General features: G+C 40.0%; 3 protein-coding genes across 4 annotated transcripts in view; all 3 read right to left on the bottom strand.

Annotated features, from left to right (window-relative positions):
- Nucleotides 1-1,621: 1,621 nt before the first annotated feature.
- On the bottom strand, nucleotides 1,622-23,582 carry TCAIM (T cell activation inhibitor, mitochondrial). 2 transcript variants are annotated; one of them, XM_081106587.1, is made up of 11 exons: nucleotides 23,493-23,582; nucleotides 17,755-17,872; nucleotides 15,100-15,235; nucleotides 14,364-14,517; nucleotides 12,763-13,015; nucleotides 11,182-11,304; nucleotides 9,469-9,566; nucleotides 9,106-9,197; nucleotides 6,311-6,543; nucleotides 5,603-5,734; nucleotides 1,622-3,199 (listed from the first exon to the last, which is right to left on the bottom strand). In XM_081106587.1, exons 2-11 carry the CDS (start codon nucleotides 17,826-17,828, stop codon nucleotides 2,959-2,961), a joined length of 1,536 nt encoding a protein of 511 aa, XP_080962713.1. In that variant the 5' UTR covers nucleotides 17,829-17,872; nucleotides 23,493-23,582; the 3' UTR covers nucleotides 1,622-2,958. The 2 variants fall into 2 exon arrangements, with proteins under 2 accessions (XP_080962713.1, XP_080962712.1); XM_081106586.1 differs by lacking the exon at nucleotides 23,493-23,582 and adding an exon at nucleotides 23,273-23,339.
- A 2,318-nt stretch (nucleotides 23,583-25,900) lies between these two features.
- Nucleotides 25,901-42,625, bottom strand: LOC308529645 (protein TOPAZ1-like). The gene is made up of 7 exons (XM_081105873.1): nucleotides 41,987-42,625; nucleotides 41,054-41,154; nucleotides 37,928-38,093; nucleotides 31,797-31,961; nucleotides 29,946-30,149; nucleotides 29,292-29,475; nucleotides 25,901-26,195 (listed from the first exon to the last, which is right to left on the bottom strand). Exons 1-7 carry the CDS (start codon nucleotides 42,102-42,104, stop codon nucleotides 25,976-25,978), a joined length of 1,158 nt encoding a protein of 385 aa, XP_080961999.1. The 5' UTR covers nucleotides 42,105-42,625; the 3' UTR covers nucleotides 25,901-25,975.
- A 25,053-nt stretch (nucleotides 42,626-67,678) lies between these two features.
- LOC308529474 (protein TOPAZ1-like) overlaps nucleotides 67,679-72,089 on the bottom strand; it is a gene marked incomplete at its 3' end in the record, with an annotated part of 7,229 nt that continues 2,818 nt past the window's right edge. The window contains exon 2 of the mRNA XM_081105576.1: nucleotides 67,679-67,748. Coding sequence (XP_080961702.1) covers nucleotides 67,679-67,748 — 70 coding nt within the window. The remainder of the gene's footprint in view (nucleotides 67,749-72,089) is intronic.

Genomic DNA, 72,089 nt, shown 5'->3' on the forward strand with positions numbered 1-72,089 from the left:
CCCCCTGGGGCCAGCCCCTCCTCCACCAGCCCCTCCCTTTCCCTCCTGCCCTTCTGTCCTCTGGGCCTACACCTGCAAGCTGAAGAATGTCCTCACTGGGAATAACCGATTTTCCTTTTGAACTTGACAGTGTTTGCCTGGCCACGCCCCTTAAGAGCCATCCGTGGCCAGAGCAGCCTGCCACCCACCTACACCCCTGCACGTCCTGGGAGGACCCCTGGCCTCCCCTAGAGGCAGGCACACAGGACTCTGCCAAATTCTTATGCGAATGTGCCAAATGCTTTCAAACTCCATATAAATTGAGCTGCGATTTTGACACACAACGTTTTCTAGACTTCCTTTACCTCCCAAGCCAATCTGGTGTTTTACTCTCAACTCTTTGGATTCAATAATTCGATTCTGATGTTGGCGTCACAGCAATGTTTAGTTCCCAGCTGGAGCCAGAAGGAGGCCGCCTTGGCTGAGATCGGAACAGGCCCAAGCCCAGGCTGTTGTTCCCTGTGCTTCTGACACCCCAGCAACAGGTCAGAGGTCCCCAGGCCGCCTCCTCAGGTTCGATTCATTTGCTAGAACAGCTCAGAGAACTCAGACACCTTTTACTTAGATCTCTGGTTTGTATAAAAGGATGTGACTCCGGCAGGAGCAGCCAGGTGGAGCAAGTGCACAGGGGCAGGTAAGGGGAAGGGCTCGGGCGTCCGTGTGAGCACTCCACTAACACTACCCCATTCACCAACCGGAAGCTGTTTTGGGTTCTTATGGGGGTTCATGAGATAATTGACCATTGGCGATGGTTTCAACCGCCAGCCCTTCTCTTGTCCCCCGGGGCCTGGGATGGGACTGGGTGTTCCAACTCTCTAATCACATGGTTGGGTCCTCTGTCAACCAGCCCCCATTCTTAGGTGGGGGTGGGGGTCCCAAAAGTCACCTCATTAACATGACAGAAGGTACCCTCTAGGCTCCCATTACCTAGGAAATTTCAAGGATTTTAGGAGGGCTAGGTACTCTGGGGCGGGGGGAAGCCCCCAAGGAAGAAAAGGCTTGGAAGGGGGTCCCCTCTCCAGTCCTCATTGGAAAAGGCGTGGCTGTGGCCCTGGATGGCAGTGAAGTTGGCTGGGTTGCCCAGGGCCTGGCTCTCTAGTCACGGGGTAAGCAGGAAGCAACACTCTGGGGCACCAGCCGGGTACAGGCAAGCCAGCCGATGGACAAGCGGAGGTGAGGGTGTCAGTGAACAGAAGGCCCAAGCGCGCAGTGTGTGTCGAGGGCATGCGCTCTGAGCCCACAGCTGGGGCAGGTTTCCACCGAGGCTATCACCCCATGCCTCTGACCAACGGAGCAGCTTGCCTCTAGCGCCCTCTACTGAGAAAGCGTACCATCTCGCTCACTCTAGGAATCGGTTCATGGGTCAGAGCCCTCTGAGGGTGGGGGCGGAGCTCAGGTCTCCCTGGAGCCTCTTTCTGACCTGAGGCTTTGTAGTGAGAGGGTCGGATCCTGTGCAGGTCCTCTTCCTTACACTGGGAGGAAATCAAACAGGCATGCACAGGCCGTCAATTTCTTCTACTTTCCTATTATGTTGAAATAGTTGTAAAACTATTAGTAACTGAATAAAAAGAGAAAACAATGGTCTGATTAATATACATTTATTATGTAACAATTAGTTTCAAGACAAAGTCCAATTCAAAACACATTACTGATTTTACAAAAGGTATTTAATCCAAACCCATTTTTACAATAAATTTTCTTATGTAACCTCCCACCGTCTGGCTCTGGAAACAACATTTGCTACATTAGAAAAAAATGTAAGTACAGCTCTTAGGCACAGGTTAAAGGGATGACACACACACCCTGGAATAATTACAAATCAGTATTTCTTTTGAATACACATTTGAATTTTAAGTTTAAATAACCAATGTTTTAGATTAATTTAAAACATACTTCAAGAATGGTTTTAAATACCTTTCCCTTGTAATGCACTGTGGGAAAAAATTTTTCTCATTTCTTCTGCAGTAAGAGCTACAAAAATGGTGTCCCAAATAGGATTCACTTTGTCCTCTTGAGAAACAATGAAGAGGTTTTGGAACTGGTTAAAAATATCCTAAGAGAAGTATCTGCAGAGAGAGAAGCCCTGTGTCTAGAGTGGCCACACCATGCCCCTTGGGGTGGGGCTGGTTGTCCCCACAGCTGTGGACCAGGGGTGGCTCGGAGGCCTGAACCAGGACTCCAAACACTGGTGGGAACAGGAACACCCAGGCTGCAAGGGGTGACAGAATCCTGCCTGACTGGGACCACGTTACACTTGACCCTACCTGCTGGGAATCTTTGGGAAACAAGAATTTTTCGGGGTAGTGTTTTCCATGGCCATAAATGAGTCACCTCATTAAATGAATCAGAAAAATTCACTGTCTGTTGGCTTCATGCTACAACTACACTATTTCAATGGGAAGGAAAACTTACAGGTTTAAAACTAAATTCTCTGTCACTGAAGATGTTCAATACCATATATTCATTCAATGGCTTTCCCTTTCCATTCTTTCTGTTTGGCAAAATTTCATTATCTAGCTTTTGCTACCCATCAATCTTGTGTTTTGGACATCAACAGTCCACACTGGTTGCAAAATACATGTGTGCACTGATACATGGGATGTGACTGTGAAGATGCATGTTGAATTGGGTTACGTATTTACCCACATTCACTCATACACAAATATGTTCTTTCACGCCAACAGCTTTTTACCTAGTCTTGCCAATCAGATAAGAAACACCATAAGATGGAGAGTGAAAACTTTTTTACAAACAAGTTTCCCAGCAGAAATTAATTTTAAAAAATAAGTATACTTTCAAAGCAGCAATCAGAAACTTTGTTCTTGTAGTAGGTAAATAATACTGTTATAGCAAATTGTGGACTTAAGTTTAAGTTAACAGCTTCGTTCTTAGTTCTTTAAAAAATAATACAGGTTTGTGTCACTTGATGGCTTCTCCATTTTTCCAATTCCAAGGAATACAGAGATCTCCGTCTTGCATAACGGAGTAAAAATGTGAAACGCAGAGATGCATCCCTTGTAGGTAAGGCAGCGACTGCCCCAGAAGTCTCTTACAGCAATCCACCATCTGCTTACTAGAAACGCTGGGCTCCTTATAGAACTTTTCCAGGGAAAATTTCTTTGTTGAAGCCTGTATCAATTCATCTTCAATAACCTTTAACCTGTTATATCAAAAATAAAAATCATTGCCACAGCAAATAAAAGAACATAAACTATAAATACATTTTTAGATACGGGGCTATACCTTTCTGCTCACGACACTGAAAATGGTGTCCACCGAAGCCAAGTTACATGCTTAGAACATACACCAGTGGCTGTCGTGCAGTGCCTGTTATTCCCACACACACCTCTAAAAGTACTTGTGAGACCTTTGCTGCAGGAATGGGGTAAAAGTAATACATACTTTAGGAAGCTCTTATCCTGCCTCACCCAGAACTAGTTGCAACTGAAGGAAGCAGGAAGCTGAGCGTGTAGACACCTGGGTTTGATCCTTGGGCGGTAAGCAATGACTTCTAAAGATTCCCAAATAAAAAGCAGACTCAGGGCAGTGAGGGCCTGGGGCGGGGGCTGGCTGGAGGGGGTTAAAGGGGGAAAACAGGGGATGTATGTAATCGTTTCAACAATAAAGAATTAAAAAAAAAAAAAAAAGGCAAGCTCACAACAATGGCAGGCACCCGAGGCCATGCCCTCTTCACTCTCACTCTTCTAGGCCAGCACTCCCTCCCCTTTGCCTGAGGCCACAATGTGTCTTCCATCAAGGGCTTGAGTTAAGATCTAGAAAGTAAACAACTCAAGGCAGAAAGATGTCTTCAATCCTTCCTCCCACCGGTGGCAAGGGCTAGGGAAGGAATGTAGTAAGAGATTCAATCCCCAAATTGCCCCGGCTTCCCGAGTGAACATCACTTGGGAAGCCCATAGAGGAGATGAGGAAAGCCACAGTGCTGTGGCCAGGTCCTGAGCTAGTCTAAGTCAAGCTAGTTCCAAACACTAACTATCCTCTTCTCCCCAAGCTTCAACTGTGCAAGAGAAGGGCGAGGACCGTAAAGCACCCGTAAACTAGGGGAGTCTTGGAAACAAAAGTGGCTGCGGTAGTTGGTCTGCAGTTTGTGGTCTGTCCTGACTGAATCCCTTTTTGCAACAACATCCAGGTCCCTTCCACGCGTTTTCTCTGTGAGGTTCCTCCTCCTGACCAGGCTGCTTAGAGGCAAGAAGTGGGCAGGGTTAGGGTTGAGAATTCCTACTTGGCGCAGGATTGGAAGGAGGAACTCTCAGGTACCATCGATAGCAGGGGATGACAAACTTCTTCTGTAAAGGGCTTTTCTCACTTGCTCTAAAAAAGACACTCGAACAGTCTGGCTTGGAAGAGAAAAGCCGTGCAGTATGGCCAAGTCGCTGTGAGTTTCAACAACTCACCCCTGCACCCACCTAGGTAGGCCCTGCATCCCCACTGCTTCCACGAGAAGCCTCTGGTCCCATCCCAGAGCTGCCCTGATCCTGGGGCCACGCCTCTGTGACCAGGAGGGCCCGCCAGTCTCGAGGGTACAGTCTTGGAGGGGCATTGAGCCCGAGAAGGCAGCCCTTGGTGAGGTTTCTCTAGGGCTGTGCTGGTGGCTCTACTGCCTATAGCAGATTAACTTAAAAAATATTTTAAAAAATTGTTTTTTGCCTCTCCTTTTAATTTCTTTGCTTGATTATACTCAGACCTAAAGAAAAAAGGAGGAAAAATGGAGGCACAGTACAAACAGGGAAGTACCGGGACATGGTAGGTGTGGCTGGTGGGATGTTCTCTTTCTTTTCTTCTAACACTAAGAAATGGGCCCTTGCCGAACCCGTTTGGCTCCGTGGATAGAGCGGACTGAGGGGTCCCGGGTTCGATTCCGGTCAAGGGCATGTACCTTGGTTGTGGGCACATCCCCAGTAGGGGGCATGCAGGAGGCAGCTGATCAATCTCTCTCATCAATGTTTCTAACTTTCTATCCCTCTCCCTTCTTCTCTGTAAAAAATCAATAAAATATATTAGAAAAAAAATCAATGGAAAAATGACAAGAAAAAAAGAAAAAAGAAATGGGTCCAATATTTCCCAGGGGAATGACCCTTCTCTCTGACAAAAATTATGTCTATTTTTTTTTTTAACACAAAGTTTAACCTTTCTGCCTCTGACATCTGAATGTGAGTGCCACAGGTGTGTCTGTCCATTTTCACCTTACCCTGCTAGGGACTTTCACAGTGCCAGCTGGGCACCAAGGTCCTCGACAAACATTAGTTCAATAAATGAACACTCTTTTAAATGGTGGTTTCTACTATATGCAAGTATAAAAATTATTTAACCATTCTTTTATTGTTGTACATTTCTATTATGATGGTAATGTAATCTAGGTTATTAGAAAACAGCCACAGCCAATCCCTGGCAGAACAAGATAGGAAGAAATAAATATGGAACGTCCTCCAATCAGTCAATTCCTAAGTTAAGCACAGTGTGAATGTCCCACTCTTCTGAGTTCAGAATACCTGAATTTTTAAGTTAGACTGAGCAATAAGACCTTACAGGGGCTGACAACACTCACTCGTCTTTCCTCTTCATGTTCTCTCTCGCTTGCTGGGCTCTGGTGAGAATGAACCACTTCAGGTTGGCTAGGTCGCAGAGCGTGGGGATATTAAAGTGCCCGAGTTCATGCAAACTTGGAGCGTATCTGTCACTGTAATGACACACATGAAAACAAAACCATTGATCCCTTCCATCCCCCATTGCACCCTAAAGAAAACATTCTAGGAGTCTCATTAACAGAAAAGGAATTCATCAAGGAAATCTACCCTGAAAGTACATATATCCCAAGTGACTTCAAGTTCTGCTGTGCCCAAAGAGGCTCACTACCAGGATGACCACACACTTCCTGACCCTGGGACCTTCCCCATCTGTAAAATGGGCAGAGTAACCATTTCATGGTGAAGAGCTAATGCATTTAAACTCCAAGCACAGAGCATGGAAAACAGTGTATGAAGTATATGCACAAGAAACGTTGGCTACTGACTTAACATCAGTTCAATCCTGCAGGTTTTCCGCAGGGCGGACCGCACCGTCCGTGGCGCTGTAGTTACAGAGCGTGCAGAGGTTCAGCCCTTCAGCTCTCTCACGCTAGCTTTCTTTTCTTTTTTTCTTTTTTTTTATGCTAGCTTTCTCCTGTGCAGAGTGTTGCTATTCGATGCAGAAACACACTGAGATACAAAACAATCTGTGTGAGTAAAGAAGGGTCGTTCTTGTTTGAGGTATTTACCTGTTGAGAATCATCTGCAAGCCACGCAGACTTTGTGGGTGGAAAGGAACTCTGTTTTTCAACAGCCTCTTATAGAACACGTCGAGAAGAGAGTAATACTCATCCAGCGTCAGCACTGGCTGGAGCTCTTCGATATAAACCACCTGGATGTCCCCCAGAAGGCGGCTTATTTGGTTTTCTAGGAGCAGTAGCCTCCTCTGAAGGTCAAAGTAACTGGGCAACCTTTCAAAAAGCTGCAGGGTTTTTAAAAAGGAAAGAAATAGCCCTAAGTACGAACAGTTAGATGTTTAGGTAAGAATCTCGACTTAGTTTAGAATGGTTGAATGGTCAAGAAGGGTTTTAGAAATAAAGTATGTGTATGCATTTCAAGTCTAACAGAATTTACTTAATTCACCTACACTAAATTAAATGCAATAAACACTACCCTCCCATGTACTTAAGCACTACACTGGCCCCTGGAGTGAACGGATTACAAGAATTTGTCCCTTTTGGCCAGGGCCCACAGGCAGGGTGCAGAAGCAGAGGCTGAAGAGATAGGTGGGGCCAGGTCAGGTGAGTTAGGTCATTGTGATTCATACATCATTCACCCAGTTTCCCCAATGGCAACATCTTGGAGAGCTATCCTGGTTGTGTACTGTCACAACCAGGATACTGAGATTTCACCCAATCCACCAACCTGATGAGATTTCATTAGTTTTACTCACACTCACTGTGGGTGTGTATTTAACTGTGTGCAATTTTATCACATGTGTAGATTCATATGACACAACCATGGTCAAGAGTCCTGCACAAGGACCCGCTTGCGCTACACTTTCACAATCAAACCCTCTGTTCCCCTCCTCCGCCCTGGTGATCACTGACCTGTTCTTTCTGTAACTTTATTACTTTAGGAATGTTGCAGAAGTGGGATCATACAGTCTGCAACCTTCTGAGGTGGACTTTTCTCACCAGCACAACGCCCTTGAGACCCACCACGCTGCTGCAGACGTGGGCAGCTCACTCCTCCTTTTTGCTGAGTGGTGCTCCGTTGCACGGACGTGCCACCCTTTGTTTAACCACTCAGACACTGAAGGGCATTAGGGTTTGTTTTTCTAGTTTTGGGCTATTATGAACATTTGTGTATAGGTTTTGTGGGAACATACTTTTTCATTTCTCTAGCATAAATGCCCAAGAGTACCACTGCTGGACCACATGCTGAATGCTTAAGGAACTTCCCTACTCTTTTCCAGAAGGCCTGCACCATTTTACAGCAAAGAATGAGTGATCAGTTTTCTGCATCTTCGCCAGCACTTGATGGTGTCATTATCTTTTACATCGAGAAGAGAGTAATACTCGTTCAGCGTCAGCACTGGTGTGAATTCTTTGACATAAACAACCTGGATATCTATTATGATAGGTGTGTAGTGATATCTCATTGTAGTTTTAATTTGAGTTTTGCTAGGGCAAATCACGTGGAACATCTTTGTATGTGATTATGTGTCATCTGTATATGCCAATGATGGCGAACCTTTTGAGCTCGGTGTGTCAGCATTTTGAAAAACCCTAACTTAACTCTGGTGCCGTGTAACATATAGAAATTTTTTGATATTTGCAACCATAGTAAAACAAAGACTTATATTTTTGATATTTATTTTATATATTTAAATGCCATTTAACAAAGAAAAATCAACCAAAAAAATGAGTTCGCGTGTCACCTCTGACACGCGTGTCATAAGTTTGCCATCACTGGTATATGTGCTTCTATGACATGTCTGTTCATGTCTTTTGCCCATTATCTAGTTGGATTATTTGTATTTTTTACTGTTAGGTTTGAGAGTTCTTTATATATTTAGATATAAAGACTGTTAGATATGTGGTTTGCAAATACTTTCTACCAAATATTGACTTGAACCAATATGTCACCAACGAAGATATGTGGATGGCAAATAAACACATAAAAAAGATGCCAAATGCAAATTAAATCCACAACGAGCTAGTACTGCACACTTATTAGAAAACCACAGCAAGTCTTAAAAAGTTTAAGTGCCTTAACATATTCAGCTATCCACTTTTAGGGATTTACTCAAGAGAAAAGGAAATATATGTCCATAAAAACATTTGTAGATAATGTTCATAGAAGTTCCATTTCTAATAGCCAAAAACTGATCTAATGCAATGTCCCTCGATAGTTGAGTGGATTAAAAGCTGTGGTGAAATATTACATAGCAATAAAAAGGAATAATTTCCTTGATACATACAACAGCATGGAGGAATCTCAAAAATAGTTAAGTGAAAGAAATCAGATACCCCCCACGCCAAAAAGTATGTGCTCTGTGATTCCAATTTATAAAACTCTAGAAATATAAACTAATCTATTCCAGTGATTGGCTGGGAGGGGGTGCTGGGATGGAGGAGAGTGTTGACAAAGGGACATACTTTTGTGGGTGACAGCTATGTTCACTATCTTGAATGTGGTAATGGTTTCACAGGTATTCACATATATCAAGTCTCAGATTACACACACTAAACATACAGTTTATGTCAATTATGCCAGAAATGTGTTAAAGTTAAAGCAAAACAACAGAATACAGGCCTTTAGGCAATACTTCAGAAAAGAATAAAATTTCTAAATAAAAGCTGAATTATAAATCAGTCTTCTAAATATTTTAAACTACATGATATTAAACGTCTGATCTGAAAAGAGCTGTAACTATAATTTAAGTTTTTTAAAGTTTATTGACGTAACAGCATAGTTTGAAACAAAATTATGTTGATGACAAATCAGAGATTTTTTTTGCATTTCAGCTTTTTCTTACCTTTGTCCAGTGATGATGGACATCCATCGTTCCCAGCATCACATGGCCCACTGCACTGATCCCAGAACGGTCTGTAAATATTACTGTACATCCTGATGATAAAACAAACCCTCTGGTCACTGTACAGAGATGCTTCATCCTTTCAGCACTGTGCAAATAATTACTTAAATTTAGTGTATAAATTCAGGGTTAAATGCAGAAGTGTAAAGGCTAATTTTATGTCTCTGATTTATTCAAAAGAACAGATTTGAAAATTCAGCTATGATAAGTCACATCTGCAAAGACTTTCAACACTTTTCTTCTACACTTTAGAGATGTGTATAGCAATAAGTAATATTTTAAAACAACATGGACATTGTTTACCTTTTGCATTTTTAAGTGTTTCCAAGTTCTGCTGTGCTAAGCGGCCTAAACTATGCAGCTGGCTACAGCGATGGGCGAGGCCCCAGCTCCGCTGCCACCTGGTCCAACAGAGAGCACAGGCACATTAACAACGGCACCCCTGGAGGAGGAGGCATGCATTCACCCCAGAGCTCAAGTGTGCACCCAACATGTTTCTAAACTAGCTCATTTTTCAAGAAACAACCAAGTAGAAAATGAATTGTTGACCAGAGGGTAAAAACATTACTACTAATGTTCAGGTATCCAAAGATTTAAAACGAGCAAAGACACTATGTTATTTCTATTTTAAAATTAGAGGATGAAATAACCCGCCTCTGAATGCTAATTCTGGGATTTACTACCTCTGGGACCTTGAACAAGCTGCTTCTGGCCTTTCTAAGGTTTCTCTTTCACACACGCACAGTGCGGGCCTTTCCTACTGCCTGGCAGTCTAAATCAAAGGAGATATGAAAAGCTACGGGAAACCAAAGGTTCTTCCTTCATCTATCTGAACACTGATTCTCATGAATGCCATTTCTGATACAATGAAATTGGCTTAAAAATTGTTCCCTTTAAACCACAATTGAAAAACAGATATAATTTTAAAGAATTAGTTATGATCAAGCAACTAAATGCTGTTTTTTATTAATAAATAAACAGTCTTTTACAGGCTGTTTAGAATCAGTCACAATGTCACCAGTCACCATGTTTCCATTGTTGAAGCAGTCACGGCCATGCCCCCTGAACCCGGTTGTTCTCTCAAACACCGAGAGCCCCAGAGACCCTTTGTTTACATGGGTTACACCTACTGACATTTACTATAGTAAGAATGAAAGCTGAGGGATTTCTCCACAATACTGTAAAATCAAGCTTATTTCCTTTCTTACTAATGCGTCTGCTTTGACAGATCCTTTAAAGCTTATACTAGAAAAAGTTATTTTCATGTACACAGGACCAAGACAGCATCCATTTTCTCTCTCTTTTTCTTTTTAAACTCGATGAAGGAATGATTATTCTTTATATATTATGTGTATATGAAAGGATATTTTTCTTATAAACTATGTAAAAAAGTTCAACTAGCTACAAATATGTCATTATCTAAACCTTATTTCATTATGTATGATTGATTTAGAGAGAGGAACATCAATCGTTTGCCTCCTGCAACCTCAGTATGTGCTCTGACCTGGAATCGAACCTGCCACCATTTGGTGTTTAGAATGATGCTCCAAACAACTGAGCTACTCAGTTAGGGCCTTATTTCACTATTTTAAACAAGAAATTATCGTTTTCTTAAGCAAATGAACATTTGATTACTTTCATAAAAAGATAATTGAAGAATATTTAGTTATCCAAATAATTAAAGTAAAAGATGCAAATACAGTGGGGGCCTTGACTTACGAGTGTCCCGACTAACGAGTTTTTTTTTTGAGATACGAGCCGTTTCTCAGCCGATTTTTTGCTTTGAGTTGCAAGCTCAAAAAAAATTCGGGTTACGAGCCAGCTTCAGATACCCCACTGCTAGTTGGCACAGCGAACGTCACAGTGATTTGACATACGAGTAATTTGAGTTATGAGCTCCGTCACGGAACGAATTAAACTCATAAGTCAAGGCCCCACTGTATTTAACTGCTGAAAAACTTTACCAACTGGTAATCCATGTTTATTCTAATCTCCAGATTAGATTCTCTTCATTACCTGATATCTGAGAGCTCCAACTGATGAGACAGTTCATCTTTTAAACGATCTAGTTCTTTTCTAAGTGGCAAGCTATTCTCCAGTTTTTTAATAGCACGTTTCCCATTGCTGCCTAGCCAGGATCTAGAAAGAAAAAGACATACACATTCTAACTACAACACAAACACGCCTACTATTAGAACACATATGCATTGCTTTATAGTAATGCCAATGTTAAAAACTCCAATTAAAACTTGACCAAATTATAAAAAATAAAGGAGGGGAGGTGAGTGTAGACTGAAGTAGTGGAGATGAGACTTCAACAGGGCACTGGGTTGGCGGGAAGCAATGGGGCTGGGAAGGAGCACCAGGGCATTCAACATTACACAGCATATCCAAAAACGTAGATCGGAATCTAATTACCAGATGTAATAGGAAGATAGATTAAGTGGAGCTTTTATGACCCAGTAACTCTTCTATTTTGTGTTTGATAAAACCCAACTGATTTATTTTCAAAATTTTTGTGTTTTATTTCACAATAGTAAGAAACTATTTCAGCCTGTATTTGTCAACAAAAACAAAATTATTTTCAAAATTAAAAGTCTACACTAAATAATACTGTTATTATATTTTCTCGTGTTATGCCCTGAAATATTAGAAATATCTTAACATGCTTTCGAGAAAAAATTCTGATCAGGTGAATGAAATTTATTTTATTTAAAAAAATATTTTTTTATTTCTTTTTTTTTTAATCCTCACCCAAGGATATTTTTTCCATTGATTTTTAGAGATTGGAAGAGAGAGGGAAAGACAGAGAGAAATATCGTGGTGAGAGAAACACATTGATTGATTGCCTCCTGCACGAACCCTGATCAGGACCCAGGCCAGGGAGGAGCCTGCAACCAAGGTATGTGTCCTTGACCAGAATCGAACCCAGGACCCTTCGATTTGTGGGCTGACACTCTATCCACTGAGCCAAACCAGTCAGGGCTTAAAAAATATTTTTATTGATTTCAGAGAGCAAAGAAGAGGGGAGAGAGAAATATCAATGATGAGAGAGATTCATTGTGTGGCTGCCTCCTGCATGCCCCCTACTGGGGCATTGAGCCTATAATCCAGGCATTGCCCTGACCGAGAATCAAACTGTGACCTCCTGGTTCACAGGTTGATGTTCAACCACTGAGCCACACTAGCCAGTCCTCATGACATTTTTAAACGCTGTCTCCATGTATTCTTATTATGTATGGGTCATTACATTAAAGGACTTACTACTGACCTCTCCAGAGAAACTGAAAATGCAGAACCCATGAAGAAGCATATTTTAAAAAGAAGATTTAGATATATCCTTTCTTCATATACCAGGGGTAACTTGAAGAGAATTTTAAACACTTAAAACAAACAATCTCCTGTATGTGTCTGGGTTGAAAAGATAAAAAATTTAATACAGTTGGAAGTATTCTGGCAACTAAGAAACATGAAATATCTTTTCCATAATGGTTACTAAGTTAACTGTACTGATAGGATTTCTTTTCCTAGAAAGTTAGACTTTAATTTTAAAGGCGAACTACAAAAAAGTTTAGTTAAATAGAAACTTTTACGTACGTTAGGGTTGTTTCCATTTTTGAGACATGCTCGAGGTCTTCATCTGGGTCTCTGAATCCAGTAAAGGAGTAGTAAGACTTGTCCCATTTGATGGGCCTGTCAGACATCCTCTTCGCCTCTTTGGGAGGCTGGGGACGCACATTGCTATTCAAGCTTTGGACATGCTCAACTGATAAACTGCAGGAGTTGAGAATATATAACACTGTGCTTAGCAGATCTCTGGTGTGCAAAGTAAATCTGACCGCTCGAAATCCTAGAGGATGTAATTCCCCCAAACAATAAAGACAGGTGATTATTTGCTTCATTTAAAATTTTGTCATACAGAATTTACAAAATAAAAATCTTTTAAAACAGTCCATTACCGATTAAAATTCATCCTATTGGCAAATCATCTCTCAATGGCACACTACTGCCTTTCTCCAAATCTATACCAATACCGTCTGCCTTCATGAATTCCTCTAATTGTCAGTTCCTTTCCTAGTTTGGTACCAGTGACCAAACCCACCCAGCCCAAGAAGGGAACTCAGAATATTTTCTTTCCTTTTTTTTTGGTTAATCCTCACCAGAGGTTATTTTTCCACTGATTTTTAGAGAGAGTGGAAGGGAGGAGAAGAGACACACAGAGAGAGAAACATCGATGTGAAAGAGACACATGGATTGGTTGCCTCTCACATGGGCCCTGACCAGGCCCGGGGACTGAGCCTGCAACCGAGGTATTGAACCTGGGATTCTTCACTCAGCAGATCAATGCTCTATCCACTGAGCCAAACTGGCTAGGGCTCAGAATATTTTCAATGCTGCCCATAAATTTGGTCTCTACAGTCTAAGACAGTGGTTTTCAACTTCCTAATGCGGCGACCCTTTAATACAGTTCCTCATGTTGTGGTGACCCCCAATTTCATTGTTACAAATTAAACATAATTAAAGCATAGTGATTAATCATAAAAGCAATATGTAATTATATATGTGTTTTCTGATGGTCTTAGGCGACCCCTGTGAAAGGGTTGTTCTACCCCCAAAGGGGTCGCGACCCACAGGTTGAGAACCACTGCTCTAAGAGATGGTAAAGCTCTACTACGAGCAAGTGTCCACCAAAGGTAGTTTCGCAGATGAAGGGGGAGCTCTAAAGGGGGCTGCCCTGTGACAGTGTTTCAGAAGAGAAGGGGAACCAGACAACCTAGTCTCAGTGATGACAGAAACTCATCTAGAATTTTCTCTATGATTGAAAGAGACTGTCCTGCCCTCATAGTTGCCCAACTAGCTAGTAACTCAGTATTTTCAGAAGTGATTTAAAATTTCTAATTGCTTAACTGTGCTTGACAATCTGATTTCGATACTGGGTAGTCATTGTGCTAAGGTTAGTAATCTAACTTGTTAAGTCATCAATAGAAAATCCACTGTTTTTTTAGCCCCTTTACTGGGTGGTTCTTAGTTAAATTACATAACTTTTCAACCAACACTCCCACCAACTGTGCCATTATTATCTCTCCTTTCAAATATGAACAAAGACTCAATCCAAAGGTATTCTGGCAATGCCAGACTGAATGAACCTATTTAACATGAAGCTTGCAAAAAGACCAACTAGAAATAAGAAAACGTACCTAAAGTACTAAAGGGTTCCTGGCCATCGGAGGAATTCTGGTCTGTTTCTCTTACATAAAATGTGAGCTGAGTTGGTTTCAAAGACTTGGAGCCTGGTTTCTGAAGGTTTTCTAAATAGACACTTAATTTCTGAAGAGAATTTTCATTGACTTCCTGGAAAAAATATTAAGGGGCATTTACACACAAATTAGAAAAAGGAAATAACAGAAATTATATCCTGACCTTTTTAACACATTTGAGGGTATTAAATACTACATTATTAAAAAATGTTGAAATTTCATCACATTGGTAGAGGAGGAAAAACATTTATCTACTATTAGGCTTAATTTTTCATACATGTTAGATTTAAAAACTTTAAATTATTAAAATAAATATTTAATTACATCCCCAATAATCAATACGTCTTTTCAAGGTAATATTTTTCTGTTGATTCAATTGACTAATTACAAAAAAAAATCCCACAAAAAAACAACATACAAAAAACACCATTACTAATACTCTAAAGAGTTTACATGCTAGCTTTATTGCCTGCATAAAACATGTCAGATTTCATAAAAAACAACATATTTTCCAATTGTGGTATCTATATTTCAAATTAGTTCAAAGCATTGATTATACCACAATGATTATTCGCAGAACAATGCGAATGTAGAGAACTCTCTGTATTAGCTTATAACTAAGGCAAATAAACTAAACAGGAACATAGATTAAGATTTAAAAATAATAAATATTTACCCTTTCTTTGGGGTGTTGTCCAAAGAAATCTGGATGTACCGCAAAATAGAACGGCCTCAAGGCATTGACTGCTTCAGCCCCCGAGAATGCTCTTGAGCAGAAAAACCAGCGTGGAGACACCTTCTCCAGACATAACCTTTTAATAAGAAGTGAATTTATTATTTGTTGAGGCCCTGATGTCCACACAAATCCCCACTGTATAAAGTGATGGCAACATTCAAATTATTATGTATGAAAAAATTAATATGTATGGAAAATGCCATAGGACAAGAAACCAAAATACAAAATTTTGTGATTTTCTGAAATCTACCAAGTTTTAACAAGCAGTGAGTACCATATAGTTTATAAAACCACATGACATAAGTTCTACTGATACAATATGAAAAATATTAAATACTAATGATACAACTTCCCCTCAAAAAACCCACTTGGAAATGTTAACTGGCTTCACTGCAAAGGATGATGATTTTCTGTATCAAATGTCATCTTTTTATACTGAAAAATATTCTGAGAATTATAATGCTTAAAAAGAAAATTCAGACATCTCTTCATTTCCTCATTGCTGGCGTGCTAATATTATTTTGAGTGTTTTTTTTTTAATGTACTGTTTTAAATCTAAATGAAATTATTTGCAATTTTGGGGAAGCACTTCTCTGACAACTATTTTTGCATGTTATAATTTACATAGGCACATTTTTGTCTCATACATCATGTACACTGAGTCTTTTGAAAAGTTTTCTAGTTTTAAAATGGTAGGACTATAGAGTCATTTCTGCAGATTATTTTTAACAATCTGGAGACCACCAACATATTTTCAGATTACCCTTTGTGTTTTTTGCATGTATTCTAACCTTTTATAAAGTCAACATATAGGCTGCATATTAGGGATAAAATGGAAGTTTGAACAGTGAAGGAAATAGTGAGCTAGGTGTGAAAGTCCTTGATACGAGGCAGCAAAATGGAGTAACAACTCCATTTTTTCCCCATCTGAATGTTGGTTCTCATTTCCAAATGTCTGACAGACTCTTAACTCTCCCGCCAGCTGCTCAAATTTTACAAGTCTAAAAAAAGGAGTAGAGGTCATTATTGTCCTTCTAAACTCAGCCTGGAAACAGAAGGTAAGGCAGCAGTTAGTTCAATCCAGGATTTTTCTCAGTGTTGCCAAACCACACTTGTCCTTAACACAACTTGTTCTTGCCCTCCACCATAATATAAAATAACATTTGGGCAGATTCACTTCTGCCCAAACTAGCATACCACACCCACCCCATTTTCAGTTAGTCTCGTTTCTTCTCACTTTTATAATATCCCTGGAAAGTATCCATTCTTCCGTTTTCCTGCTATCAATTATCACCACAAAATTGGATTGCAGAGCCTCCTCATCAGTCTACTTTTCCCTAACCATACTGTACATATGTTAATTTTCCTAGAGTCCCATTATCACTGTATTCCCTACTAAAACATCTCTCATGGTCTTTCAACTCCTGCAGAATAAAATCCACTCCTTAGTCTAGTATATAAATTTCTCTATAATAATTTTCAATCTATCTTTCAAACTTGATCTCCAGCCACTCCTTACAGAAACCCTCAGGCCCAGCGTCCATTGATCATCCTCTTCTCCACGAAGTCTAAACTCTAAAACGTCCTGTCTCTCACTTCCGTCTATTTAATTGTGCTCACTCAACAATTACCTACTATGCATACCTACTATATTCCAGGAGGCATTGTACTATTTCCCCCAGAACCTTCCCTTTTGAATCCTCATTGTAAACAGTCTTTCCCTTTTGTAAACTCAAAACAAACAAACAAACAAACATACCTCCAACTATTTGGAACTTAATACCATAATATATAAATGACATATTTTTCATTTGTTCTTCTTTCCTTCCACCTACCCACCCTCAACTATCACTGTATTCTTGAAGGCAGTAAATATATTTTATGTATATGTTGTTTGCTGTGTTAGTTTGGGTCTGCTGAAAGCAGAGGCCAAGACAGGATTAGATGTGCAAGAGAATTACTGGGAAAGGAAGAAGATCGGGAGAGCTTTCAGACCATGATTCAGGTCTGCAAGAGAATTAGATGTGCAAGAGAATTACTGGGAAAGAAAGAAGATAGGGAGAGCTTTCAGACCATGATTCAGGTCTGACACCTGCAGAAGGAGGAGGAGGAACGGAGTGTTGAGTAGGAAGTCTGGGGCTGCAGCATAGCTCCAAGAAGGGCTCAACCATGCCAAGGGGAGTCCTTGAGCCAAAGTCACCCAGTGGAGGAATCCTGTGTCTTGCTAGAATAATTCTACTTAGGATTTATAGTATGCATAAACAGCAAATATAGCAGTCACATGACCTTAGTATACAATTTTAATGCAAAGAGTGGTTTTCCATAAGACAGCAGTAGAATTGAGGGCAACATGATAAAAAGTGTGCTAAGGACAAACTTTATCTTTTTTCCTCTTAAGCCTTTTACACTGAACTATTCTGAAAGTTGGTATTCTTTTTATCTCCTGCTCTGAATGGGCTCTTGCAGGGCATGATGTTCATATGAATTTTCATGTTCTTTTTTTGTTCTTGTCCTCCACCATAATATAAAATAACATTAGAACCTGAAAAATAACAGCCCCCTCATACTAATTATAGATTGGACCATGAAGCTTACCTCCTTACAGGTCTCAGGAAGCAAAACATTTCTGTGCTTGATCTTAGCCAAAAGGCCGAGAAGCGATAAAACATTTCTGAAAATACATGTATGTCAACTTCCAGGCATCCATTAACTGCTAAAAAGTGACAAAAGGGTATTAAACACAAACATAGACTAGCAGAACTTCAGTTCTCATGATTAAGATGGCTTTTTAAAAAATAATCAAGTACTTGGTTAATAACATAATATATAACCATTTTAATAATTTATAGAACTTTTGTTTCCTGGGCAAAAACAGCAAAGACTTCTTCCTTTTTAACAGACTAGAAAAGGACTAAACAAATTCTGCATTAGCTTAGTTTAGATTCACTTATCTAAGCACATTTATTTACTTAGTAAAATTTATTAATCAGGAGAGCTCATGCTGGGCCTTCTATTTTGCAAAAATCAACAGAATTCATCAGCTTTATGCTGATACCAAAATAAGGTTTTTATTTTCTTAACTTTTTCTTTTTGTCCTTGGGTATAGTCAACAAACAATACTAATTGGATTTCTGCTATCTTGTCTCCCTGAGTAGATTGATATAAGCTATCTACCCTCTGGCTAGGGAGTAAAACTGCAAACCATTTACTCTTAAGAGTCCTTGGTTAGGGAAGACAGGATTTACAGATGGCTCCAAACTGCTGTTTAACTCTCTGTTTCCCTATTCCACTAGTGGTGGCTTACTGGCCTGTGTCATTTATAGAACTTCCTTTCAACATTTCTCTTAAAATACCTAGATATTTAATAATTTTTACTATTTAACCCAGTAGAACTCCAAAGTTTAAGTTACCAAAGACTTTACTATTTTTAAAAAATATTTTTTTATTGATTTCAGAGAGGGAGAGGGAGAGATACATAGAAACATTGATGATGAGAATCAGTGATCAGCTGCCTCCTGCCCACCCACAACTGGGGATTGAGCCCACAGACTGGGCATATGACCTGACCAGGAAGCGAACCAAGACCTCCTGCTTCACAGGTTGACACTCAACCACTGAGCCACCCCAGCCGGGCACTATTTTTTTCTACCAAGCGGGAGTGGCCCCTGCATGAGGGCTCTTCTGCAGCTTCGGTCCTCCTAGGAGAAAAACTGGAGGGGGTCGGGGGGGAGGGTAGGAGGAAGGGAGGGTTTAGAAGGTTTATTTCTCATATTTTTCTTTCCGAGGAGACTGTAACAACATGAAATCTTGCATGTAAGAAGAGATCTTAAAAACGGAAACAAAAAACAACCCCTAAAGTAAATAAATGAGTACTCTCAAGAGGATGGACTGGGACATTAGCCTTAGAATGTTATCTCACACTAACCCAGCACAGCAAAGGACCTTTGGTTTTGAGTGGTGCCAAGCCCGAACAGCAGAGACAGAGGATTCCCTGTGTTCATAAAAGAGCGAAGAATAAAAGAAGTCCCCAAAAGATAAGAAAGCAAGCAAAAAACCAAAGTTACATTAGAAAGAGGGGGGGGGAGGGGGAGAGAGAGAGAAAGAGAGGGGGAGAGAGAGGGAGACGGAGAGAGTGAGAGGAGAGAGAGAGAGAGAGAGAGAGAGAGAGAGAGAGAGAGAGAGAGAGAGAGAGGGATTGCAGAGGCAGCAGCTGGGACTTAAATCAGGAAAATTCCTGGCAGTGCTGCAAATAAAAATAAGAGTCCAGGTCTCAGCCCTGGAAACCCCCAATCCTGGCAGCAAGCAGGATGCCAGGTACTCACCCAAGAGGACTCCCCTGCTTGTGTCCTGTCAGAGTTGCCAGAATATGTAACCTGACAACCAAGGGCTGTACTGTCTGTCACTACTTGAGCCAATGAAGCAGAGACAGAGTTGAATCATATATGAGCGTTTATTCCAATACTGCTGGCAGTATGGGAGGACAGCAGGTCATCCGCGAAAATCTGTTCTGCAACCCCCATAAACCAGCTGCCTATATTGGCTAGGACAAAGATTACATAGGGAAGCAGGGATTACAGGCAGGGAAGTAGGCAAGGTGGGCTGGGGCGGGACTCCATTGTTTGGACAACAAGGTTGTTAATCTTTCCAGGCAGTTCTTGAATGAGAACGGACCTGATCCCTAGGTCCAAGGTTGACTGCCAGGTCCTGGGGGTAGGGTGGGGGGTCGGGGTAGGCGGGCGTACAACTCCCAGCCAGGTTATAATGTGCTTTCTTTAATCAGAACAAGGCAATCACAGTTAACAAAGCATGATTAATATTTCTTATAACTATAGCTAGTCCCCAATATTCAATTTCGTCCCAATACCAGTAATAAGCAAGTGACAAACATTACCATTTACATTAGCAATCACCAAAATGAAATACTTACCTATAAAGCTAACAAAATATGTACAAGATGTATATGAGGAAAATAAAACTCTAATGAAATAAGTAAAAAAAGAACCAGGTGCTCTTCCTCCAGGGAGCAGGCACATGTCTCAGGCGTGTCACTACCTTCCTCACTTCTTTGAGGAAGGGCCCTTTCTTTGCCCCTATAACTTGTTTCCTAAGCCCATTTCTTCTACAAATTATTTCTTCTACCTCTGTGATTTTCCAAATAAATATTCTCATAAAAAAAGAAAGAAAAGAACTAAATGGAAAGATATTCCTTGTTCATGGATAGGAAGAGTCAATACTGTCAAGATGTCAGTTCTTCCCAACTTGATCTACAGATTCAATCCAATTCCAATCAAAATCCCAGCGACTTATTTTACGGGTATTGACGAACTCATTCTAAAGTTTATACGGAAAGGCAAACAACACAGAATAGCCAACTCAAAACTAAAGAAGAACAAAGTTGGGGGACTGACATTACCCAACGTCAAGACTTACTATAAAGCTATAGGAATCAAGACAGCATGATGCTGGTGAAAGAACTGATAAACTGAACTTTATTAAAATTAAAAACATGTGCTCCCTGAATGATAATGTAGAGAGGATGAGGAAAAAAGCCACAGATTGGGAGAAAATACTTGTAAAAGACACACATTTCTGAAAAAGGGCCGTTACCCAAAATATACAAAAAAATCTTCAACAAAGCAAATTCAGACTAACTTAAGACAGCCCAAAGCTTGCAAAGAAGAGACTAGAACAGCCGTGGGCAAACTACGGCCCACGGGCCGGATCCGGCCCGTCTGAAATGAATAAAACTAAAAAAAAAAAAAGACCATACCCTTTTATATAATGATGTTTACTTTGAATTTATATTAGTTTACGCAAACACTCCATCCATGCTTTTGTTCCGGCCCTCCGGTCCAGTTTAAGAACCCATTGTGGCCCTCGAGTCAAAAAATTTGCCCACCTCTGGACTAGAAGGATATAATATGCAATCTATAGCTAGCTATCTCTAGTTAGTTAGTGGTAGGATACTAAGTGCTTTAATTTTTTTCTTATTTCCTAGTTTATTAACAAAGAACATTCATTTAGTATTTAAGAGCCCTAGGCCCTGGCTGGTGTGGCTCAGTTGGTTGGAGTCCCTGCACTGAAAGGTTGCAGGCTCTGTTGCCAATCAGGGCACATGCCCAGGTCCAGGGCTGGATTCACATAAATGTTTCTCTCCCTCTCTCCTTTCCTGTCCGCCTGACTTTTCATGTGGCACAGATCTTGGGTCAGTCCTCAACTTTGCAAGACCAAGAAGCCAATTTTATCACTTCCACCAGAAATAAACAGGTCCTGGGAAAATAAAACCATAAGGGACCTGACTGATAGCTACAATGTCAACTTTTTAATTTACTATGAGAAATAGAATTGCTAAGAAGACTAGAAGATTCAGATCTGTGATTTTTCCCCCCTTAAAGGATTAGCCACACAGAAAAAATGAAATGACTGTCGGCAGACTGAATATACACTGCTTCAGAGTAAAGCTGGGTGCTCGCATTTGCTAGTGAGAAATAGTCTGAAAGCCTAGGGCACCCAGGGCTCTTGTCTTCAGACAAATTACTACATGGATGGTTCCTGTATGTATTCCACGGGGCCCACTATCCTCCCACTGGGAAAAGCCTCAAGCATGCTACAAAATAACTGAGGTTACACTATCTTATCAGACTTGGAAGGTGCTCTGGGTACCTTAACTCGCCCAATTCATCACCAGGCATTTACCAGGCTCTTGGGTGCCAGGTTCTGTGCAAAGTATTGGGACTAGAAAAACATGAAGACAATGCCACCTCTCCGAAAACTTACAGCCTTAGGCGAGAGGGAGGGTGTGGAAACAGACACAAGCAGATGATTATAAAGCAAAGCGGTAAATGAAATAACAACAGCCATGCACAGAGGATTATGGGAAACTCAAGTGCTCCACTTGGAATGGGGGCTGTGGAAGGTCTTTTCCAAGGAGGTGGGACCCTCTCTGGGTGGAGGGTGGAAGATGGGGAAGGACACAAGTCATTTAGAAAACAACGTAAATGGCCAAAACCGGTTTGGCTCAGTGGATAGAGCGTCGGCCTGCGGACTCAAGGGTCCCAGGTTCGGTTCCGGTCAAGGGCATGTACCTTGGTTGCGGGCATATCCCGTGGGAGATGTGCAGGAGGCAGCTGATCGATGTTTCTCTCTCATCGATGTTTCTAACTCTCTAGCTCTTTCCCTTCCTCTCTGTAAAAAATCAATAAAATATATTAAAAAAAAAAAAGAAAACAACGTAAATGTTTGCTATAATCCACTTAATACTAATATTAGCTTCTATTTCATAAAATGAAAATTGCTGCTTTTAACCTAAATTCTGTGCTGAGAAGTGATGCATTTAATATTTTGTTCAGTTTGAAATCGAATTTGGTAGAGATACCTAAGTTGGTGGAAAGGTTTAATTTGGGTAGTTAAAAAAAACACACCAGTTTCATTTTGCGTAAATTACTTTTAATCCTCACTGGAGGATACGTTTTTATTGATTTGGGGGAGGGAGGGAGGGAGAGAGGGAAGGAGAGAAAGGAACAGTAACGTGCTTGCCAAACTGAGATCCTAAGATTGATCTTTGTCCATTTGGCAACATTTTTATTTGACAGAAAGTTATTTTTCCCTCAGGCTGCTTTCGGTTAAACTGTGACTTCCTTTGGCAAATACCTTGTTCGGTTTTTAAAAGCAGTTTGTTCCATCAAAGAGGGATAAAAGCGGGCAATTTTTCATTGCTTTTCAGTTGAACGTTTCTCAGGGAAGGGGGGGAAAAAAAGCAAAGAAAAAGTAAAAGCAGTAAGTCCTGTTAGCCAAATTAATCCATTGTAGCAAGGGCAAAGTATCTAGACTAAAGGCTTCCTTTTCTAAATCTTTTCCTCCGAGATTTGAATCATCACACCTTCCTAAGATAAGTCAAAGACCGGAGAAATAGTAGAGTCGAAAATACTGAAGTCTAAATAAATCGTCTTTGGTTTCTCACGGCAAAGACAAGGTAAAACAGATGCGATGCGGACACTCAGTTCCGAAGTTGGCGCATGGAGCTAAGGGGACGGCGCGCTGCCCACCGCGACCCCCCTTTCTGCCCCGAGCAGCCAGAAGGCGCACTTGGAGCCCCGCCCCTCCTGCTCCTTACAGTTCCGGCCAGTGTCCGCCCCGAGGGCTCCCTCCAACCTGCTCCATCTTCGACCTGTTTCACCTCCCACCCCGCACCCGTGGGCAGTGCGGGGGCGGACGCGGCTGGGCCCGGGCGCATGCGCACCGGGGCTCCGGCCGGGTCCACGAGCGCGCGCCGCAGGGCCCGGTGCTCCTGCGTGCCCTCGCCCCACTAGACCGCGGCTCTGATAGGCTCCTACCCGCGGTACTCCTCGTGCCCCCGCCCCCAAACTCTCAGCGGGGCGCGCTCCGCTCGCTCCGGCCATCGGGCGCCTGCCGCGGCGGGCCCCGGGAGGTGAGACGCCGCGAGGGACGGGCCGCAGACCGCGCGCTCATTGGCTGGCGCGTGCCAGGCCTTCTTCCCTGCAGCGCGTGCGCGCAGCCCGGGCCGAAGGTTGAAACCTCGGCGGTACCCAGCCGCGCGCTGACGTCAGCGCCCAGGTGACCGCCCCGCCTCCCCCGCCGCCTTGAACCCGCCGCCCATCCTCCTTCCTACCGTGCGGCCCGCGGGAGCTCCGCGCACTCCCCCGAAAGCTTTAGGACGCTCGAGCGAGCACTCCGCAATCTGAAGGACGGGGCCGGAGGGAGTCGGAACTGATTGGGCGGCAGGTGGCGGGGCCTGCCCGAGGGTCGGGGGAGCGACTGAGCACGCGCTGGAGGGCGGGAGGGAGCGAGCGCTAGAGGGCGCGCGCATGCGCCCCCCCCCCCCCTCCGGCCCTAACCTCCCCAACCGCCAACCCCGGGGCCCTAAGAAGGGCCGAGGCTGCCTCCGCAGATCCGCCCGCCGGGCTTCCGGAGCTGAGGCTAATTTTTAAAAATTTCTCTTCTCCGGTTTGCATTTTCCTTTGGACTTTGGCCCTTTCAGGATCTTTCAAACCTTAAGCACTCTCCACCATCGGCTTGGGTTTTGCTGTTAGCTATATGTCGCTCTTAGGACTTTGATTAGCCCTAGAAATGGCCACAGATGAAATTAGGCAAATAACAATAACCTGTCTTTTCCCCTTTCTACCTTTTGGCATTGTTGACTGAGGCCAGAAAAATAAAAGTGCCTCCATTTGTTCCAGCCCTAATGGCTCTTGACTTCTCATTAGAAACAATCTGGTCACTTGTGATCCATTCCAACCAGTTTCATTTTCCCCAAAAGCTTCATTTATCAACTCTCGCGTCTTCATCTTTTCAAATGATTCTTTGCGGTCAGCACCTAACCAGTCTCCTGTTTCTCTAATTCCTTTCTTTGGGTTTCAGTTACCGCCTATAGAAAAGACCAATTTATAATTGCCCGTTTACCATTCTTCATTGTCCTCAAACTGATGGTAGTTATATCCACACCATTTTCCTAGGGCTGCATTTAAATAATGACAGTTATAGTCATGCAGTTTATTCTTGCTAGAGAACTGGCCATCCTTGTGACGTCTCCCATCTCACTTCCCACCTCTCATCCAGAATAGTATTCATGCCACACTTACCATGGCAAGGCAACGCGCTAGGATTTACCTTTTTCAGTCTTGTGAGGTTACAGACTTATTCCGAGGATGCTGCCATTACCATATTTTGGGAGCTCCTTTAAAAAATACTTTCAGCTCCTGTAGTCACGACTTATTTTTTTTTATTCACCTTATTCAGACTTCTTCTTCAAATGATTACGGTTTAAAGTAGCAAATCTAAAGTATCAAATTAAGGACTGAAGATGACCACCTTAGAGAATGACTGGTAAATTCTGAAGATGACTTCAGAAAAGGAGTTTTAAACTTCCTAAGGTGGTTTGTATGGGACAATCCTTGTTTGGATATTTAAGTGCTGGTATATTTGTCTAAAATAACATTTCTTCAGAGGGGAGGATACTGGAACAGACTGACCTGACAGCTGTGAGAGGGAAGGGAGGAAGGCTGGATGAAAGAAGGTGAAAAGTGGATGAAAGAAGGTGAAGGGTGGGTGAAAGAAGGTGAAGGGATTGGCCAAAGAACATATATGCATGACACATAGACATAGACAAGTGTGGAAGGCCAGAAAGAAGGGGGTGGGGTGGAGGCTGGTTGGAGGTGGGCAAAGGGTGGGGGGAAATGGGAATATCTTTAAAAGTGTCAACAATAAAATAAAAGTTTTCTTTAGTCATACCTAATGTATTTTAAAAATACATATAGCATTCTAAAATACACTAAAGGAAAACTATTCACAGGGTAACTTGAAAAAGTTTGGTATAACTCCGAAGTTATTCTGGAATTGGTGTTTGAGTCAGTTTTCAACATTACTTGACTATTCTGTATTACAGACGTGGAATAGGCTTTAGAAACTGGACGGAGTATACACTCAACCTATTTCACACCCCTGAAGGCTTTTCTGAATACTTTGGTTACCTGCTTGCACATTTCTCCTTTTATGTCTTCCTCTCATTAAATGCTGCACAATATTCATTCAGTTTGTGATTTTTCAATGTTTGAATTTCAAAATAAATAGGTATTTACGTAGACTTACCTAACTTAAAAAGAAGTAATTTGAAAAATCACTTCAGTGGGGGTAAAATACTATAAATTGCTTACATCAATCAAAATTTTTAGTGTTTGAAGTCTACTAACTTACTGTAAAACAATAAAGGGCAAAAGCTGAATATAATGAAAACTGTCTTTATTTTTATTGCCTTTTATTTTCAACAATGATTACTTGAACTTAAAAAATAAAGTATTAACTAATGTTTATTGAAAAGCCAAACCTTTCCAGCCCACTTCATGTTCTCTTTCAACCATTTCAGGGCAGAACAATGTTCCAAACTATAAACCTGCTCCTTATTAACATTGACGGTCATGTGCTTAACGAAAAGCTTTGGGTCTGATAAACGAGCGGCCATCATTAATCTTTCCACTGCAGCTTGATAATCATCCTTGCTCCGAGACTTGTTTTCTTCACATCTATAAAGTAAAAACACCTCACAAAGTCAGAAACTTGAAAAAAAGCGACACAGTCTCTTCAAGATATTTACATTTATTATTATTAGTTACGGCAGACTTTTCACTACATTCTCCTACAGTGGCTTTCAAAGTTTTTTGACCATGACACAATAAGATCTTTTGTGTTGGGACCCAGTAGAATCCTCATACATAAAAATGGAAAAGTTTCAGCAAACAAGATGCATCCTTATGACAATGTACTCTGTTTTCTATTGTCTCATTTTTAATTATGTGGTTGCAATCCCCTAAACTGATTGCACCACACAATGGGCTACAACCCGCGGTCTGAAAAACACTGATCTAGAACACTGCTAATAACCTCAATCTTTATATTTTCAAAGCTAAAAATTGCATAATTTTTCATTATAATGCATAGAATAATATTGAATTTAATCAGGTTTGGAGTTACATGTTTTACCTTGACATTGCCTATTGTTGACTGTAAAATACTATGTAGCTAACATTTGGTAACAGAAATTACAGTGTTCCTTTACTAAATTTCTGGTTATTTTTCTTCAGCCCTGATTTAAGGTACTTCACAAATTGCTAAAATTTACTTTTCTAAAAACTTTTCTACTAGTCTTCAAATTTCATAAAATTCATACCAAATGGTTTTCCCCCCTTATGGGATAGGGAGTGGGAAGTATTTAAAATAGAGATGTGGTTGTTATATTAAGCATCACTTTTTGTGTTTGCTGAATCCTGCTCTTGGCATCTATAGGGTCCAGCAGCAAATCCCAAGAATGAGCCTACCTGCATTAACAGCACAGTGTGGTCTACAGAGTGGTGGGAGTGAGGAACAGGAACCCCAAGGGTCACAGAAAGGAAAGATTGGTCAAGAGCTTTCTAGTACCTTCTGGCTTAGGAATTAGTGCATAGAACCTGGTAGATTGAGCATGTGCCAACTGTGTGCAGTTTTTGAAACTCTTAAGGATGAATAAAATTCTTTCTCATAGAGGTTATTATAACAAGATGGGGCTCAGTATGATAATAAGAGAAAACAATATTGGCTTGGACAAAATTAAAGATGGGGTCACACATACCCCTAAAATCCAACAATGAGTACAGAGGCTGCATATATGTGGAGAATGAAAACCTATGAGAAAACCACATCCTCATTTGGATGATGGGGAGCCCAATGCCTCAGCCACTGCAGTGTACAGGGTAAATAAGGAAGCCCTCATAAAAGAACAGACATAATGAAGGGGAAAAAAAGCCAATTTTCGTTGGTCTAAAAAAGAAGATGACCCTAGCCCTAATCAACTGCTGAACAAAATAGAAACAGAGGTATGGGTACATGGAACAGAATGACAGCTGTCAGAGGGGAGAGGGGCACTGGATGAAAGAAGGTGAAGGGATTAGCCACAACATATATGCATGACACACAGACACAGATAGCAGTGTGGTGATGACCAGAGGGAAAGGGGAGTGGGGGCTGAGCTGAGGTGGGCTAAGGTGGGGAGGGGGTTGGGAACATTTGTTAATAGTGTCAACAACAACAAAAATGGCCCTAAAATTATTTCCTAATTTGTTTTGCATATAGGCGAGATGAAATGCCTGATTTATCACAAATAGAGTGAAGCAGACATGACAGTGTACAACTCTGGACACTAGGTTGTTAGATGACAATTCTCCACGGGTCCCTTGCATTTCCTGAAGTTTTGAGAGCAGAAACACTGACTACTACTCCTTCTGGATTTCAATGATGTTTATGTAATGAACAATCTTGAAAGAAAAGAGTTTCTCCTCCTGGAGCAAAGGACAGGTTTGTTACAACCTTTCAAGATGGAGACAGTGTTTCCGTGCAGAGCAGAGGAGCAGGCATGCTTATTACCCGGATTTGGGTTTTCTAAGTGCAGGATTCCTCTGCTGTAATAGAACCTACTGCATGTGCAGGTATCCTCTGGGTCTATCTGTGGGACTTGGGGACAAGAGGGATACAAATATGCAGGTAATCATGCTGCTTGCTGCACTAGAGTAATAAAGTCTGCTGTTTCCAACCCAGGAGTCTGGTGTCATGCTAGGATCCATGAAACTGCTCGTAGCCTGCAAATAGGGTAAAATCTCAGAGCCTTCAGAGTTCTTGACAGAGATCATAGAAAGCACAGCTTCTTCCTTGCTTTTTCTCTCCTGGATTGCTCACTCAGAGCAGTTAGCTGTTATGTCATGAAGACACTCAAGGAACTTATGGAAGGGCCCATGTGGCAAGGAACTGAGGCTTCCTGCCAACATCCTTATGAGTGAGCCATCTAGGGAACGGATCCTCTAGCCCCAGTCAAGCCATCAGGTAGGTGACTGCAGCTCCTGATCACATCCTGACTCCGGGACAGATCCAGAGCCAGAACCATCCTGCTTAAGCTACTCCAAAATTCCTGACCCATAGAAACTAAAATAGTATTTGCTGTTTTAAGCCACTAAGTTTTGGGATAATTTATACACAGTAATAGATAGCTGAAGAATATTCAATCTGAGGATCTGGTTTGTAACACCAATAAACTGAAGCAAAATTCTTGTCAGCTCTAAAGGAGGAGTCCCATAAGACCTTTATATTACAAGTTTTCTGCGTAAGACTGATAAGAAATGGTATAAGCCTAAATTCTGGGACCTTGAAAAAAATTATTTGAAGGAATACTAGTGTGGTTCAACAGCTACACAATACTATTTATGCATTTATAACAACATTTTAAAATACAGAAACTAGGCTAATTGAACCTAATAAACTATCACATATTTCCCTTTTAGATCTTAGTGTTGACCAAAAAGATAAATAACTTTTAGGTATCCATCTAAAAACTACCAGTATATGAAAAGGATTGATACCTAAAGAGGACTCATCTCTTGAACCATTTACAGCATCTCTAAAGTTGTTAAAAGTTTTTATTGAATGCTTTGGTTTTAAGTCTCAAACAGGTCACACTCTTTCTTAATTTAAATGTTACCAAGTTTGTAAATATACACTACACAGTTATATAAATATATAAATCATCTACTTCCTAGGGAATGTGTAGGGAGTCATGATCTGCTTTCAGGATGCAATTATAAGTTATATCAACCAACCTTTTCAAAACTATCTGCAGCGTCTGGGTAGGAGTACCAGGACTCTGAATACTACTAGCATTGGATACCAGGAAGATTTCAATAGCTAAAAGCATTTCAACCTCAGATAAATAAGAAGGAATCCGTAGAAGTTTTCGGTATAAATTTCCCTCTAATGGTGGATAGCAACTCAATGAAAGAGCACCTGAAAATCAAATAATAGATCAAACTTTACTAAAACTCTAATAGGTGAAAATTTAGACTTCCAAAATGTCCATAGGTGATAATTACTTACAGTATAGAATAACTGTTCATTAGAAGCAGATTTATCTCACAAATTATATGGTAGTGATTATATCCTAGTACATTTAAAATTATTCTTTGTACAGTGTTTTCAAATGTTAAATATGAAGTGAGAAATGTTTAAAAAACTCTGAAAAACGACTGGTGAGCCTCATCATGACAACCATATATTTGAAGCTAAAGTCAACACAACAATTTCAGAATAACTAAAAAACCAGAATAGCTACTTGGACCACTGTCTTTGAATGTATATTAACTGCTCTTTGTACATATTTGAATGTCTGGTTGTAAATATTATATAAGGATTCAGGGTTAGAAAATCAAAGTCAAAACCAATATATCAAAAAGAAAATTTTTTTAAATGCAACTTACTTTTGTAGTGGGTTCTGGCTTTGAGCCATAAACAACTCCTTCCTAAAGAAGTAATTAATCTTCTAAGAGAGGAAAAATCAATAGGGATACTCTTTGAAATCATGAATTCTGCTACGGAGGATGAAATACCAAGACTATTGCTTTCTACACAGGCATCCAGAAGTTTATTAAAAAGAAGGCTATACTGTGAGACCTCCACAACTTCTGAAAAGAAAAAAAAAAGATACAATGAAATTGGTCTATTTTAGTCTCTCAAACCTCTCGCTCTTACTACTTTCCTTTTCCCTTTGCTCCCCTTGGCATTTTAGGAGCACTCAAAAGCAATCATCTTACATATTCTCTAAGTAACAAAAAAGCATTCAACCAAAGCAAACTGGTAATTTATTTTACAATGAGGAATATGAAAGGGTGACAATGATTTCAGAAGCTGCATGAACACCTCTATGACCCCCACCTGTGACCGCATCAACAGTATCTGAGATGGATGGCTGCATGGTTTGCATTCTCTCTACAGTTCAGACCTCAGGCATATATTTACCATGAGTAAAAATAAATCATCCCCTCAAAAATACTCACTTTCAAATAACAGAAAATCCCTTGTTGGGTAATTCTATTCCTTTCTATTCTTCACTTAGAAGAAAGTGAAGTCACCTTGGAGATTTCCAAGTCTTCTATTCCCTATATTCAGTTAGTTCAACCTATAGCCTAGACCAGTGGTCGGCAAACTGCGGCTCGCGAGCCACATGCGGCTCTTTGGCCCCTTGAGTGTGGCCACGAAGTTTCAATCGCATTGTATGTATGCGCCCGCACGTGGTATTTTGTGGAAGAGCCACACTCAAGGGGCCGCAGTTTGCCGACCACTGACCTAGACTCTAGGTCTTCAATCACTTCAGGATCTTTTAGTGTCCAGGCCTCATCAGAAAATTAATATCGTTACCTTTAGTCTCTTCCTAAACATTACCACCAGAGGAGCTTTCCTAAAACACCAACTTTGAATGATGAAGCACTAAGGGGAGGCCCTCAGGTTAAGGTTTTCACTAAATGCTAACCGTCACTCTGAACCCACCACTCAAAGCCTTTGCTCCTCCCTCCTGGGCTCCCTCTTCCCGTGCATGTATGATCTGAGCGTTAGCATTCAAGAGCACCACCTGCCACTGCCCACATTAGTATTCTCTTTTCTTTGAACTTGTCATCTGCTTAATTTCCTCTACTTATTCCATGTTTACCTATGTTATAAGGTAATGGAAATCATGTTCTATATTTGCTAAGTAATAAAAGAAAAAGTATTCTTCATTATTCCAAATGCAATGAATTATTTTAAGATATAAAGCTTGCTGGGGGCACTTGACATTGTTTGCTGATGACTTGACAGAGGTAGGGAAAGGGGAATGATGAAAAGGTTTCTGTTAGGAACTGCTGTCAACTCAGATAAGCATTTCTGCTTTTCTTTTTTAAAATATATTTTATTGATTTTTTAACAGAGAGGAAGGGAAAGGGATAGTTAGAAACATCGAGAGAGAAACATCGATCAGCTGCCTCCTGCACACCACCTACTGGGGATGTGTCCACAACCGAGGTATATGCCCTTGACCAGAATCGAAGCTGGGACCCTTCAGTCCGCAGGCCGACGCTCTACCCACTGAGCCAAACTGGTTAGGGCTGCTTTTCATTTTTTAAACCATCAGGAAAGCATATTCAATTTGCAGAAAACAGATTTTACAGAAAACAACTTCATTAAAAATATATGCTGGAATATAAAACTCAACCAAAACAGGTGGGAAACTGTTTCTTATTAACAGTTAAATACCAGATGGGCAAGAGATAATTAAGCTAGACTTTTAAAAAACATACCTTGAGAATTTTGAAAACCTGGTAGATTTTGCAAAACTTCAAATGTCTGTCTGTAAAGGCTCTTGGCTAAGACTTCATGTGCAATTGTACAGAGCAGATTGTGTCGATTGAGTATATCCAGTCTATCACAAGGCCATTGTGGTGTATCGATTATCCATTCTGACTCTTTGAAAAAGAAAAAAGTACTAACACTTTATTTACACTATGAAAATTATACTTAGTATAATCACAACTAATGTTTTTACCTTTTGGAAAGTGACAAAACTAAAATATGTGTACTCAAAAAGATAACCATGGCTCAAATTTATTAGAAACACGTATACAGTGATGATCATAATACCTTATTTTTAAATTATTTTCTTAGTATACTAATCAGTTATTGATTCAGAAGTTAATGTTTATTTTTATAGGACAAAAATGTTCACATTATAAGATACCTGTAATAATGTAAAATAATATTTGTGTGGAAAACTTCAACAATTTTATAATAAAGAATACATAGTTTTGCTATTTTTGGGGAACAGTTTTTCCTCCCAATTTTAAAGACAATTTTTATCATAAAATATTTGATATGTATAGAAGAATGTCTAACATATGTAAGTTAAATAAAATGAACTCTTATGTGCCCATCACACAGCTTAAAAAAAGAGATTATCACCTATAATGCTGAAGTTCCTTATTTTTTCTTAGATCTGATGGATAGATGCCACAAAAAATATACTGTGGTTTTTTTTCATAAAAATTTCATTGTTTTTATTTAGCACTCATTGTTTATTGTTAAGGTAGAATAATACATTTTTGAAAGACTAATATATTTTAGGAGAGTCATTGTGAAATCTTACCAAATTGTGTAGCTATATTAAAAAATCTGAATCAGTTCATTATTTTATAGCAAAGTTAAATGAAACCAATAGTTGGGAAGTCATTTGGAAATTAATAAGCTTAATTCAATCAGTTCACAACTTTATCAACATAAATACTTTTATGCAAATTTTATAAGAACACTTATAACAATACATTCTTAAGAATAAAAGCCAGTTTATGGTGTACTTAATACAAGTTTTATGGTGAGGAAAGTTCTTACTGCATTAATCCTCATGTTTTCCTCTGTTCCATAGTTGGGAAATATTTCCATTTGTCTAAAAATCTGAGTCAAAAGGGAATCAAATTTTTTATAATAGATATTCAGTCATTACCATGAAGATTTTGAATGTAGGCACTGAGAATGAAAGACTATAAAGACAGTCTACCCTGAATGAATTTCCAGGCTAGTCCGTGAGACAAGCAAATAACTATCCTTTACTATGGTGAATACTATGATTGAGGTAGAGGGGAGAGATATCTAAACATATCCATTCTTGCCCTAGCTGGTTTGGTTCAGTGGATAGAGCATTAGCCTGCAGACTGAAGGGTTTGATTTCATCAAGGGCACATGCCCAGGTTGTGGGCTTGATCCCCCGTAGGGGACATAGAGGAGGCAGACAATTAATGATTCTCTCTCATCATTGATGTTTCTATCTCTCCTCCCTTCCTCTCTGAAATGAATAAAAATATAGAAAAACCCAAAAAACAATAAAACATATCCATTCTCCTCTAAATGTATACATTTAATATAATCCTGACCAAATAGTCAACAAAACTGACTCAATACATCCCAAAGGATAAACAGTTGAGAATAGTAAAAAATAGTATGAAAGATAAATATTATCACCTATTCTAAAGCTATATTAACTAAAAAGAATATGGTGCTAGCACAGAAAACGAGATCTCTGGGAGAGTAGTATAGAAACTGACCCAAGAAGATATAAGATTCTAATCTCCTATCTAATAAAAGAGAAACATGGTAATGGGCGTACGACCGCTACCCTTCCCATTGGCTAATCAGCGAGATATGCAAATTAACTGCCAGCCAAATTGGCGGCCGGCAGCCAGGCAGCTTGAAACTAACATGAGGCTTGCTTGCTTCAGTGACAGAGGACTCCAACGTTCCCCGCCTGCCTTGCCGGCCTCTGAGCCTGCAAATTAAGAAACATTGTAACAAATATAGAAGCTAAACAAAACCCCAGAAACCTGCTTTCAGCAAGCCGGGATCTCAGAGCTGGAGTTGATACAAAGTTTCGATTATAGAACCGAAACAAACCAGATACCTGCTTTCAGGAGCGGAGGCCTAAGAGCTGGAGCCTCAGAGCTAAAGCTGGCCCAGAATAAAAAAAAAAAGAAAAAAAAGAGCGGTTGGGAGCTTCCGTCACCCGCCAGCCTGAAAACAGCCCTCAGCCTCTCACCCAGACTGGCCAGGCACCCGAGTGGGGAACCCCACCCTGAAGGGTGTGTGACCAGCTGCAAACAGCCCTCAGCCCTTCACCCAGGCTGGCCAGGCACCCCAGTGGGGACCCCCACCCTGATCCAGGACACCCTTCAGGGCAAACCAGCCGGCCCCCACACGTGCACTAGGCCTCTATCCTATATAGTAAAAGGGTAATATGCCTCCCAGCACCGGGATCAGCAGAGCTTCGAGGCCTCCCTGCACCAGGATCAGCGTGACAGGGGGCAGTGCCCAAACCCCCTGATCGCCCTGTGGCTCTGTGTGTGACAGGGGGTGGGGCCACAACCTCCCTATTGGCCCTGCTCTGTTCTTGACAGGGGAAGGCGCCCCAACCTCCTGATCAGCCCTGCTCTGTGCCTGATACGGGGGAGCTCCCCAACCCCCTGATCGCTCTGTGGCTCTGTGTGTGACAGGGTGCGGCGCCCCCCCCCCCCCCATGGGCCCTGCTCTGTGTGTGTCGGGGTAGAGCCATAACCTCCCCATCGGCCCTGCCTTGAGTGTGACAGTGGCAGCACCCCAACCCCCTGATGGGACCTGCTCTGTGGGTGATAGAGGGCGGCGCCCCAACCCCCCCCCCTCCCATGGGCCCTACTCTGTGTGTGATGGGGTAGAGCCATAACTTCCCCATCGGCCCTGCCCTGAGTATGACAGTGGCAGCGCCCCAACCCCCTGATCGGCCCTGCTCTGTGCGTAACAAGGGGTGGCGCCACAACCTCCCTATCGACCCTGCCTTGAGTGTGACAGGGGGTGGTGTCCCAACCCCCCAATCGGCCCTACCCTGAGCGTGACTGAGGGTGGCATCGCAACCTCCCAATCCGCCCTGCTCTGTGCATGACGGGGCGGTGCCCCAACTCCCCAATCGGCCCTGCTCTGAGCCTGACCAGGGGCTGGACCTAGGGATTGGGCCTGCCCTCTGCCACCTGGGAGCAGGCCTAAGCCAGCAGGTCGTTATCTCCCGAGGGGTCCCAGACTGCGAGAGGGCACAGGCCGGGCTGAGGGACCGCCCTTTCCCCGCCAAGTGCACAAATTTTTGTGCACCGGGCCTCTAGTATATGATAAAAGTGGTATTTCAAATAAGTGAGTAGAGGATGAGTTAGAACATTTGGGGAAAAGAGATAAAGTTAGGTTCCCACCTCATATCAAAATTTAAAAGTAACAATAAAAAAATTTAAAAACCATATGAGTGAATATGTAATTTTGAGATAGCCAAGAACTGCCTAACGCACGATACAAAACAAAACTATTAAAGATTTAAAAAGTTTATGTTAAACAGAGAGTGTCAGTTGGGCAAAAGAAAACAAACAAAAATGCAAAAAAAAAAAAATCCTAACTTTTCCTAAGTGTGACATATACATCATTGATGGTACCTGAACTAATTTTAGATGTTACACTATAAGTTTAATAATTTATTTGTATATTATACTATTCTAAAAAGGATCACCTTAAATATAAAAATCTGTGATTTCACATATATTATTACTTACGATGAGAACATCTTGGTTGATTTACTTTTAAAATAATGTTTACTTTTAAATAGAAACTATCCCTATATGCATTTTCAATTTTGACAGGTATTTTGCCAAAAAGCTCCTAAACAATGCATGTGAATGACTATTTCAATATGCCCTCACAAAAAGCAAATCATCAAACTCTGGTCTTTGCTAGACTGACAGGTGTTCTGTTATTTTAATGTGTACTTCTCTTATAAGTCTCACTACAAATGAGATTCAGCCATTTGTATTTCTTTCTTGAGAACGGCCTGTTCCCTGCGGATCCCTTTCAAGACAAAAAAATTCTGGGGAAAACTTAGCATACTTCTGTGGGCCCTTCTTTTAAAGCAAGAACATTTGACATATGAAAATGACTTTCAATTAAAATGCTCACTGCAAAAGAGAATCCTGTGCTTATAACTTATAGAAAATTCAAAGATAATCTCAAAATGGACACATCAAAGTTGTAAGAATTTTAAATTTCCTCAGACCACTCCACATCTCTACCACAAACTCCCCTCATTCTCTGGTTTGAGAAAAACTAGTTGTGCCAGAAACTTTCAGGCAGAAGTTTCCTTTCAAAGAACGACCCAAGCCCATTTTTATCAACTATTTTAATCTTTCTTTTTCTTGCCACAGTTCTTCTTTCTAACAGAGCTTGTAAGCTCTTGCATTTCTCTAATTTATATTTTTATATCTTACTCTTCCCCACTTAGCAAACCTCACTGGCTAGGTTTGTTAAGCTGAAGAAAACCTTTTCCAACAAGCTTCTGATCATGAAGTCTACTCATGACGTCTGTATTAGGCACTGAACAAACCACCAATATGAATATGGAGATGTGCCAGTATGTGTTTGTGGGTTAGTGTAAAGGTTATCTACTTGCTTTACTTGTGCATATATTCCATCTTCCCACCTGAATTCTCGAGGTCTCTTATTTTTATCCCATTTTTTTTTAACATTTTTAAATACTCAATCAAGGATATTTTTCCATTGATTTTAGAGTGGAAGAGAAAGAGAAAGAGAGAAAGATTGATGTGAGAGATACACATCAATTAGTTGCCTCCTGCATGTGCCCTGACCAGGGCCCAGGCCGGGAAGGAGCCTGCAACCGAAGTACATGCCCTTGACTGGACTCGAACCCGGGACCCTTCAGTCTGCAGGCTGATGCACTAGCCACTGAGAAAAACCAGCTAGGGCATTCTTATCCCATTTTATCAAATAAAACCTACCCGATGGTTTAAGTAGCCAGAGTTACCGTTAGAAACCATGCTGTGCTATTGCTACCAAACAAACCTTAGTTGTTTTGTTGGCTTAATTTCATTTTAATTTCTGCTGGATGGATTCATTTACAGAGAAAGTAAGCTCTGCTTATCTTCACTGGAAGTCATGTTTGCCTGTACATGCAAATATAGAATTTATGCAGATTGCAGGCTCTAAACCTGGATTGTCTGGGTTTGAATCTGGCCTCCACTCCTTACTTATGTCATTTGGGACAAATTGCTTAATGTCTCTGATAACATTTAAAAAAATATATCTTCATTGATTTCAGGAAGGGAGAGATAGAAACATCAATGATGAGAGAGAATCATTGATCATTTGCCTCCTGCATGTCTCCTACTGGGGATCAAGCCCGCAACCCAGGCATGTACCCTTGGCCAGAATCAAACCCGGGACCCTTCAGTCCGCAGGCTGACACTGTATCCACTGAGCTAAACAAGCTAGGGCTCTGACAACATATTTTTAATCCATAAAATGGAAATTGTAATAATTCCAAACTCATAGGGCTTCTATGAAGATTAGCTGAGATAATCCAGGTAAAGAATTTAGTATGGTGCCTACAAGAATGTAAGAACTAGCTTTTCAACAAAGTTTCATACAATTTCTTCTTTAAAGTTAGGTTAACTTTCTCCTTTCATCTTCCTACCTACATGACCACTAGGGTTTAGACCAAATTATCACCCACAATTCAATATCAACTAAAGGCAGCGATTTTCAATCAGTGTGCCTCAAAAATTTTAAAAACATGCAATACCTGACTATTTAGTCAGGGGTACTGACCTTTTATCCCTTACATTGTGAAATAAAAATGACAACAGCCAACACAACAATAGCCACCTGGTGTGAATGAATTAAAATTGTACCTATTTTTGTCAGATCAGCAAAAAATATATGTTTTGGTGTGCTGCAAAATTTTAGTAATTAGTTTGTGTGCCATGAGATGAAAAAGGTTGAAAATTGCTGACTTAAGGTAATTCATTACATAGACAAGAATTTATACAACACAAATTATTTTATGTTTGCATATATCAGAACTTACCTCTTAATACCCACATTGCACCATCTATGCTTCCACTTTTTAGAAAAATCTCTACTGCAATATTTACAATTTGACATCTTGGTGCTAACTTCTCAGGCCCTGTAAGTCCTTTTAAACTTGTAAAATGTATTTTCAATTCATATAGCATATCTAAGACCTTCCTTCCCTAGAGGAAAAATAAAGAGCACTGAGTATCAATCATTTAGTGTATTACAGAAATACAAAGTCACACTGATTGATTATAGAGAAACCCATTATCCAATTTGAATCATCATTCTAGACCAGTGGTTCTCAACCTTCCTAATGCTGCGACCCTTTAATACAGTTCCTCATGTTGTGGTGACCCCCAACCATAAAATTCTTTTCGTTGCTACTTCATAACTGTAATTTTGCTACTGTTATGAATCGTCATGTAAATATCTGATATGCAGGATGTATTTTCATTATTACAAATTGAACATAATTAAAGTATAGTGATTAATCACACAAAAAATATGTAATTATATATGCGTTTTCCGATGGTCTTAGGCGACCCCTGTGAAAGGGTCGTTCAACCCCCAAAGGGGTCTCAACCCACAGGTTGAGAACTGCTGTTCTAGACGGACAGTTCTCAAACTGCTCCAAGATTCTACTTAAGCCCCTGCCTGCTCAGCCACAAGGGTGGAAGGGGAAGGGAAGCAAGCAGGGCTTTGTTCATATTACTCCTCACCCACCCTGGGACCCCTTTCAGCAGTTCTCCCTTCATGTGTTTTATACATTGTGCTTCCCCTAAAGATTTCATTTGGCACAAGGATTTCATGCCTTGCTGTGGAAAATTACTAATTATAAGTTTTGCACATTTTTCTGTGGATCATCCTGAGGTCCAGGAGGGAGAGAAAAAGAAAATGAAGACAATTTATTATCAAATTCAGATAAAGAATGATAGTGAAAAAAAAGGATAAGATTATTGGCTAAAAACTGTTTCTTTGACTGAACAGATTACTTCATGTAGACGACATAAAGATTATTTCTCTAGTCTGCACATCAGAAATTGGACATATATAATTATTTTATATTAGGGGTCAGCAAACTTTTTCTATAAACAGCCAGATAGTAAATAATTTAGGCTTTGCAGGTCACATTCGATCAGTTGTACATTTTCTTTGGTTATTGTTCTTAATGTGTAACTCTTTAAAAACGGTAAAAAAAGCCCTAGCCGGTTTGGCTTGGTGGACAGAGCGTTGGCCTGTGGACTGAAGGATACCGGGTTCGATTCCAGCCAAGGGCACATGCCTGGGTTGCAGGCTTGATCCCCAGTGTGGGGGTGTGTAGGAGGCAGCCAATCAATGATTCTCTCTCATCACTGATGTTTCTATCTCGCCATTTCTCTTCCTCTCTGAAATCAATTTAAAATAATAATAATAATAATAATTAATAATAATAAATAAATAAATAAAAAAATATTTAAAAAATGTAAAAAACACTCTTAGCTCTCAAGATATACAAAAAAAGGCTGTGGGCCAGACTTGGCCCTTAGTTTGAAGACCCTTGTTTTATATTATGTTACACTATTTTGAGTCAGATGCATATTATAATGTTAAGGTACTTCTAATTTGACAATATAAATAGTGCACTTTTAAGAGTTAGCTGCTTTAGTTTAATTTCAATGGTTTTACTTTTATGTTCAAAAACCTAGGTTTCATTAAAAAAACTAAGAATATCTGTTCTAAATAAGATAGTGAAAAATTTTAATTAAAATAGAAATTCACCAGCCTCTTAAGAAATAATAATAACCTATTAAAATTAAAATATGAGCAATATCAATCTGTGTTTTTTAAAAAAAATATATATTTTATTAATTTTTTACAGAGCAGAAGGGAGAGGGATAGGGAGTTAGAAACATCAATGAGAGAGAAACATTGATCAGCTGCCTCCTGCACACCCCCTATTGGGGATGTGCCTGCAACCAAGGTACATGCCCTTGATCTGAATCGAACCTGGGACCTTTCAGTCTGCAGGCTGACGCTCTATCCACTGAGCCAAACTGGTTAGGGCCAATCTGTGTTTTTAAAAACGGTCCTCTTGTTAGGTAGTCCTTAATTTCTCACGCATTAAATGTCTAAGATATTAATGCTAAGATCAAACTTAAACTAGGTTGTGAGGCCTGGGACAAGATACATTCTGCCCATCCCAGGCCTACTATACAAAGAGTACTAAACCTCTTTTTATTTTCTTTTTTTAATATGGAACGCTTCACAATTTGCGTATTATCCTTGCGCTGGGGCCATGCTAATCTTCTATCATTCCAACTTTAGTAGATGTGCTGCCGAAGCAAGCACAGTACTAAACCTCTTGGAGACTTTAGAGACTGAGGACCTTCTACAATGATTCTGCTGTTTTTAATTTTAAAAAGTTCATGACTTTTGTATGTGTATGAGTGACCATGTACTTAAATGTCGTTGAACTCATTCAACTTTGAAATAACCATTTTATAAGAAGAAAGTAACAAAAGATACATATTAATAGTTGATTCAATAATGAGCATTCTCTCAACTGTCCCACTCTATATATGTTACTCCATCCCTCAGCACTTACTCCCAATTTTGGATTTCTTATCTCCTACTTAAGTTTACTAAATCTAATCCCACCACTTCGCATGGAAATCTAAAGAATGGTAGTATAACATGGTCTGGAATCACTAGACCACTTTTATGGTGAGCTAACTTCAAAGGCAGACATCAAGATATATAGTATATAGTATTCCAGAGCGTTCTAGGAGGTGATTTTTAAGGAGTTCTATTAATTGTGAATATCCTGGGTTTATCTTTAAAAAGGTGTCTTGAACTCTTGCAAAATTACAATGCTACTCAGGAGCTGAGGAAATAAATTCTGAATTGAAAGTTGCTTCAAATAAATATATTTAGCACAGTTTCCTAAGTGTTAACTACACTGAAATTCTTCATAGCAGTCAGTCTGATGCCATGTCCTTTCCACATTTGCCTAATATAGCACCTAATAATTCACTTACTGGTCTGGGAGTCATTTAGTCACTTGTGATGATTATTAGCAAATTCCTAACTTAACCTATATTCTGTTCAAAAATTCGAAACACTTTCAATACCAAGCCAAAACAAAAATTTAAAGTACCTTGGACCACTGCAACAGCTTGTGATAGAAGTATATAGCACTGATTCCGATTCTTCCCAGCAAAGTTTTATCTACTTCACTATTTTGCGGATCTTTGCTCACTGAAACACAAAGTAGGCATATGGAAGAAAGTGAAATAGTCACTTAAAAAATGGAAAAGGCAAGTTAACATGGAATTAATGATATGAGCACAAACACCAGGTGTCAGCAAATTATAGCCACAGACCAAATGTGGTCTGTGGTCTGTTTTTAGATATAGCCTGTGAACTAAGAATTCTTCGGGAGGGACGCACATGGATCGGTGAGGGAGGAGGGGGACACCCGCCTAGCCAGCCAGATCAGCCGAATCAACCCTGGCGATCAATGGGGTGACAGATGTCGCAGCCAGATCGCCCTCACATCCGAACTAAGAATTCTTTAGTTTAATGTTTAAGGGTTTTTTTGAAAAGAAAAAAAAAATGTGACATAGATCATATGTGATGTGTGCAAAGCCTGAAATATTTACTATCTGGTTCTTTACAGAAAAAGTTTGCCAGCCCCTGATAAAGAATATAGTAGTAAAGAGTTCATGTAAAAATAAAATTTCAAAAATATATGAATTTTGGTGACTTGTAATAGTGAAGACTGTAACAATTTTAATGATTCAAAAATTCAGGTGCTCCAATATAATTTGCTAACAACAGTTTTACCAATCTGAATAAAAAGAAAAATAAGAACATGAAACATCTGATATTAAGACACTAATTTTTAACTTTATATCGTTAACCTAACTTAACAATATGCAGATGAAAAATTTATAAACAGGAAAAGTATCTGAAACCTGCAATACTAACTTATCCTCAACATGGGAAATAATTAAGAGCTTTACATTCCCATTAAGAATATTACATTACCCTAACACACAAAACTCATACCAAAACAGTGACATTTTACCTGTTTGAGCAAATTCACAAAATGGAACATTTGGTCTTTCTTCTTTATAGCCTTTTGTTAGCGTTTCAGCAACACAAGTACAAAATCTCTGGAAATCTACAAATTTTTCACAGTCCATTTTTACCTTAAGGTATAAATTTCCCAATTTGGTCCAGTCACCGTTTTCCTTACAATGCTATTAGAATTATTAAAAACAAAACAGAAAAAGAAAGCTGTTATTTAGAAAGCTGTTAAACATATTATGCAGTAGGCATATGCAGGCATTAAATGTATAGAAATTAATAAGACAATCTCTGTAAATCTTAGAAACTTACTGACAAGTGTTACAACATCAATAACATGCTATTGTATAATTTGCTTTTCTGACTATTGCAGAGCCTTTATAAGTTCTAGATGGAAATGTACATTTGCTTTAATTAACTAGTTCCTAATGTACTTAATGATATCACCCTTAAAATTGAACTAGATAGTTGAGATAGATTTTATGGAATTTCTTCTACAAAAGGGGGCTACGAAGTAAATTTTAGTAAACTTACTATTATATTTTATTATAAACTAAGAAATAGTTTTCCACACCAATCAACAAAAAATTATTTCAAGGATATAAATACTAATTAAGATTAGATCAACAAGTACTAGATGAGTACAAAAATTATCTTAAAAAGTAAATTCATCCTGAAAGCCCTCTATTTCTTATACTCTAAACAAGAGGCCGGGTGCAGTGAGCGGGCCTAAAGCAGGGGTGGGCAAACTTTTTGACTCGAGGGCCACAATGGGTTCTTAAACTGGACTGGAGGGCCGGAACAAAAGCATGGATGGAGTGTTTGTGTGAACTAATATAAATTCAAAGTAAACATCATTACATAAAAGGGTACGGTCTTTTTTTTTTTAGTTTTATTCATTTCAGACGGGCTGGATCCGGCCTGCGGATCCGGCCCACGGCTGGCCTAACCCATCAGTCAGACATCCTTAGCGCTGCCACGGAGGAGGCGGGAGAGGCTCTCCAGCTGTAACCCTGGCTTCTGGCTGAGTGGTGCTCCCTCTGTGGGAGCGCAGTGACCACCAGGGGGCAGCTCCTGCATTGAGCATATGGTCAGTGCGCATCATAGTGACCAGTCATTCCGCTGTTCGGTCTATTTCCATATTAGCCTTTTATGCCGAAACTGGCTCTTTGACATCACCCGAGGAGTCCCGGATTGCGAGAGGGAACAGGCCAGGCTGAGGGACCCCACTGGTGCACTATAGGGGCCAGGGAGGGTCGTGGGAGATTGGCCAGCAAGGCAGGGGCCACGGGAGGGGTCCAGGGCATGTCTGGCCCATCTTGCTCAGGCCCGATTGGCTGGACCCCAGCAGCAAGCTAACCTACTGGTTGAAGCATCTGCCCACTGGTGGTCAATGCACATCATAACGAGTGGTTGAATGGTCTTAGCATATCATTAGCATATTATGCTTTGATTGGTTGAGTTGATGACCAGACAACTGGATACTTAGCATATTAGGCTTTTATTATATAGGATGCTAGGTGAGTGCATGCTGATCTTGGCTTTCCTGTCATTTCACATACTGTAGCCATCCATGGATCATGACAAGTAAGCCAACTTGCTTGTGCACTGAATGAGTCTGCCAGTGATAAGAATGAAAGGCTAAACTTTAAGCCCTGGTCAGGTAGCTCAGTTGGTTAGAGCTTCATCCTGATACACCATGGTTGCAGGTTCGATCTCCAGTCAGGGCACATGTAAAAATCAACCAACAAATGTTGGAAGGTAGCTCAGTTGATTGGAGCATTGTCCCATAGATCACAAAGTGGGGTAAGATTCCTGTCAGGGCACATACCTTGGTTGGGGGCTCAGTCCCTGGTCGGGGTGTGTACAGGAGGTAGCCAATCAATATTTCTCCCTCACATCGATGTTTCTCTCTCTCTCTCCCCATCTCCCTCTCTAAAAGTCAGTAAATCATATCTTTGAGTATTTAAAAAAAAAAGGATCAACCAATGAATGCATAAATGACACAACAAATCAATGTTTCTTCTTCTTTATGAATGAATGAATGAATGAATGAATGAATAAAGGCTAAGCTCTAGATTATTACACCTTAACGTAAGTTAATTTTGAAGCTAATTATTTCCAGAATTACTTTTTGGATAGTCCACAATTCTAGAAATTATGTTTGTATTTCAAAGTATTAAAAAAAATGTAAACTTTCTTTCCCTTGATCATTTTTTCTCTGTATAACAGCCACATTTCTAAAACATTTCCTAAAATGGGTTTACTATTCAAAGTTTCTGAGCAATGATCCCAGCAATTTATTTAAAAAGTAAGTGTCATACCTTTATTTCATTCAAGGCTAAATCTAAATCACAGGTCCAGTTCTTTTTAAATTGCCTCATTTGTAACCTTTAACAATAGAGGAAAGTGTTAATTAAAGTGTCATTTGTTCCCCCGAAAGTCACTATTGCTCTTAATTCATTTATTTTATAGCGTATACCTAAGAGAGTGGAGGAAAAGAATGCATTAATATACTATCAAAAGTCTTTAGAGCTAAAAAAAAATGTCTACTGCATAAATATCTACTTCACACTATTTCCTCCTCAAACCATGGGCAACAATAAGGACAAAGGAAATCCCACACAAAACCATACCTTAAGCCTAACTTGGAAGTCAGAATGCCAAAGCTTCAAAATAATGGTGAATAAAAAGAGAAAAAGTATTAAATCACAGCACTTGATGCCCTTGATCTCTACTGTTCTCACTCCACTTTCACTGCTCCACAAGCAAAGTCAGACTAAAACAAAAACAATGCAAAAACAACAACAAAAAACACCCCCCCCCCAAAAAAAAACCAAACAAACCTGTGGGGAGAATAAAAAATGGGAATTACCAGAGGGATCTAACATTGATTTAAAAAAAAAAAATACCACTATAGCCCAGCTGGTGTGGCTCAGTGGTTGAGTGTCCACCCCCGAGCCAAAAGGTCACTGGTTCCATTCCCAGTCAGGGCGCTGCCCAAATTGTGGGCTCGGTCACCAGTGGGGGGCATGTGTGAGGCAGACAATCAATGTTTCTCTCGCATTGATGCTTTTATTTATCGCTCTTCCCTTCCTATCTCTCTAAAAGTCAAGAAATATTAAAAACAAACAAACCACTACGAAGACTAAGTTCACACTAAGTTTAAAAATGCTGGAAAAAAGCGTATGGGTAGGTAGAACACAGAGCACACAGAAGGAACTTAAAAAATTTTATATGCTTTAAAGAAGACAATTTGAAATGCATAGCTTTTGGGAAAGGACAAAAAGATAACAATGGAAAGGAGAAGCAACCTTTGGCAACTGCAAAAAGGAAAAGAAGAAAAAAGGGAAAGAAAAAGGTACCATTCAACTAAGAGTGTTGCAATAGACCTATAAAAAATACTCAATGTCACTAAACATCAGAGAGAATGGCTACCATCAATAAATCAACAAACAAGTGCCATTTTTATTGCAACAAATTGGAGAGAACTGAAATACCAGTTACTTATCATACATCCACACAATGGAGTATTTTGCATTTATAAAAAGTGATGAATTTCTCTATGAATTGATTGATTTCCAAGATATACTGTTTGAGTGAAAAAAGCAAAGTTGTAAAGAATACTTTTTGTATGCTATACTTTATGTGAAAAAGAAGTGAAGATAAATATATATATATATATACACACACACACACACACATACTTGCTCAGAATAAGAAGGATTAACCAGAAACTAAAAGACTGGTTACTTCCAATGTGTAGGTAAAAAAGGAGTAGAAGGAAGGAGGGAATGGAAATGGGGAGTAGGGGTAAGGAGGAGCAACTCTTCTTACTGAATAGTTTTTAGCACAGCGTTGATTCTTACAAATAACAATAATGTTTTATATACCTCCCTAAATAAAACTAACTAGGATGTAGAAGAACTCCAAAACATAGTACAAACAGTAACAAATAAACCTAAGTATTCTACAATGAACATACTGAATGAGAGTGGGGGAAAAAAAGAACTACCTTAAATTAATGTAGGAAATAGTATTTTGGCTGAATGCTGTAAGGCGAAAGAAAAAATAGCTTTTACTAATACTGAACTCGAGATAGTAATCCCTCTCCCCAGGGGTATAAGTTAGCAGTTCTGAGACTACTTTATGTGGATAGATAGTAGGATTGAATAAATGAATAAACATATTGTAGATAATGAGAATCAGATTTCTTACTGTCAGAGAAAAATTTATAAACAAGAAAAGGCTAAAATAAACCCATGGTGTTGGATTAGAATCAAGCTATCAGTATGAACTGTTTTTTAATATGCATACAAAGAGAAATATTTTATTGTGTGTGTTTTGTATACACATATTTCCTATACATATATTTACATATTTTCATATGCATATATAATATCTTCCCTAGCCCTGTCCACTGACAAGACCTGGTTGCAATGACACTCCAGCAGCAATGAGCCTCTAGCTCAGGGGAAGAATAACATAATTTGGAGGCTATTCTTTTTGTATGTACAGTTTAGTAATTAAAAAAAACAACTTATGGCCTTTCTTTTACTCAATACAGATATATTATGGTACTACCCTTATAATTATCATAGTTTTTTTTAAAGGGCTTTGGAAGGCCATAAGTTGAACAGAAAAAGCAAGCAGTGAGAAAAAGAATGGAAGAGAGGAACTAAAATAGTTTACTTAGCTTACATGACAAGAGTGAAAGAGAAAAAATTATTAAGGTAATTTATATACATATATGAGAGCACAATAAGTAGAATTAAGTTGTGAACCAGAGGATAAGAGAGATTCCTTTTACACTTAATGTACCAGGCACTGAGATGAAATCAGGTACTGAGAATGATCTGGTGAGGCTGGCCAGGAGAGTTGGCTAGAGGCAGCTTGACTAATGGCAGTGTAACTAAGACATGAACAAGAGACGGGAGAAAGGCTTAAGGCGTACACTGTGTAACTAGATGTTTGCACATGTGAATAGCGATAAGTGCTTTGCCTTCATCCTTTATAAGTCCCCACCGACACACACACACACACACACACACACACACACACACGCCTTAATTATAGTGATTCTTACCTGGATTTCATTTCTAGAACTGCAGTTATTTCTTGTTTGGGAGCTTGTACTTGGTGTAAGAGTTTAACAATATAGCTAAAGTGTTCTGGGTCAAGCAATAGCCCAGCTTCAACAAGCTGAAGAAGAGAGGAAAAAAAAAATATATATTTTTATCTTTACCATAGTCATTCTAATAAAAATATGAAAGCGTTGAAAACCATAAAGTGTGTGAAACAACTAAGAGAGTGATGCGGAAAGCGAAACATTGACAAGTAGAATTAACACTCCTTAAAAAATTTAAACCATACTTTCTTCAAATACTTGGAAACCATAATAAGACACCCGACTTCAAGAATTTAAAGCAAAAAGAAAGCTGTGATTTGAACTTTAAACTTGAATATTCTTCCTGTTCTCCAAGTTATCTCAACAATTTTGTCACTTTACCCCTTATTTTCACTCATCCCACCTGAAATAAAGCACTGATGTATACCTTATCCCTGATTGTAAACTTCCTGAGAAGTATCATACTGAGGTTTTCTACAACTCCCAGAGGTGATCAGTAATATCTGATTAAAAAATTTTCCAGGCAAGTAATTCTGTCAAGTTTTGTAATGTGGAACTAGAGGTATTCATTGAAATATCTGTTCATCAGCTAGAGTAGTTCCAGTGCTGCTTCCCAAAGAAAATGAGGGGTTTTCTGGCTATTAGGCCTATTCAAAAATAAATGGCGGGGCAGTACAAATCCAAGGAAGTATTCAACCAAAGTAAAAATTTTAATATATTTTTAGAGAGCCATAATTTTTTTGTTTATGCCAAATATAAAATTAATTACTAGCCACCATTTTCCATTTACTTTGTTTTGGTCATGACTTTCTATTTGTATATTTACTTATACATTTATTTTTATTAGAAATGACCTCAACTTTTTTGTAAGAGGAACATTTTCTATAATTATCCTTAAGGTGTAGATATGAGGATAGTTTACGAATCAGAAAGAAGTCACCTGAAGTGCTTGGAACTATTTATTTAAAGGGAAGGCCTGTCAGTCACTGGAGTCTGTTTATAAACCCTATTTCAGGAGAAAAGAAACATTTCTAAAAATAGAATTCTTGGCGTTAAGAATGTGAATAAAAGACAGTTTAAGAGTGTAAGCAGAAATCATTATTTTTTTGAAAAATCATTATTTCTTTCTAAATCATTTTCTTTTAATTGATTATTCACTATCAGAGAATAAGAGACAAAACCATACCTTGCAAAAGATACCAATTAAAGCAGGTACAGCACTCCTTAATTTCATAGTTGCCACATACTCAAATATTTCTAGTAATATTTTCAGAGCAGGCTGGATAAAACAAAAAAATTACACTCATGTTCATGTCTTCTTTCAGTACATTTTAAATGTCTCTAATTTATGCTGAAAAAAAGTGTTTTCTAGGAAGTAGTCAACAAATGTGGAAATTATAACTTAAATTATATAAACAAGAACTATAATAGAGGAATTAAGTTATTAAAAATAATATATTTTCAGGTTACTTACCAGCGTATTAACCATTATGCTGAGGTTCAATACCTGAAATACTTCCTTCAATAAGCAATGCTTGAGTAAAGAATTCAGGAGGTCATTTAGTACTTGTAAATCAAAGTGTATACCAGGAGGAAACTTTCTGTAGTACTCTGTAAACATATTTACTGAAAATGAAAAAATATATTAAAGTCATTTGCTACTTTTAAGATATTCATCTTTCCTTAATTGGACAATTTTTCTATTTTTAAAGACTGAGTAGTAGAAATTCATTTTCTTAAAAGGCACATTTCCAGTATCAGAAATATTTGATGAAAATACAGTCAAACCTCGATTCTCGAATGTCTCCCATCTCAAACAGTTTGCTTCTCAACCTGACAACCCTTTCATGCTGATGCCTGTATGATTAGTCATGCATCTCTCGGGGATAAACAAAAGGAGAGAATGGGTGAGTATGGGTCAGTTTACCACTGTTAAAGTCTCAGAATATTGTGCTGTGAATATTTTTGTGTTTTTTTGTTTTTGTTGCTGCTTATTATTAAATTTTCATTTTTTACATTTCCTTTCTTTTTGTTAAAATTTCATTTATATTTCATGTCCTTTTTGTTTTTCAAGTGCTTATTTATAGATTAAATAGTACACTACACATGTACTGTATATACGAAAGGTTAAAGCAAGGAACCATTTGGGAGTCTGGAATGGATTAATTCAATTTACATTATTTCTAATGGGAAAAATAATTTGGTTTTCCAACAGCTTTCCGGAATGAATTAAGTTCAAAAAACGAGGTTCCACTGTAATTTAAAGCAAAAGTTAATGGCAATGACATTTGAAGCCAACCAGGCATGTTAGGAACTAGATTGAAAACTAACTCATGGGCTCTCCACAAAAAATAGGTCCAAACTGCCTCAAACATCATGGTTTTAATATGAACGTCCAGGAAGCCTCACTCCTAGGGAGTCTTCAGGCAATGGCCTGGTCATGTATGACAAACTATATAATTTGGGGATAGATGCAGACTATATTTTGACATATACCCCTTCTTGTTGTTTTAACCCCACCAACATGTTGACCTTGAGGATATTTTTTATTCCAGCTTATGATTATGAACATTGTACTAAAAATGTACCAATACATTGTACTAATACATTACGATAATATTCAGCTTTATTCCAAAGTTTCTTTATATACTTCAATTTTTTTCCTGGCACATTCAGAAAAATTCTTCTGGCTATTCACTTTGCAGTATCTGTATAGTTGCCTATATAAGAAGCAGATTACAGATAACATGGGAAATTCAATGTCTGCTACTATAACTTATTAATAAAACTGAAACTGCAGATGTTTAAAAAAGAAGGTATAGTTGCAAAGAACTTGTTAGCTAGTGTTATAGTCCATTAATTGACATGCATCCCTCCTTTTTGACATTAAATACTTAAAAATTTAAATTATTAAAGTGTTAATATAGTTTCTCCTTTTATTTTTAAACTAGAGGCCCGGTGCACAAAATTAGTGCATGGTGCAGCCCCTCGGCCTGGCCAGTGATCGAAGTGTGAGCATCTGGTATGGAAGGGCAGGTCCCAGCTGACCTCTGGGCTCTGGGCAGCACCTGGGTCTCCAGGTCCCTGCGCGTCCCCCTCCACCTAAGTCACTGTGCCCGAGTCCCCACATGGAGATGCGGTGAGCACGGCCAGAAATTGCGGGCTGGGCCGCCCAGTGGTGCCGCACAGAAGCCGGGTGGGCAGTGCACTCTCTTTCAGCCAGTCTCGCAGACCGGCTCCTGCGCGAACCCAGGGGGAGCCCAACTAGCCCCTGTGGTCCTGGTGGCTGCAACCTGGCTCACCCGGAAGACACCATGTGGGTGCAGGGCGGGCTCCTCATGGGTGCCTGGCACCTGAGTGCGGGGGGAGGGGGGCACCTGAGCGTGGGGGTTTCCCCGGTGTGCGAGCCCTGGCATCCTGGGGAAGGGTAGCAGGGGGAGTGAGAGTGAGCTCGGCAGGCCCCCCCCTCCCCCACATCCTCACCACACCTCCATCCCTATCACCTCTACCCCCAGGTAGCTGGTGAGAGGTCGCAGCGTGTTGCCAACACCTGCCATGTTCTGCGCCACCCCCTGGTGGTCTGCGCACGTCATAGTGAGCAGTTAAACTCCCGGTATCCCAGTCGAACTACCACCCAAGGGGACAATTTGCATATTAGACTTTTATTATATAGGATTCTCACCCAAGGATATATTTTTATTGATTTTTAGAGAGAGAAGAAGGGAGAGACAGAGAGAAACATCTATGTGAGAGAGGAACATCGATTGGATGCCTTCCCCATACATGCCCCGATTGGTGATTGAACCCACAACCTAGGTATATGCCCTGACTGGGAATCGAACCTGCAACTTCTTGGTGTACAGGATAATGCTCCAACAACTGAGCTACCCAGCCAGAGCACTTATTTTTAATTCTTTCTAAGACCAACAGAACTATTCTAAGGCATTTGGTTTTCATACTTAAAAGTACTAAACTACTTTCAAACTATAAGATACAATAGTACATGGTTTGAAACACATTAATGAATTTAGAGTAGTCATTTCATTGTCTCATACCTGCACGTTGTAGCAAACACAGCTCGTTGATGCTTATATATTTTTTAAGCACATCCATGCAAACCTGCAAGTTGTGAAAAATGTAAAATTACCTTTTGATATTTCATAAAAACTATGCAAATTTCAATCCTATCTTTATGCTTATTCCATTTGTTTAAAAGTGAATTTAAAGCAATGGGATAAAGAAGCTGATGTTAGGTTAATTCAGATCTGAAATACATGCTGAATTAATTACAAAAACAGTAATTAGAGAATCTCTGTCAAAGAAAGAGTCAAGGAAACAGTCAAGATTATAAGCAACTGCAGAAGGGAGGAGAATCCTTGAACATTATAATAAGCCTTATTTGGGTCATTTAAAAAATAACCATTTACCAGACTTTACATACTTTACCTTTTCATCCCCTTGCTCAGGCACGTGAGCAAACTTGCACTGTGATCGCTCACAGCCACGTAATGTGTTAAAATGAAATTTGCAATATCTATGGGGTATCATCAACCCTAGGGACTTCTGAAACACCTAGAAAATAAGACAAATTCCCTTTCTGTGTTAAATATAAAATACTTATTATAGTCAAGTGAGAAAACATTTGAAGCAATCAGAAATATATACCCAAAAACAGTATCAAAATAAATTGCTTGCTGACTTGATAAAAATAAAGCCTCAATTTACATTTCAAAAATTATGAAAAATCAATTAAAGTGAGTTGTCTAAATTTTTGCAATTTCCTTTAGTGTAAAATATTCATCGAAGTTAGTGCTTTACTTTGTATCTCTTAAAAAGCTGATATAGTCCCTCTTCCTTGTGTAGCTTGCCTCCTTTTGCTTTCAGAAAAAGTTAATTCTATTTAATATGCATCATATTTCAAATGTATTTATTAGAACCAAAATTTTCCTTAGCTTTTCAGATGAACAGAAGAAGTCAAATGATAGTCAAATCTTTCTGTGACAAACTTCTATATCACTATTCCCTTTCATCATAGGGAATATTTATACCGTATTTTCTTTTTCTTTTTTTTTTAATCCCGTATTTTCTATTTTGGATATCTATCCCCTCTTCTGCTTTCAACCTCTTATGTTATTTGTAAATATCTTCTGAATCACAACAAATTTTCTGCCTCTTTACCACCAACCCCAATTCAAAAAAATCCATACAATATCTGGAACTGGTTAAAAAATGATAGGGAAATACAACCAGAAAAGCCTAAAGTATGTGCTTTATAAGATTATTATTTTTTATTATTTTTAATCTTTACCGAGAACATGTTTAGAGAGACGGGAGGGAGGGAGGGAGGGAGGGAGACACACACACACACACCCCGATGTGAGAGAGAAACATCGACCAGTTGCCTCTGTACGCTCCCTGGCAGGGGTTCAAACTCAAAACCCAGGTATGTGCCCTGATCTGTAATGGAACCAGCTACCTTTAGGTGCACAGAATGACACTTATGCAACTGAGCCACTCCGGCTCGGCAGATTACTTTTTTAAAATGTGGGACTTACCCTTACAACCTTTTCCCTGTTAAATATTTCACAGGTTTCAGGATTCTGTAACTTTAGGACACAATGTTGTCCTGAAAATCTGAAATCTAAAAATAATTAAGAATGACATTATACACCAATAGGTTACAACTTATTTCTTTTATACAATAAAACAGATGACCACTACTGTCTGCTTTTAAAGTTTTACTTGGGACTCTATTCATGCTCAATTCATAGACCATAGACTGTGCTGCCATGGGTGTTCTGTGAAATACAGAATGATTTACAGATTAGGTGCTCTTTAAGTATTTTCAGACCTAAATTTAAAATTATAAGCTAAAGATACTTTCTTTTTATTTTTGAAGATACTTTCTTAAAAGCCTTACACAGCAGCATTGAGCACTGCATTCAAATGATTATCTCTAAATTAAACAGAGAAGTATTATATACAATACTATACACAATACTTTTTAAAATAATTCTTTATTGATGAAAGTATTACATATGTCCCCTTTTTTTCTCCCCCGCCCTGCACCTCAAGCCTCCACCACCCTATTGTCTGTGCCCATGGGTTATGCATATATGCATATAAGGACTCTGGTTGCACAATAAATTTTTCTAAGGAAAGAAAGCTACTGACATCCCAGGTGCTTCAGACTGAACTGTGACACCCCCCCCCCCTCAAATTCATATGTTCAAGCCCTAACCCTCACTGTGACTTCATTTGGAGATAGGGCTTTTTAAGGAAGTATTAAGGTTTAAATTGGGTCAAAAGGGTGAGGCCCTGGTCTGATAGAATTAGTGTATAAGAGACACCAGAGAGCTTACTCTCTCTATACACATGTACCAAAGGAAAGGCCATGTGAGCCAGGAACTGAACCCTGCTAGAACCTTGATCTTGGACTTCTAGCCTCCAGAACCATGCAAAATAAATTTCTGTTGTTTAACTCCTTGAGTGCCTGGGGGCACAATCGCGCTCCTCCTGTCTTTTGCCAAAAGTGCTGGGAGCACTATCAAAGCTTCGAAATGGCGTCCAGTTCTAAGTCTGCTTTTATTAGTGATGATGATATTGCTAAATATGCCAATGCAGTAAGGTTTCCTTAAGTTTTTGAATATGTAATTTCATTTACTTGCGATTCATAATTTTTTTCCTAAACTGCTGTAAAATCAGCAAAAATGCCTTGGCAATTTTAGCAAAGTTCCTAGGATATTGGTTGGCACTCAACGGGTTAAGCCACCTAGTCTGTGGTATTTGGTTATTGCAGCCTGAGCTGATGAATATATTAGGCATCATATTCCTTAATGTTGGTCTTTTAAAGTAAGAGGATCTTAAAATTTTTTTTTCTAAAGATAAAAATTTTTTAAATTTTAAATAATTTTCTTTTTTTTTGGGCAGCATCCAGATATAATTTGGAACAAGCTAAAACTTTCACTGCATAGCTTTACAGTAATTTTCATTATGAAACCTGAAAGGTTTTCAAGATAAAATACATGACCATCATGGGCTTGTTGCGATAGTATATAACAGGTTGCATGAAGTCAGTAGTGTGAAGTTACAGAAGAGTTAGGTGTGAGCTGCACAAAAACATTTTATTGTTTCTGAATTCATTCTCCAATCTAGCTTATTTTTTATCAAAGCATTATGAATTATTAAAAGAACTGAAACATTCTAAAATATATTCTAAATAATCAACTAAAGTATGAAATTTTAGGTATAACCTATAATTTACTTGTATTACCAATATCACATAAATACATACTTCAGAAATTATTCCATCAAAAGTACTAAATGTACACATCCTTTAATTTTAATATATTCTATTTTAATTATTTTTACTTTTTTGTTTTTAGTAGAAAAATCTCCTATATAGTTTCTATATTATCAAAAGCCAACATAATTTTATTGAGAAAATAGTACCATTCATCCATGGCTTTAGTGTGTCTTCTTGAAAAGCACTTAGATTCAAAGGTGGCAGCGATAAGCACAGAGGTTTTGGGCCCAGTGTTGCTAACTGACATTCACTAACCATAATCTCTGCATTTTTAGAATCTTTCCTGTGTGAGCAGAAAAAACAAAATCACAATTTAAGTTTATTCCAAAAACAAAGTAATGAGAATAAAATTAAGTAGGAATACAACCTAATGCTATATATTCCTATATACTATTATTATACTATGATTATCTGGTATTTATAGATTATTAGCTCGAGACAGGAAGGGAGAGAGATTGAGACATTTGTTGTTCCACTTTATGTATTCATTGATTGATTCTTTAAAAATATATGTTTTTATTGATTTCAGAGAAAGGAAGGGAGAAGGAGAAAGAGAAACATCAATGATGAGAGAGAATCATTGATTAGCTGCCTCCTAAACACCCCCTACTAGGGATTGAGCCTGAAACCCGGCATGTGCCCTGACCAGGAATCCATCCAAGACCTTCTGGTTCATGGGTCGACACTCAACCATTGAGCCACACTAGTCACGCCACTGGCTGATTCTTGTATATGCCTTGACCAGGGATCAAACCCACAACCTTGGCATATTGGGATGATGCCCTAACCAAGATACCTGGCCAGGGCCAATTATTCAGTATTTTTAACAGGTTGTTTCTACCTTCTTAGCTAGAAAACCAAAGCTTGTTGAATGACTGGAATAGGGGTAGGAATTAGGTGGTGGAATTAAAACTAAAGCAAAATATTTTTGATCATGCCAGACAAAAGGTTTGAGGAAGGACTGGCCTAGTGTTCCAATCCAGAAAAGATCATTCAATTACTCTATTGAGAGTGCAATAAAATAAATTATAAATTATTCTTCAGGACAAGTATATATAATAAATTTATACATGTACTTGGGAGCTTCCTTTGGGAAGAAGTTTAAAAAATGTAGCTTTCTTGGTTGCTCATTTAAACAGGTTTGACTATATTCTAACATATGAGATTCTATATAACCAATTTTAGAAAAACTTAACCTGAACTTATCTAGAAACTTATCTAGAAAAAGAAATAACTTAAGCAAGGGGGAGGGTGGGAAGCATCTCAGAACTGACAGATATAAGTGAATTTTCTTTTTAGAAGATCACTCAGATACTATAATATTTTATCTAAAAAACAATTCTAATAAGCATTTCCAGCTGGGGTTCCCCAGGCCAAAAGAGAATAAAAATAGTAAGAAAAGGGGCCCACACTTAATAATAGTTGAAACTTAGCACCAATGGAGTTTAATTAAAAAAATACATATAAAACATAGTTCTCTTCCCAACTTGGGAGATCAGTGTGCAATCAACATAACTCCTCTCCAAATAAAACAAAAGTAGTAGCATAAAACAAAGAAATAGGAATTATGGAATTTTATAGATGGAAAAGATTCTCTAGTAAAATTCTTTTATTTTTGATTGGATCACTAAAGCACAGGTTAATGGTCACACTCCTGGTCATTATGGCAGAGCCAAAGTGATAATACAAACTGCAGGATGCAATGACACTTTTTAGTTGTAAGCAGAATGCTTTCAATAGAATAGTTAACCCTGTTAGTTTTTCTTTAAGATCTCCAAATAGTCATGAATCAAAAGGGCTTCTGTGCCAATCTAATTTTTACCTAGGCTTTTCCTTAATACAATGGTTCCCAAACTTTAGCATGAATCTGGATCAGCTGATGGCCTTATTGAAACAGATTCATGGGCCCCATCTCCAGAGTTTGGGAGGTCAGGAATGGGACCCAATAATTTGCATTTCTGACAAGTTCCCCTATGATGCTGCTCCAACAATCACACTTTGAAAACCACTGGCTGTCCTAGCTGGTTTGCTCAGTGGATAGAGCATGCACTTGTGGACTGAAGGGTTCGAGATTCGATTCCGGGCAAGGGCACATGCCCGGGTTGCAGGCTTACTCCCCAGTTGGGGGCATGTAGGAGGCAGCCAATCACTGATTTTCTCTCATCGTTGATGTTTCTATCTCTCTCTCCCTCTCCTTTCCTCTCTGAAATCAATAAAAATATATTTAAAAAAAAAAGAAACCCACTGGCTTAACATAAAAGACTTGAACATATTCATCACCTGATCTGTGTGTGCTCTGGCCACAACAGCAAAATGGGGGTGGAGGATGGGACCAGATGGTCTCCAAGGTATCCTCCAACCCTAAATTTGGTACCCATATATGTTCTAGTAAGTGTACTGTAACTCTCAGTACTAATCACTGCAGTCACGTAAATACCTGCAAACTGCAATGTTCACCTGATTTCCTCCATTCTTACCATCATAAAAGTCACATACATAGTCCTTATTCTTTTACTAGTAGCCCTGTGCACAAATCCGTGCGCCAGTAGCTCGCTGCCACTCTCCTGTTGCTCCCCCCACCACTCTCTCTGCTCCCCTCATAGCTTGCTGCCCTGCCCCCTCCTGTAGCTCTCCTCCACCCACTTGTAGCTTGCTGCCCCACCCTCCTGCTGATCTGTGATCCGGTCGTTAAGTTGTTGGTCATTATGTAACAACCATTTGCATATTACATCTTTATTATATAGATCATTATTCCTTATACCTTTCTCTAAAACTATTTTAAGGACTCAAAAAACTTAGTGACAGTTTTAAGGTAACTTACAATATCCCTGACATCTAGGTATAACTGACATATTAATTAAATAATGCCCATGTGTGGCTTATGGCATAGTAGTCCAAGCACATACAGCACAGAATGAAAAACATACTCAAGATGCAAATCACACGAATAACTGTCTTAAAGTTACAGATTTAAAAATTGTTACAGACCTTTTGCAAACTTCATGCATATTTTCTTTTTCTTCCTTAATAGTCACTTTGTCTGAAAATTTACACTGTGAAGATATGTTAAAAAGTTCAAGTTTAAATATCTGTATTTCATATTAAGCTATGAGGCTTACAAGATTTATTAGAATGTATTAGATGTTAATTAAACAACTGGTTTATGGCCAACCTAGAAAACAATCCTACTCTACATTATTTAAAATACTGAAAATTGACTTCAGAATTCTCACTGTTGCTTAAGAGAAAAACAAATCTATTTCTCAGCTTTTGATATCACCTCTTGTACAAGCCAACATTTCAAATTATTATGAACAATTAAAGTCATGCAAAAAAAAAAGTCATGCTTCTTTTCAATATATTGATTTTAGAGAGAGGGAGGGGAGAAAGGAAGGAGAGAGAGAACGATCGTTTTTTTTGTTGTTCTACTTATTTTTGCATTCATTGGTTTATTCTTGGATGTTCCTGTGTGTGCCTTGACTGGGGATCAAACCACAACCTTGGCTTATTGGGATGATGCTCTAACCAACTGAGCTATCTGTCCAGGGTTATGTTTCATGAAGAAAAAAAGCTTTGAGTAACTTTTATTTTTAGGTGGTATTTATGAACATACATTTATTTTTCTTTTTCTTTTTTAAATATATTTTATTGATTTTTCACAGAGAGGAAGGGAGAGAGAGAGAGTTAGAAACATCGATGAGAGAGAAACATCGATCAGCTGCCTCCTGCACATCCCCCACCGGGGATGTGCCCGCAACCCAGGTACATGCCCTTGACCGGAATCGAACCGGGGACTTCTCAGTCCGCAGGCTGACGCTCTATCCACTGAGCCAAACCGGTTTCGGCTTATTTTTCATTAGAAATATTTATATGCCCGGTCGGTGTGGCCCAGTGGTTGAGCATCGACCTATGAACCAAGAGGTCACAGTTTGATTCTCGGTCAGGGCATATGCCCAGGTTGTGGGTTCAATCCACAGTGTGGGGTGTTCAGGAGGCAGCTGATCAATGATTCTCTCTCATCATTGATGTTTCTATCTCTCTCCCTTCCTCTCTGAAGTCAATAAAAATATATTAAAAAAAGAGAAATATTTATATGTATTTAGGTCTCAATTCTATTTGGTAATAGATACCAAATTTAGGGTTGGAGGATACCCTGGAGACCATCTGGTCCCATACTCCACTCCCATTTTGCTGTTATGGTCAGACTGAGGCATCTTTGCTGAGGGTCACACTGAATTGCAAGTGGCTTCAGGGGCATCTTTAGGAGTCAGCAACATGGCAGAAGACATCAAGATCAAAATCAATAACTACCAGATTATCCCTTTGACAGCTGCTTCCCCAACCAGAACCAGACCAGAAACTGTTGGCAGAAATATCTGGACTTCCACCCCATGAGAAGACAGACTGCTAAAGGGGTTGATGTCTCTATGTGCGAATGGTACGGATGTGTATACAAGTCCCTTTGCTTCATATCCTGGGTGTTGACCTGGGATGACCGCCGGGCAAAAGGCATATTTCTTGGGAAGATCTGAATTGGTTGTACCCTACCTGTCTCTGTCCTCCACCCTTCTCCCAGGGAGGTGAAGAGACACCTGGGTACATCCCACCCTAGGATCCTGTAATATGGCTTAAGTGATAATACTTTTGGAAAAGTATAAAATTGTATATGTGTAAAAGATTTGGATGACTAGGCAAGACGCCGGGTGGGAAATGGTATCTGGACCAGTAAGAGGGGCTTCAGAGTGAGTATTTTTTATTTTTATTTTTTATGAAACAAAAATTTCTTTCCTTTAATACATTAGTTGTATTTTATATGGTAATGTATGGTCACAGATACATCATATGTACTTGCCTGTGGACTCTGAAAGTTGATTGATGCCTGACAATTTCTGAGTCCTATTTGAGGTTTATTGTTTCTCATATGACTTAGTGCTGGGGCCCACCTCCAGCAGGTCCAGGGGTCCCCAAAGGTGTGGACGGAGTCGGCGAAGAAGGAATGACGCGGAGACAGCGTTCAGTTGATCAGCAGCCTAGCCAGTATCTCTAGCCAAGTTCTGGTCAGGATCTCCAGCGAAGTTCTGGTTCGGTTCTCTCACTAGGTTCTCCAGCCAGGTTCAGTCGCCAGGTTCGGTAACTGGGTTCTGTGTCCATGTTCTCTTGCTAGGGTCTCCAGCCAGGTTCTCCAGGTTCTCCAGCCAGGTTCTGTAGCCATGTTCCCTTGCTAGGTTCTCCAGCCAGTTTCTGTCCAGGTTCTCCAGTTCTGGTTCGGATCTCCAGATTCTGTAGCCAGGTTCTTCAGGCAGGTTCTGGCTAGGTTCTCCAACCAATTTCTGTAGCCAGGTCCTGTCCAGGATCTTTTGCCATGTTCTCGCCAGCGAAGTTCTTCTGTCTCTAGGTTCTGTGTCTAGGTTCTGTGTAGGTTGTGTCTAGGTTCTATGTCTAGGTTCTGTGTCTAGGTTCTGTGTCTAGGTTCTGTGTCTAGGTTTTGTGTCTAGGTTCTGTGTCTAGGTTCTGTGTATTTTTTATTTATAAAAAATATTTTTATTGATTTCAGAGAGGAAGAGAGAGGGAGAGATAGAAACATCAATAATGAGAATCATTGATCTGCTCTCTCCTACACACCCTCTACTGGGCATCGAGCCTGCAACCCGAATTGAATCTGGGACTCTTCAAGTCCACAGGCCGACATTCTATTCCCTGAGCCAAACTGGCTAGGGCCAGAGTGAGTATTTTTTAATTTTGTTTTGAATTTTTATTATATCAAGATTTGACCACTTCCTTTATGCCAGACAATAGAGTAAATGATAATAGGAAATAGCCACAAGTCCCTGTATGTGCTAAAATTTATCTGTATTTTCCCTTAGTTATCTGTATAATTTAAAAAACTTTTCTTAATTTTTGAGCCAAATGAAAATCATATGATAAAAATATGTAAAAAGGAAAAAAGAAATATTTAGGTGTATTTAAAACATTGCTGTACTTAAAACATTTCACAATTAGTGTTTTTGGAGTTGTGATTTTCTAATTACTATAAGAAAGTTATACATGCTCAAATATTAAACTTTTGAGAAAACAGGCACCAAGAAAGTAATCCCCCAAATCACCCATTACTTGAGTAGTCAGAGATAACCAATATCTTACTTGTATCTTTTTAAAATCTTTTAAATTTTATTATGTTTTCCCTAAAAATTTCCAGTTTTATTGAGAAATAATTGATATCATCACTATGTAAATTTAAGCCATATAGCATCATGGTTTGATTTATATACTGGAGCTGGCAAAAGCATGTTTTGAGAAATTAGAAATTTGATTAATGCAAAAACCCAAACACAAATGTTTATAGCAGTTTTATTCGTAATAGCCCCAAATTAGAAACAACCCAGATATCCTTCAAAGAGTGTATAGCTAAATAAAATGTGGTAAGTCATACTATGGAATGTTATTAAGCAATAACAGTAAATGAACTATTGATACATGCAACAAACTTGATGAATACCCAGAGGATTATACTGGCTGAAAAACCCCATCTGAAGAGGTTCCAAACTGTATGATTCCATTTATATAACACAAGGGGCCCTGTGCACAAAATTCATGCACTGGGGTGGGGGGGGGGTTCCCTCAGCCCAGCCTGCCCCCTCTCAGACTGGGAGCCCTCAGGGGATGTACTATTGACAGCTTAGGCCCGCTCCCTGTGGCCTAAGCTGCAGTCTGGCCTCCCTCTGCGGGAGGTGACCGGGCTGATCAGGGGAAGGTGCCAGCCCCATCACCCTGCTGCTGCAGCCACTGCCAGCCACCGCAGCTGCCAAGGTGTTTGAATCAACATGGACTCTAGTCCCTTCACCATGAAAAAATGACAACTTTCTTCAGGCATTTTCAAGATGGGTCTTTCATAGGATATGACATTTCTTTCTTTTTCTTTTTTTTATTCTCATCTGAGGATATGTTTCCATTGATTTTTAGAAAGTGTGGAAGAGAGAGGGAGAGACAGAGAGAAACATCAATGTGAGATGGACACTTTGATTGGTTACCTCCTGCATGAGCCCTGACCTGGGCCCCAGCCAGGGGAGAAGCCTGCAACCTAGGTGCATGCCCTTGATCATAATCAAACCTGGACCCTGCGGTCGGCAGGCCGAGGCTCTATCCACTGAGCCAAACTGGCTAGGGCAGGATATGACATTTCTTAGCCCCTCCAGCAGTGGACCTTCATTTTTTCCTCCAGGAGTGAGGTGGAAAAACCCTAGATCACCTTCTTGGATTCTTATAACCCAAGTTACCAAGAACACTGCAAGTGGCGGCGTACAGGGAGCTTAGCCAATGAGTTGTCAGAAAAGGTTTTTATGCTTGAACTGGTTTGGCTCAGTGGACAGAGCGTCGGCCTGCAGACTGAAGGGTCCCAGGTTTGATTCCTGTTAAGAGCATGTGCTTTGGTTGGGGGCACATCCCCAGTGGGGAGTTTGCAGGCGTCAGCTGATCGATGTTTCTCTCTCATTGATGTTTCCGACTGTCTATTTCTCTCCCCTCTTCTCTGTAAAAAAATCAATAAAACATATTTTTAAAAAAAGAAAAGGTGTTTCCTCTGCAGTTCATGTGCAGAGGACCCCCTGCATTGTATACACTGGGCTAGGGGCATGTCCCCACTGCCAGAGGGGTGGTGGTGGTGGTGGGGGGCATGCCCCCGAGGCCAGCAGCCAGCTCCACGTTGTGGGCGCTGGGCTGAGGGGCGTGCAGACCCAGGCAGTGCAGCGGCCACTGCCGCCAGGTGCACACCTCCCAGACCAGCAGCCCCGCATTGTGGGCGCCAGACTGGCGGGAGTGGATCTGGGCTGCTGCTTGGCGCTGGCGCACGTGCAGGCGGCCATGGGGCGGGAACATTCACTTGGCACCTGTGCCCGTAGGCCCGGAGTGGCTGGGGACTTTCTGGAACCCCAGCCACTCAGGCCTATGTGCGGGCCTACAGGGTAGGAGTGGCCTGGGTCCCGAGGATGTTCCAGGGACTGAAGCCGCTTGGCGCCTGTGTATGCAAATTAACCCAACAAAGATGGCATACTTTGCATACTCACTCCTGATTGGCTGGTGAGCACAGCAGAGGGAGGGTCAATTTATATATTTCTCTTTTATTATATAGGATTCTTGAAATGACAAAACTATAGAAATGGAGAACAGATTAGTGGTTGTCAAAGGTTAAGGAGGGATTAGGGGTAGGAGGGAAGAAAGTAGCCATGGCACTAAAAGGGCAACATGAGGGATCCTTGTGGTGACGGAAATGTTTTGTATTATAACTATAATAATGCCAATATTCTGATTGTGCTCTTGTACTATAGTTTTGCAATGTCATTGGGGGAAATTGGGTAAAGGGTACATGGGATTACTATGTTATTTTTTTACAACTGCATGTGAATCTGCATTTATCTTAAAATTTAAAAAAATGTGGGATGCTGCTGAACCACCATTTATGGATAAATTCACAGCACTAGATGCCTCTTTTAGAAAAGAAGAGGTTTCAAATCAATGATTCAGTTGCAACCTTAAGAAACTGCAAAAAGAAGAGCAAATTAAACCCAAAGCAAGCAGAAGAAGGAGAAAAGGATCAGAGCAGTGAAACAGGAAACAACAAAGCAATAGGAAAAAAATCAATAAAACTAAAAGTGAGTTCTTTTGGAATAGTAATAAAATTAATAACCTTCTAGCTAACCTCCAATGAACTTACCTTTATTGCAAAACACCAAAATTACAGAGATGGAAAACATTAATGGTTGTTAAGGTTAGGGACGTTAGAGGTAGTGAGGAAGGTATGACTAAACTTAAGGGAAATCTTTGTAGTGATGAAATGATTATCTTGATTGCAGTGGTGGCTACAAAAATTTGCACACTTGATAAAATACACAGAACTACATACACTCATTGTACTAGCAAATTCCTGTTTCTGGTATTGTACCTTAAGATGTAATTATGGGAAAATTATGTGAAGGGTACACAGATCCTCTTTACTACTTATTCAACTTCCTGTGAATCTACAATTATTTGAAAATGAAAAGTTAAAAATATAAAGTACAGTAGTATTTTAATTATTTGGGGCTCAAAATTAGAATCATTTAGCAATTACTACCATAGTAAACCTAAAAATAGTTACATATAAATTCAGACTATAACTGATACATAGAAGAAAAAACAAGGTCTCTGGAAAAAACAGCATGTGTGTATATAATGTTTGCATATATGAATGCATATCTACACTAATAAAAGAGAAAAATGGTAATTGGCGTACAGCGATACCATTTTCATTGGCTAATCAGGGCTATATGCAAATTAACTGCCAACTAAGATTGGCAGTTAACTGCCAACAAGATGGCGGCTAATGTGCATATGTAGGCACAATGCAGGGAGGTGAAAGGGAAATCAGGAAGAAGCCCCCTGCCACTGACAGTGATCTGAAACCCAGGGGGGAGCTAAGGGCTGGGGGGCAGGGCAAAGGTGGCCCTGGGCCATCTTTGCCCTGCCCCCCAGCCATGATCGGAGAATCAGGCGCCTTTGCCGCCCTGGCCAGTGATGGCAGGAAGTAGGGGTGGAGCCAGCGATGGGAGCTGGGCAAGGTCGAAGCTGGCAGTCCCAGGAGCTAGGGGTCCCTTGCCTGGGCCTAAAGCGAAGCCCACGATCGCGGCGCCCCCCGCTGCCACTGCAGGTCCCCGCTGCCTGGGCCAGACGCCTAGGCCAGAGGCATTAGGCCTGGGCAGGGGCGGAGCCTGCAACCGCGGGGAGCTGGGGGTCCCCTGCCCAGGCCTGACACCTCTGCCGAAGGCCTCAGGCCTGGTCAAGGGGCCGATCCGGTGATTGGTGATCGGAGGGTGATGAGGGTCAACTCCTCTGGCTGAGGCATCAGGCCTGGGTGGGGGGCGGAGCCGGGGATTGGGGGGATATGATGGTCCCCTTGCCCAGGCCTGAAGCCTGGGTCAGAGGCGTCAGGCTTGGGCGGGGGGTGGAGCAAGCGATCAGAGGGAGATGGGGGTCCCCTGCCCAGGCATGATTCCTGGGCCAGAGGCCTCAGGCCTGGGCGGGGCCCAGAGCCAGTGATCAGGGGGAGATGGGGGTCCCCTGTCCAAGCCTGACACCTCTGGCGGAGGCGTCAGGCCTGGGCAAGGGGCCGATCAGGCGATCGGAGGGTGATGGGGGTCAACGCCTGAGGGCTCCCAGTATGTGAGAGGGGGCAGGCTGGGCTGAGGGACACTCCCCCCCCCCCCCAGTGCATGAATTTCGTGCACCGGGCCCCTAGTATGTGTATATATATATCTCCTATCTAATAAAAGAGAAACATGGTAATTGGCATACGACCGCTACCCTTCTCATTGCCTAATCAGGGCAATATGCAAATTAACTGGCAGCCAAGATGGCGGCCGGCAGCCAGGCAGCTTGAAACTAACATGAGGCTTGCTTGCTTCAGTGACAGAGGACTCCAACGTTCCCCGCCTGCTGCTGCAGGCCTCTGAGCTGCAACTCTAAGCAACTATGTAACAAATATAGAAGCTAAACAAAACCCCAGAAACCTGCTTTAGTCCGCTGGCTTCAGCCAGCAGGATCGCAACTTTGTAAGCAAAGGCCAGAAACCTACTTTCAGCAGCAGAGGCCTAAGAGCTGGAGCCAAGCCTCAAAGCTAAAGCTGGCCCAGAATAAAAACAAAAAAAAGAAAAAAAGGAGTGGTTGGGAGCTTCAGTCATCCCCAGCCTGAAAACAGCTATCATCCCCTCACCCAGGCGGGCCAGGCACCCCAGTGGGGACCCCCACCCTGAAGGGTGTGTGACCAGCTGCAAACAGCCATCATCCCCTCACCCAGGCTGGCCAGGCACCCCAGTGGGGACCCCCACCCTGATCCAGGACACCCTTCAGGGCAAACCAGCCAGCACCCACCCGTGCACCAGGCCTCTATCCTATATAGTAAAAGGGTACTATGCCTCCCAGCACCGGGATCAGTGGAGCCAAGAGGCCTCCCGGCACCGGGATCAGCGTGACGGGGGCAGCGCCCAAACCCCCTGATCGCCCTGTGGCTCTGTGTGTGACAGGGGGTGGGGCCACAACCTCCCTATTGGCCCTGCTCTGTTCTTGACAGGGGAAGGCACCCCAAACCCCTGATCAGCCCTGCTCTGTGCCAGATACGGGGGAGCTCCCCAACCCCTTGATCGCCCTGCGGCTCTATGTGTGACAGGGTGCGGCGCCCCTACCCCCTGATCGGCCCTGATCTGTGTGTGACAGGGTGCGGCGCCCCAACCCCTCCACCCCCCACGGGCCCTGCTGTGTGTGTGACGGGGTAGAGCCATAACCTCCCCATCGGCCCTGCCCTGAGTGTGACAGTGGCGGCGCCCCAACCCCCTGATCGGCCCTGCTCTGTGGGTGATAGAGGGCGGTGCCTCAACCCCTTGATTGGCCCTGCTCTGTGCGTGACGGGGTGGCGCCGCAACCTCCCCATCGACCCTGCCTTGAGTGTGACAGGGGACGGTGCCCCAACCCCCCAATCGGCCCTACCCTGAGCGTGACTGAGGGTGGCATCACAACCTCCCGCCCTGCTCTGTGCATGACAGGGGGCGGTGCCCCCACTCCCCAATCAGCCCTGCTCTGAGCCAGACCAGGGGCTGCACCTAGGGATTGGGCATGCCCTCTGCCACCCGGGAGCAGGTCTAAGCCAGCAGGTCGTTATCTCCCGAGGGGTCCCAGACTGCGAGAGGGCACAGGCCGTGCTGAGGGACTCCCCCCTCCCCCCCAAGTGCACAAATTTTTGTGCACTGGGCCTCTAGTAGATATATAAATATAACATACTAGAGGCCTGATGCACGAGATTTGTGCACTCCAGGGAGTCCCTCAGCCCGCCTGTGCCCTCTTGCAGTCTGGGAACCCTTGGGGGATGTCCAACTGTCTGCTTAGGCCCTCTCCCCACCCTAAGCAGGCTGTCAGACATCCTTAGTGCTGCTGCAGAGGTGGGTGAGGCTCCCGCCACAGCTGTTGCACTCGCCAGCCATGAACCAGGCTTCTGGGCTTCTGGGCTTCTGGCTGAGCAGTGTTCCCCCTGTGGGAGTGCACTGACCACCAGGGGGCAGCTCCTGCATTAAGCATCTGCCCCCTGATGGTCAGTGCATATCATAGTGACCGGTTGTTCTGCCGTTCGGTCAATTTTCATATTACCCTTTTATTATATAGGATATACATACCTAAGTATAAAATTGATAATAAAACATTTTTAAAAATTCACAGAAAACCACATATAAAAGCGGAAAGGTGGTAGGTCAGGCCTATGTCCTATAAATCAATGTATTTACCCTCTAACGTTCCTAAAACTGTTATTGTGCTTATGCAAAACATTAAGCAATATATCCAATGGCCAGAAGAGTATTATTCTTTTAGTCAATAAAAAGGAGTTAGACTTGTTCATCTGATGACACTGTTCAGACAAATTTCTGTATTATCTCTATTCACACCAAAAAATAAGAAAATGCAAAAGATTCCCTAGTACCTTTTCATCCAAGTCTGAACTTTTTATGTGTTCATTGCAGTCTCCCAGTTTTTCATTTTGAGAGGTCCTATTAGTAACTTCTCCTAAGGAAATGTTTGCATCTTTAAAATCATATTTTATCTCACTTGCTGAAAAGAAATAATATTTAACTGTAGAAACTACAAATGACAAAATAAGCAAGTCATTCAAAGATTATCCTAAAAATAAGTTAGAATTCAGTCTTTTAAAGTCCAATATGACAAATTTAAAGTTTTCAGCAAATTATACAATTATTCCCCTTTATCAAATAACTCCATTATATGGTATAAAAAGAACTGGCAGTAAGATAAAATTGAAACATATCAAGATACTTTTAAGAATCTTTCTTGATCATGTCCAGCTATTTTCAACATATTTTGAAACTTGAAAGTCAAAGTAAAATTAACTTTCAAATTAAGTTATTTCCTGTAAAGATCTAGGTATTTAAAACTATAACTAGATATTATAAATTTTTTTTAAAAGAACTCAGATATAAAATGTGATAATGCTTAAATATATAATTCAATTTCAAAATAAGACTACAAGAATTACTAAGGCCAATCATCTATCCTTTGTAGATAAAGCCTAACAAAGTTATTTATAAAATAATAAAATAAAAAAATTTCAAAATCTGATCTGCAACTTGAGAAAACTAACAAATGAAAAGCTTCTTATTTTAATGAACTTATTTTGACTAGGCTTGGAGATATGAAAAGATACCTTGATACTGCATATTCTGAAAATGTCAAATTTTACCTGCTGGCAAGGAAGTACAGATCTCTGACTTCAATCCAGGATCCAGTACAGGAAATTCTCTATTATAAAACAAACAGAACTTAAACATTATAACATATTCCATGCAGAACTATCTACTTCTCTAAACATTATACAATACTAGCTTTAGCAGCTTGTGAACATCAGCTTAGGTCCTCCAGGGAAAGAGAATTATACTGGGACTCAGAACATAGCACAGCCAAGCAGATTCCTCATTTGGTTCTTCAATTACATGTACTTCAATTGTTAAGGATGCTGCCATTCAAACTTTGTTACTCAAAAAGAACCCAGTGGCATGTACCCAGCATTTTATTAAAAATATATATTTTATTGATTTTTCACAGAGAGGAAAGGAGAGGGATAGAGAGTTAGAAGTATCGATGAGAGAGAAACATCGATCAGCTGCCTCCTGCACACCCCCTACTGGGGATGTGCCCGCAACCAAGGTACATGCCCTTGGCTGGAATCGAACCTGGGACCTTTCAGTCCGCAGGCCGATGCTCTATCCACTGAGCCAAACCAGTTAGGGCTACCCAGCATTTTAAAAAGTTTTCAAGTATTACACCAATACAAGATATGTTATGTATGTCTTATTGCTAATGTAAAAGGAAGATGGTTTGAGAGCAGCTTGAGGTGTGTTTTTTTTTTTTGGTGGTCTCTGAAAACAACATATCGAGTCCAAAGGTTAAAGCTATGGAGATCATAGTTAGTCCAACTTGGACTTAAATATTGTTCTGCCACTTTGTGTTAACTGTGGCAAAAATATTTAACTTCTTTGAGTCTAATCATATCTGTAAAATGAGAATACCACCTACCCACGAGGTTATGTAAAGATTTAATGAGATAAAATTCTCTTACAGCCAATAGCATAGGCTCCAACAATGAAAACTACATCTATAACTCAAAAACAAAAGGCTAAACACTATTCTATTTTTTAAAAAAATTAGACAAAAATATAAAAAAAGTACGTAGAATAAAATAAACACCCATAATCCCACCATTTAATCATTTAATAAATGGGTTTTATTAAACTTATCCTAAATAGCCAAGAAAAAGGGAAACCGAACAAAACATTTTATATACACCATTCTTTTTTTGTTAATCTTCACAAGAGAATATATTTTCATTGATTTTTAGAGTGGAAGGGGGTGGAGAGAGAGAGAGAGAGAGAGAGAGAGAGAGAGAGAGAGAGAGAGAGAGAGAGAGAGAAACACTGATGTGAGAGGGATGTTATTTCTGTTTTTCAGCTGTGACATGCTCTTCCCTGTGGGCTTTCATATAGGCTATTCTTTCTATGACAAAATTCTACTCACTTTTCTTTACCTCTTGGCGAATTCCTAATCATCTTTTAGTGTTCATCTTAACTGTCACTTTGACCAGGACACCTTTAGTATCTTGCACTTAATCATATCTTATTGTACTTGCTTAATATTTGCCTCCCTTGACAGACTAAAAGTGCTGTGAGACTAAGGCCCAAGTGTGTCTAGTTACTCTCCATATACTCAGCACTTAACATCCTCCAGGCAAGACATGAAGGAGACCCAAATGAAGATGCCTCTCTCCTGTCTAGAAACTCCCAGTATAGGAGGAGACTTACATACAGGCAGACATAATATACTGACATATATGCCAAGAGAACTATTGGAACAAATCCCTAGAAAAACATCTCAGATGTGATTTGAAGGATAACTGATTGAAAATAAAGGGACTTCCAGATAAGCATATGCAAAAGGATTCAAATACATGAGATTATGGAAACAGTGAGCTTCTTGCTTTGCTTATCTTTTATTAGCCTTTCATCCCCTTTCCTATCCCCTATCATACAGTTGTCAAAGAGCTTTAAAGAGCCATGCCAAGCAATTTAGCCTCTATCCTCAAGTGGCTGAAAGCTAGTGAAGCACTGTAAGCAGTCACTGGCAGATCAATTTCTATTTCATAGTAACACTATGGAGAAGATATACTAAGAGAGTTCAGGAAGATTAACCAGGAGCTCATTACAATAATCTAAGGGAAAGATGAATAAGATACCAGTAGTGAAAATTGAGAGGAAGGAAAATTGTGAGATAATAAGATAATAGCATGAATAGTATTAAGTGACTCAATAGAGAAGTGAGAGATGTTTCTGTGGTTTCTAATTATCCTGAAAGTTATATTCATAATAGGTTATTAGCTTCAGATATACAGGAGGTTATTCCTGACAAAACAAAATGAAGAAAATAAATAGTATAGCAAGTATACTGCTTAATTTCAAAGTAGTAAGATCGTATTTTAATGTTGCTGATATAGTTCATAAGTGTGAGACACTTTTTACTATGAATAGTTTACAAGGAAAGTAAAATTGCACATGCCACTTTCGTTACAAGTAATTTAGTTTTGTTCCAAATTTGAGAGACACAGAGGTTAAATTCACCTAAGTTAAAAAAAAAAGTAAGCAAAATTGCAATCCACATAAACATTTTACAGTTTTGCATTTGTGGAGTGGAAAGTTACAGTTCTGCCTTGATAGAGCAAGAAGGGAAACAAATGAAGGATAGAAGAAGCAAAAGAGAAACAAAGAGATATGGCTGAGGCTACAGAAGTACAGAAAAGCAAAAGAGATGATTTGAGCAAAAAGGAGAGAACAAGAGAAGCTTCTGAAACTACACAGAGTACATCAAGTTTATCCTCCAAAGAATTTTTCAAGGGGGTGATGAAATTTAAGGGGTTCCAACTAGCATTTTTTTAAAAATGAAACAGACCAAAGTACAAAATATGTTATACCACTTGTAGTAAGGAAAAGTCTGTTTTTGTAAATCTATTGTTTCACATATTCATAAGTATGCACTGACTGGATTGTAATGTAAAATATGTCTTGACTATGGGTAATTGACAAAAAGTTTTGAAGATGACTGCTTGAGAATAATTACTAGCAGAACAAGTTTAAAAATAAAATAAATAATATATAAAGTTCTTAGTCCTTCATTTGCCACATAGAAAGTACTTTGTGATTATAGATTACAAGTTCTTGTAACACTAAGAACATCAAGAAGAATATGGCATTACAAAAGTAACTAAAATTTATAAATACCAGATAAATTTAAGTCATGTACCACTCTCTTAGTGGAAAGTATTTTCATATTTCCTTTTGAGTCTGTTCACAGACCATTACAATATTCAAGTATTACAACATACAAATATAAATCAGAGCTTAAAGAATTATAAAAGTTTAGTAAAATATGAAATACTGTTAAAGAATATTTGAGCCAACCCAGAATAGCTCAAGTTCCAAAGCATGAAGGTTACTACTTGGCTCCATTTAAAGTTGCACCAGACAAACTTGTCCTCATTGGAGGCTAAATCATCATTTAAAACCCTGACATCGCCGAAACCGGTTTGGCTCAGTGGATAGAGTGTTGGCCTGCGGACTGAGGGGTCCCGGGTTCGATTCCGGTCAGGGGCATGTACGTTGGTTGCGGGCACATCCCCAGTAGGAGATGTGCAGGAGGCGGCTGATCGATGTTTCTCTCTCATCGATGTTTCTGACTCTCTATCTCTCTCCCTTCCTCTCTGTAAAAAATCAATAAAATATATTTAAAAAACAAAACAAAAAAACCCCCTGACCTTAACAGCACAACACATTTCTTTTCTTCTGAAAATTGGCTGAACTTCTGATTCTACTTTCAAGTCCTATTACGTCAAATAAACTTTTCCAAGACTTCTCTGTTCCTCAAAAATGAATTTTTTATTTAATAAAAAAGTCACAGCCCGGGTGGCATGGCTCAGTGGTTGAGCGTCAACCTATGAACCAGGAGATTACCGTTCGATTCCCAGTCAGGGCCAGTGTGGGGTGTGTAGGAGGCAGCGGATCAATGATTCTTATCATTGATGTTTCTATCTCTCCCTCTCCCTTCCTCTCTGAAATCAATAAAACTATTTTTTTAAAAATTCACAGAAAGTGGGTTAAAACATACAGTATTGTTCATAATAAGTAACTTGGCTGAAATAAAAGCATATCTGTATTTTGATAATAATTAAACAACATAAGAAAATAAATTTGACTTTGAAAGAAGCAATCTCAGTAATTTAAAAAGACTGAATCATCATTTTATTTTGGACAATCTGCTCCATTATAATTTCCAACATATATATGTATATACATATGTGTATGTATATATATGTATATATGTATATATGTATATACATATGTGTATGTATATACATATATCATTGTTTTATTTCAATTATAAGTTTTAGCATAATGACATTTCCATGTCTCAGCAATATGCTATATTTAGTAACAGGGTTAAAAAATGGAGCTTCTGCCAAAACCGGTTTGGCTCAGTGGATAGAGCGTCGGCCTGCGGACTGAAAGGTCCCGGGTTCGATTCTGGTCAAGGGCATGT

This window comes from Myotis nattereri, assembly GCF_964212035.1.
Source record: "Myotis nattereri genome assembly, chromosome: 14".
Lineage (NCBI taxonomy): Eukaryota > Metazoa > Chordata > Mammalia > Chiroptera > Vespertilionidae > Myotis > Myotis nattereri.

Coding starts and splice junctions, on each gene's coding strand:
- LOC308529645 (XM_081105873.1), bottom strand. CDS start 42,104: ATGGACTGTGAAAAATTTGTAGATTTCCAGAGATTTTGTACTTGTGTT. Junction 31,962..37,927: donor TGCAATGTGGGTATTAAGAG/GTAAGTTCTGAT, acceptor TCTTTTTCAAAG/AGTCAGAATGGATAATCGAT. Junction 29,476..29,945: donor AGCCAGAACCCACTACAAAA/GTAAGTTGCATT, acceptor TTTGATTTTCAG/GTGCTCTTTCATTGAGTTGC.
- TCAIM (XM_081106587.1), bottom strand. CDS start 17,828: ATGTTTTATCGCTTCTCGGCCTTTTGGCTAAGATCAAGCACAGAAATG. Junction 14,518..15,099: donor GACAACACCCCAAAGAAAGG/GTAAATATTTAT, acceptor TATTTTTTCCAG/GAAGTCAATGAAAATTCTCT. Junction 13,016..14,363: donor GGAACCCTTTAGTACTTTAG/GTACGTTTTCTT, acceptor TACATCCTCTAG/GATTTCGAGCGGTCAGATTT.